Below are 72,089 nucleotides of genomic sequence, written 5' to 3' on the forward strand. Positions count from 1 at the left end.
AATTACATTATATTGTAATATAATAATAAATATTACAAATGTAATACGTTTACATGTATTTACATGTAAATAATAATTACAATATTTTTTGTTTTCGTCTTAATCCCTCCTTCTCTTCTTCGATCCGTTAAATAAAAATATTGTCAATTGAAAAAATCGCGGTGATTTATATTTTTATATAATAAAAGTAAATAAACAAGAAGGAATGAGAGAGAAAGTGAGAGAAAGAGAGAGAGAAAAGAAATGTGTGAGCGTGGTGCGTGTATTTTTGTGTGTGTGCAAGAATTTATGAAAATATTTATTACAAATACACTGAAAATTTACTTGTAGACCAATAATTTATGCGATTCAAAACATTTTTTAAATACATAACGTACAAAATTATGAACTAACATACAAAACAATTTACTACTCATCTAAATTTTGTGTGTGTGAAAGGGAATCAAAAAAATCAAAAAGAAAAAGACTTAAAAGAAAAATGTCGTAGGAAATATGCGATATATTTAAGCTGGGATAGTTAAGTAAAAGATCCTGCATAAGTAGAAGAGTTTTAAGTGGAGAAAAATAAACATTGATAAGCAAGTAGGTAACATAAGTGACAAACGAACCTATAGTAGGAATAAAGAAAGACGGTGTGTGGTCTGCTTTGTAAGTTGTGTAAGTTGTGTGTGTAATTCTGTGTGAGTTGGAAGGTTTTTAAGCGATATCAATGCTTCGTTTATTGCATCGGACCGGGCGTTTGGAAAATTCAAGAACAGCATACCGATGAATATAAAGGGACGGGGATGAGTCAGAGGGTAGTCGCGTAGTCGCAATTCGTCATCAGCCGTTATTCAATGGTTTATATCTGTTGTTATCCTATGATTGTGAAGCACTATTATATATTTTTCTAATACCTATTTTAAATATATCTTATCAGTAGGATTAAACTGGGAGTATGTTAACCTAGCATCTCTAACCCAAACCAGAATCCTACATTTATGATATACAAACCTAGTAGCCTCAAAATCAATATTTTCTTTTTTATACTTGAAGTTAGGGAGTACATAACAAGTACATTTAGTATATTTTCATTTATCGTTAACGGCCATACCGTGATGAAAACACAAGTTCTGGAGTCTCGTGACGGCGCTCAAATCGTAAAGACGTGCTTAGTTCGTGTAGTAAATAAACAGTATTAAGTAATAGTAGTTTTCAGTTTTTTACTGTTATCTTGTATTTATTGATAATAATGGAAGCAATTTATCTTCTATAATGTTGGATGAAGACGATTCCAATATAAAATGTAACGTTAGTTTATATAAAGATAGACCTAACCTTAAAAGTTCGCAGAAGAGAAAGAATAGGGAATTCACTCATGAAAGTGATGTAACTAACGGTGGTAGACAAAAACCGGCAAAAATAGCTCTGTCTGAGAGTCTGGAAAAGCAATACCAACGAGTAATTAGAGAATTAGGAAACAATAAATCTCAGTGCCTTACTCAACCTAACCATGTACAAAGAACAACAATACGTCCAACTGCACTTAATACACACAAAAGTGATTCTAACATAAATATTCACAATGAAGTGAAACAGTGATGGATGATGACGATCATCTATGATCCGACGAGGTGGGTTGCGATTCAAAAATATGGGAAATTCCGAAAAAATCTTTATCTTCAGAGAAGCAAAACAAAATAGCTCTTACGCCTTTAAATACAGTCTCAGTAAGTAATAAATTTGATAAACTATCAGAGAATACTAAACCTAATTATTCCTCTGAAATAACAATACAGAACAATGATTACAAATCTAGTGAGCAAAACGAAAACAAAAAAAGGGGCAACAAACCACCGTCTATTCATACTATAGACATTGATGCTAAAAAGCTTAACATGATTCTTAAGAATCATGCGGAAATGAGATATGGTTTAAGAACAAATAACTCAAATAATACAACAATATATACCTATGACTTAGAAAACTATGGGAAAATAATGAATATCTTGAAAGAAAAATCAATAAAATTTTACACATACACACCAAAGAGTATGAAGCAGAAAACTTTGGTTCTAAAAGGTATCTGTTGCAGCTACAATGTAGATGAAGTTAAGAATGAATTGAAAGCACTAAACGTAAAGGAGATAGAAATTACAAAAGTGTCAATTTTAAAAAATAATAAAGGTAATGAAACATCTTTAAACCCAATACTTTTAGTGAATCTGACAGGAGAAAGCAAAACAAAGAATCTTATACAAATAAACAAACTGTTTAATCAAATAATTACATAGGAACCTTTCAGAAACCCGAAAATTTATCAATGCCATAGATGCCAACGAGTGGAACATACGAGTTCGAATTGCAATCTAGAATACCGTTGTGTTAAATGTACTAAAAAACATAATCCTGGTGAATGCCAATTAAATAACCAAAATCCTAGCGAGGAAGTACAATGTGTGAATTGCGGTTCGATTGGACATCCGGCGTCATACAGAGGATGTGATTTCTTAAAATTTGCGCAAAAAACAGTTAATCTACAAAAGGAGGAAGAAAAAAATAGAAGAATGGAAAAAATTAGAAGAATATCCAAAACAGTAAACCCTGGGTTAACTTATGCAGAAGCAGTCTCCAAATCTGATAATAGAAGAAATAAAATTTATAATTTTCAAGAGAGAATTAATTATAACTATCAAGATAACATACAGCATAACCAAATGAATAACCAAAATGATATTACTAGTATATTGTCTTTATTTAAAAATGATATAATAAACACCCTCTCGATCAAATTAGATAATATTGTAAATCAAGTAGATATTAATACCAGAAAAATTGACTTTATACTAAGAAGACTAAACTTAGAATGGATAGAGTAAATAATAACAACGATAAAAAAAATGTTTGTTCAAAAGTACACTACAAGTAATTGCTATAAATGTAAACTCAATTATTTCCAATGAAAGAAGAAATTATCTGTTAGATTTTAATAAAATACACAATCCTGATATATTTCTCTTGAACGAAACTAGACTTAATGAGAAACATAAGATGCAATTCGAAAACTACGTATTGATAAGGCAAGATAGACATAACTCGGTACAAGGCGGGGGTGTTGCAATTCTACATAAACGAAATATCTCATGTAAACAGGTAAATTGCAAAACCTATAACAATGAAATATTAGAAGCGACTGCAATCTCCTTAAAACTCAAGGACGAGAATCTTATTATAATAAGTGCATATGCAACTAGCAGCATTAATAAGAAATACTTTATCGTAGAATTAGAAAAACTATTTATGATACTGGATTTAAGCAATCCCTCAAACTATTATATTCTGGCAGGGGATCTAAATGCTAGACATTTAGATTGGGGAGATTGCATGAGTAACGAGAGAGGAAAAATATTAAAAACTTGGATCGATGAAAATAATACAATAAATAGATGCAACATAAAAGGACCGGACCAAGAAACGTATGTGTATGGAAAGTCTTTTCTTGATGTTATTATTATTGATTCTAGATTATCGATCAATCTAAACGGAGAAGATAAAATTATAACAGCAGATTATGAAAGTGACCACCGTGCTTTGATAGTGCCCATCAATTTAGATCATTTCTCTAACGAATTACCAATAAATGATATAAATAAGGAGAGATACGTATTCAGAAAAACTAATTGAATTAAATTCAAAAAGAAGCAGCGAAAGACTTCAATATCAATATTCCAGTAGACAGAAATTTAAAAAATACAGAAATAGATTTTTATATAAAGGAATTAGAGAATTTTATAGAAGGTAGTATGGAAAAAAGTATACCTAAATATCATTATGAGAATAGCATGGAAAAATATAAAAACAATAAAATCAAAAAAATGTTAAAAACTAAGTCGACACTTAATTCTATTATGAGAAGCTTTAAAAAGGATCAGAGAAAAAATAGAGCTGAGATTGAGCTAACTAACATATTATTGAAACAAATCTTTGAGCTTATTAAAAAAGAATACATTGTTTCTTATAATCAGTTTTGGACTAACGCTGCAAAAAAAATTAAACATAACGATTCCTCCTCCTTTTTTCCAAAACTTAATAAACAATTTAGAAGTAAACAAACTACCTCGATAGGCAACCTACTCTTATCAAAAAAAGACCAGGAAACTATAGACAGAATAGAAATCAAAACATCGGAGATCGACCAAACTGATGATCATTATGTAGTAAGTGACTGGATCCAAAAATTGGACTTAATTGGGGCACACCTGGAAAGAGTTTATAAAACAAAAGAAATAAAGGATGAATCAAGATTGGACAATATAATCAACAGAGAATATGATAAATTAAATGAAGACAGAAAAAAGTGGAATGGCATCTGTGAATTCAACAGTGAAAATAAAGCAAACGATCCGAAAAATAAATCCTTAAAGGAGAATTTAACATACCTCTGTAATAGACAACAACTTAGTAAAATAATTAGCAAATTAAATAATAAAACATCTTCAGGAGTAGATAACATTCCTAACATAGTGATTAAACATTTCCCTGATAATGTAATAGAGTGCTATGTAATATTATTTAATAACATTCTTAATAATGCATATTATCCAGTAGGTTGGAAAAAGGGAAAAGTAATGCCATTTTTAAAACCCAATAAAGAAAGGAATAATGTTAACAAATATAGACCAATTTGCCTAATGTCTAATATAAGTAAATTATTTGAAATAGTCATTAATACTATAATTAATCACATTACAACAATAAATAAAACAATACCAGATCATCAATTTGGATTCAAATATAAACACTCAAAAGTGCACGCCATTCACAAATTTCTTGCAGACTTATGTTGGGCTCTCAATGGCAAGAAAATGGTTGGTGCCTGTTTAATTGATCTCGAGAAGGCCTTTGATTCTGTCTGGATTAAGGGGCTATTGTACAAAATGTTAAAAAAGAAATTTCCTAGTAAACTAATTTACTTACTTATGGATATGTTCGATAACAGAACTTTTATAATCACAGATGGGACTCATACCTCGGGTAAAGAATTCATAATAAAGGATAGTCTGCAACAAGGAACAGTGAATGCACCGATATTCTTCAACGTGTATAATAGCGACATATTGCATTTATATGGTACGAACGAAGAGGAAGATACATCAGCATTAGCATTCACTGATGATTTTATAGTATATATTACAGGGAATACACCATCTGAAATCAAAAAAAAAACTAGAAATTAAGGTAAATCAAATAATTAAATATTATAAAACTTGGAGACTGAAAGCTAACCCGCAGAAATGTGAGACAATTTTATTCCAAAGGAATTTAAACGAAATTGCCAAATCGGCAAGAAATTGGAGAGATTTTCAAATAAAAATAGAAAATGAAGAGACTGGAGAAGAAATAGAAATTCCTCACAAGTATGCAGTTAAATATTTGAGAATAAATTTAGACGAAAGGATAAAACTTACCAAACATATAGACATCCAACTTAGCAAAGCAAAAAAGGCCTTCATGGCAAACTGCAGAATCTTTTATTCGAGGCACCTATATCCTAAGATCAAAGAAATATGTTATCAGCTTCTAATAAGACCTATAATAACGTATGCCTGCCCTGTATGGATGAACTTTAATGACTCAACTGCTGAAAAACTCAGAGTATTTGAAAGAAAATGTTTACGTGCTTGTTATAATTTGTACAGGTCCGCAGACACAGGATATAAAAAATATATCAGCAATGATACACTATATAGAAAAGTCAATATTAATAGAATTGATAATTTTATTATCAAGCTCACTCGAAATTATTTTGCTAATATAAAAAAGATAGATAATAATAATCTAATAAGATCAAGTGTATACCCGAATAGACAATATCATGAAAGATCGTTTGAATCAGAATTTATTTCCCCTGAAGCTTTTATAAATATGAACCAGGATGGATTAATACAAAACCAAAATAATGTACCAATAATATACCACATTTTTAGAAATAAAGCCAATAAAAAAATTACTTATACAGACAGAATAAGAAATAAACAAGAAGTTAATCTTAGATACTAGACAGCATTACCAAAGAAAGATATTATGGACTTCTCAAGATTATCTAAAAAATCTTGATGGATCAGTAATGAGGATAACTCTATACAAGAATTAAAAAAAAGATATGACTTAGTTATAAGGGATAGAAAGAAGTAATAGACTCAGTTTCTCTAAACCACAAAAGTTGTGATATTAAGCATTAGTATTCTTGTACATATGTAAATAGTAGGTTTTTAAGATTTCTTGTTAAGAGTTCACTATACTGTATAATTATATTTATATTTATCCTTTTTTATTAAATAATTCGTATCTAAAATAAGCTAAATAGTGAGCAAAAGGTAAGATTAAAAAATTAATATAAAGTAACGGTTAGAACAGGTTTTTTGCAGAGGGATAGTTTATTCGTAAACAGGATCTCTGTTTTTTCTCCAAAACTTGGAAACATAAAAGTGATAATCAAAATAATTGACTGAAAATTATACTAGTTTTAGTATTATGTTACTGGAATAATAAATAAATTTAGTTTATTAACGCGTTCACTAGACTAAGTTAATAAATATAGACAGTAAGATTTATGGTATATTTTTGTGATGTATTTTCAAACACCATATATGTAAAAGAAAAAATGTATTTTTATAAAAGAGAAAATAAACATCAATTAAAAAAAAAAAAACAAGTTCTCGTCCGATCGCTTAAGTTAAGCATCACTGGGCACGGTTAATACTTGGATGGGTGACTGCTTGGGAACACCGTGTGCTGTTAACACTTTTTTTTCTTTTTTTATTCTATTTTTTTTATAATAAATGATAAAAAAATATCATCGTCAAGATCAAATTTATATTAATATTTTTTGATAATATCTTATATTAATTCTTAATATATATATGATTAATAATATAATATTATTTTATACACACACAATTCAATATATAATAATATTAATATAATATATCTTATCTCTATAAAATTTCCCTGTCACAGTGTTGGTTATTCTTATTCTCCAAAACAACTTGACCGATTTATATGAAATTTTTTGTGTATATTCGGTAGGTATGAGAATAGTTTTTTCGTATATTTCTTATACCCCTGAGTGATAAGGGTGATCCACCATAATTATTTTTCCTTTAAAAGGATATTAAGAAAAAAGAGAGAAAAAAAAAGACAAATGTTATGTGCCTATATTCAGACAATGTAAAATTATATGATGTGAAGTAAGTGGTGATCTTATGTTACCGCTCATGAGCAGTTGGTTCGATATTAAGAAAAAAGAGAAAAAGAAGACAAATGTTATGTGCGTAGATTTAGATCTATCTATATATTTATTAGCCACAGCAACGCGTGGCCGGGGCACCCCTAGTTATTTTATATATATATATATATGTGTGTGTGTGTGTGTGTGTGTGGTTACAATATTATAATAAAAGAACCCCCTACAATAAGCTTACTTCTGATACTGTGCATTTGTCTCATTTTCTTGAAGCTTGGTTATTTCAAGGTTTCACTCCTAACGTGCTGTGATCTACACATATGTATATGTTTATACTTAATATTACGAAGTATAAGGAAAATACATATAGTATATTCTCATTTATTGTTAACAGCCATACCGTGATGAAAACACAAGATCTCATCCGATCACTTAAGTTTAGCATCACTGAGCACGGTTAGTACTAGGATGGGTGACCGCTTGGGAACACCGTGTGCTGTTAACACTTTTTTTTTCTTTTTTTATTCTATTTTTCTTATCAATGAATGGTAAAAAAATCATCGTCAAAATCAAATTTAATTTAACATTTTTTTCTTTTTTGTGTTTACATAATGGTTTATATAAAAACTATTTGGTAAATAATTCGAAATAAGAACTGTACGAATACTTATTGCTTGTATGTCTCTGCCGATTTTTTCGTTTTCCTTGTCAATACTTTTATTTATTTTAAAAAAATTTTTAATTCATAATATCTACTGGAGAAACTCTCAAGAATATGTACAAATTCATTGTTTGTAAAAAATTAGTTAATAAACGACAATTTTACAAACTTTTATTTCAAATTGATTGGTGTACGAATACTTTTTATACCAACTGCATGTATTCTAATATATAAACTCTGAGGAAAAAATTGATATAACCTATAAATATATCAAATAGTCGACATATTCGGAAAAACCTTAGCAAACAAAGAACAAATCTTTAATGTCGTCGTACGAAAGATAGATATGTTTTACGAGAAAAGTTTTAAGATATCCAACACACAGTTATCTCGAAAGTAAACCTCACGTTCGTACGTGATATAAAACCATTTAAATATCTTCAAGGTCTTTAAAGTTATTTCATTAATTTGGAATTGTACAAAATGAAAGTACAAATTCCTACACGAAATTTAAATATAAAATATATTTAAATATACAGCAAATCACACAATAGTATTCTAACTTGTCTTATATTATAAATTGTAAATAAATTGTTATTTGATTGTAAAAAAAAGCTTTAAAATTCCATTAAACAGAAAATCTATTTAAGGAATTACCAAGCTTTTAAAATGATATATATTTATTTTATCGTAGAAGAATACTTTATTGTTTTAGAAATATTTCTAAATTTTTAATTTGAAATTAAATTGCAATAAAATAATAAACCTATTTTAAAAATTACTAAACTGGTAAATTGATATATTTATTTTATCAGTATAGTATGGTATAGTATAAATCAGTAGTTCCCAAAGTGGGCGATGCGATGAAGAGAGTCAGGGGGGCGATGATGATGGCCACAGGCGCATTTGCAGGGAGGAAAGAAGGACGATGAATTTTTGAGTTTTCTTTTTTGAGTTACTACAAAATAAACGGAAAACCAAAAAATTAATTTTCAGGTGGGAGGCGATAAGTAATATTTTTTCTGGAAAGGGGGCGATAGGACAAAAAAGTTTGGGAACCACTGGTATAAATAATAAGTAAGTACATACAGGGTGATTCTTGTAACCGGGCCGGTAATACCTTCTTTTAAGTAACAATCGAAAAAAATCATAAAGGAAAAAGTTATATGGCACCACAAATGTCAACTTTTATGAACTTACTTTTTTTGAAAATGCATCGATGCACCCGCTAGATGCAGTTGCACTTTTCTTTTAAATGGAACTTTGTATTTTTTTTTACACTATTCAATTCCTTTTTTTATCCTGCGTTAAAAAGTATTTAGTGATGGTCATCGAAATGTCAATAGTTTACGAGATATTTGAAGTTTTATATCAGCTATGTATTTTATTACAATAAGTGTTCGAATGTTCCTCCATTGCATTCTAAACATTTTCTAATACGTTTCTTTACATTTTTCATTACATTTTTTAATTGATATTGGAACAATACATTGTTATACGCTCCTTTAGACCATGTTTGTTCATTGCGTCTATTGAACATTCCATTATTCGTAAAAGTGCATTCATCTGTCCAAAAAATTCCTTCTGCAAAATGTTCCCTTCGTTATACTTGTCTAAGAAAAAATTTACATAAACGCATTTTTCTAATATCATCCCCCACATGTAAAGTATGTCCTATCTAATAACGATATGGATGTGTATTCACGTCCTTTTATATCAGTCGATGATTTAAAGGAGCGTAAAACAATGTATTGTTCCAATATCAATTCAAATCAATGTAATAAAATACATTACTGATATAAGAAATCAAATATTTCGTAAACTTTTGACATTTCAATGACGTTCATTTAATACTTTTTAACGTAGAATAAAAAAAAGAATCGAATAGTGTAAAAAAAAAAAAAAAAATAAAGTTCCATTTAAAAAAGAAGTGCAACTGCGTCTAGCGGGTGCATCAATGAATTTTACTTAAAAAAAAGTTATTACCCGTCTCCGTTACAAGAATCACTCTGTATATATATACATAATGAAGTTAAAGAGGCGTGTTAAGTGCTTTTTTTAAGAGTTAGTTGAAGATGCTTCATTCATATTTTTAATTGTCAAAGTCTTGATTTTTTTATCAGCTTCCTCTTCCTCACTTTCATTGTGTACTTCACTGTTACTCAATTGTTGCTCAATTAGGTATTCATTTGACAGCCGAGTGAGATTCACTGAATTCATTAACATCTTCTTTGTTGATGTCCAAGTTTAGTTCATTCATTAAGGTAACTATTTTATCTGAAAGAGTTTCCGGTGTTTCTTCAAAATTTATAAAATCACTCATCATTTCTGTGTATACAGTCAACCCTCCTATAAGGCGGTACTCTCAGAACGCGGTTTTCATAAACCGCGGAGCTGAAAAATGCGACAGCCTTCCTATAACGCGGTACCCCATACAAAGTCGCCGTCGATGGAAAAAATGCCGTAGATCGGCCGATGTCCAACTGCCAGTGTTCGGCCAAGCATTGGCTATTAGTAATGGCCCAATCTTGGTTGATTACTGGCGCAATAATCAATAAAATATTTTTTTAGAAAAGGTTTTTTTTTTTTAATTTATATTTTTTTAAATTATTATTTTGTATTTTTGAATGTATTAACTCGTTCGTCGCTATGTCTCCGTTATACGGAGACGCTCTTTTTGTCGAAGTTATAATATTTTCGGCAAATAAACGATATTTTTATATTTAATTATTTTCGGTAAATAAACGATATTTTGTAGACGAAGAAACTAGTATTCAGTTCTTTTCTTTATATTTTATTATCTGGAAAAGAAAACTCTATTCAGAGATTAAAAGAAAAGATTACCCATACGAAGTCGCCGTCGACGGAAAAAATGATCGGCCGATATTCAACTGCAAGCGTTCGGCCAAGCATTGGCTATTAGTAATGGCCCAATCTTGGTTGATTACTGGCGCTTATAATCAATAAAATATTTTGAAAGAAAAGGTTTTTTTTAATTTATATTTTTTTAAATTATTATTTTGTATTTTTCGAATGTAAAAAAAATTTACTAGTATTAATTCAGTTAATTTGCTTATGAACAACTAATTATTGAGTGATTTTTAAATATTGTAATTGAAGTTGTGAACGCCGTCTTCTGATATAAAACCGGTGGTTACATAACATCTTTATTAAATATTTTTGAAGTGAAAAGTTCTTTAGAATGGGCGAGACTAAATAATAGGAGAAAAAGAGACAAACATATAGGATTGAGCCTGCGAGAGAATGAGACACAATATAGCTACACAGTTCTTCTTCCTATTCTCGGTCTTTGATTCGTGGTCCCCACTCCTGGCTACTAAGCTTTGTGTGTGTGTGTGTGTGTCCAGTGTCTTGCATTATCTAGACTAATAAAAATTGGAATACAGACAGGCAGTTAAATTTTTATACAATTATTAAATAACTATTCTAATTAAGTAATTAAATTATTACTTAAAAACTTATTAACTATGTAATTCATAAAAGAAATATAATAATAACATAATTAATAATAATAATAATAATAATTATGGGATGAGCGCCTCCATGTCAAACTTTTTAGGCATTCGTGAGTAATATAATCAATTGCTTTGGATAGCTCAATTGGTTAAGGAGCAGTCATAGTCGCCCGGAAAGCGAAGGATCCGTGGTTCGAATCCCGACGGTCCCAGTCTAGTACCAGCGATTTTTTTCACGAATTCCACACGTGGGGGATCAGCCGGGATACGTGGCCCATTGCTGGGGGCCCATTAATCGGCCGATGATCAATTACCATTAATGGGCCGGGGTTATCATTTGTATATTCAGCAGTCTATGGGCCATTAGAAGACGCCAATGATCGGCAGCTAGTTGTCATCCTTCGCCCGGCGATGGCCCATTCGAGGGCCGGTTTTCAAGCTTTGTATGGGACTTGTGGCGTCTCGCACCTGCTCGGTGCTGACACCCCATAGTTGACTATCCGTAGCTCCGATGTCTTGCACCAGGACGGTGCCGACATCTCGCGGCTGCCAGCGCCAGGTTCGGCAGACGTATCCAAAAACTACTAGAGGTGCGCGCGTCTAGCAGCGATACTTTCTGCCTCGGCTTTGTAACCAAACCATGATGTAGAGGCGGCCGATTGGTCAGAACTCGCGGCGTAATTGAACCTGGGAATCTGATTGGTCGGGCCTAGTGACGAACATCCCGGATCATCTCCTCGCTCCTCGGAGATCATCGATCCAACGGATTTCTCGATAGGAGTTCAATTTTATTCGCCAAGCTTATCAGTCGACTGCGCTTGCACGCTCTTCCGTATCAATTTATCGTTCTGTATCTCGTTGTGCGTGTGTATATAAATTCTGTATATAAATTCTGTATATTGTTGAATAAAATTTGTTCCGAGAGATCGCAAATAAAAAAGGTGAAATCCCTTGTTGTGTCCGGCTTCCTCATTGGCTGTTACGGTGGTCAGTAACTAGCCATTCGGCCCGCGGACATTGGATTTTCCACAGGACTTTACGAAAGGCGGTTTCCATATAACGCGGAGCTGAAAATGCGACAGCCCTCCTATATATATTATATTACAATACTGTAAGTAATATTCTTCATTTGTTCTAATATAATAATAATAAAGTAATTATTAATCCTAGATTTGCATCATGTCAAACACGAAAGAAACAAGGAAAGGGTTAAAAAGAAAGTTTATATCTCTTGAAGATAAAATCGAAATTCTAAATCGGTTAAAATTCTGTTTTAATTCTAACAGTTTTTTAGTTTAGTTTTGGTATCATTTCTTTATATAAACTCTTCAATTCAATAAAAAAATAATTATAATTTATCTTGTCCTTATTGGTCTCCATATAACGCAGTACGAATGATGTGATTTGTACTAATTCTGCGTTTCTTATAGCGCGGTTTCCATACAACGCGGTAGACGTTCTCCATAGAACGCGCTACGAATTAGCCTGGTTTGTACGGTTAAATCCGAGTTTCTTATAGCGCGGTTTCTATATAACGCGGTACGCACTTACCGCGTTATAGGAGGGTTGACTGTAATTGTTTCCAGGAACCTTTCATTGTCGACTCTTTTATTTCAGTCCACGAGTCTCCAATATTATTTATTGTGTTCTATATATTATAATTTTTCCAAAAATCTGTTAATGTTGGCCCATCTTTCCTGTCATTTGCTTTAATGGCCTTAGTTATTATTGTCCTCATATAATATCGTTTAAACGTAGGTATCAATGTTTGGTCCATGGGCTGTATGAAGCAGGTAGTATTGGGAGGAAGAAACACAACATTGATTTCTGGGTATAAATTCTGTAGAGATTTTGGGTGTCCTGGAGCATTGTCTAAGATTAATAATGCTTTAAATTGTAATTATTCTTTTTACAATATTGTTAAACTGTCGGCACGAAATGCTGTGTGAATGAATCTTTAATGTTAACGTAGTAATCCAGGAATTTTTATTTGATTTCTAAATGACCGGAAACAATTCTTTATTTTTCCCTTTTAATGCTTTAGGATTTTCTGCTTGGTAAACTAACAATGGCTTCCATTTTTAATCACCAGTTAAGTTTTCACCAAAAAATAATGTCAATCGGTTTTTTAAAGGCTTATTTCTAGGAGCAACTGATTGTATCTTCGATAAAAATGTACGATTAGACATTTTTTTCCAAAACAAACTCGTCTCATCTACATTGAATATTTGACTAGAAGAATATTCTCTAACTGCAATAATTTTGGATAATAAGGAAATAAATTCTTTCGTAGCATCTTTATCTGCATCGGCTGATTCTCCAGTGAATTTAATATTATGTAAAGAATATCTCATTTTAAATTTGTTAAACTAGACATTACTTGCTTGAAATACAGTGTTAGAATCTTTATTTAATTTAGTCTTCAAACTTCATGCAAACTAAGAGCCTTAGCTCTCTTGTTTACACTGTTTACACCATGTTGATAAAGATCTTTCCATTTTATTAATCACTATGCCGTGTCTTTTGGAAATAGTCTTTGTAGATATATATCTACAATTTTTTAACGTATTCCCTAATTTTACTCTTGGTATTCCAAATTTAATATATCATAGATGTGTTTACACCGTACGAACGTCTGATTAAAACAAAAGATTCACCGTTTTCAAAACTTTTAATTATTTTCATCTTTATCTCAATCGTATGAAATTTATGAGTCCTTAATTTCTTTTTGTTCGTATCAACACTGCAGTTTTTTCATTTCTGACTCATGTTCATAAATTTATAAGGACGAAATATTTTAACTTAAACTGATAAATTAGCAAAACACACAAAACGTTAACAAACGTCCTAATGCAAGACTGTGAAACTTTTTGTTCTCTTTATCCGAACAACATTGTAATCTGATGACTAGTCTGATATTCACTGAGAGGGGACATCCGATCGCAGAGGATTAAACAGTTAAATTTAGAAATGTGCGAAATAACGAATTGCGCGAAAGTAGAATGTGCGAAAGTCAAGGAAGACTGTATTTTGTTTGTTTCCATGTTACGAGAAAAAATTTAAGATATTCTAAAACAAAGTACAGATCTCCTTCCAATAACACGGTAGATAGGTTTCTAGAAAATGCCGTGTTATTTGAAACCGTGTTGTTTGAGACTTAGAGCCAATGCAAAAAGGGAGGTTACGTTCCGAAAATTTTTTAAAAACAAATATTTCTTTTTTTTTTTAATAAAAACTTAATTTTTATTAAAAATATAAATATATGAACAATAGAAAACAAAAAATATTATTTTAATTTATATATATATATATATATAACGTAACTTTAATTTAATAAATTTCTCCGTCGTCACTGCTCAGTTTAATCAACCGAGAACGTTTTTTCGGTAGAATGATATCGTCTTCACTTTCAGAACGTTTTTCTTCATTTAAAGTTCTTGCATCTTCTTCCCTCTTGAAAAAATCTGTATTTTTACTTTGCTTTGTGTTTATTATCAGGTCATTGTAAATTTCTCGGTATGGAGCTAGACAGTTTTGATGCTTCCTTTTGAATTTTCGGCTCCTTTCTTTGGAAGGATCTGCATTCAAGAAAAATTACTCAAGATTTTCAGCTAAGTTTAGGCCTTCTTGTTATATTTTTAATGTTTACTTATTAACAGCACAATATTCATCAGTGCTAGTGTCCTCAGGATCAATTTGATTTACAGTTTCGGATATCATTTTCATCAAATCCACTTCGTTAACTTCTTCCACTAATAAACCTTGAATGTCCACAATAACCATATCCACAAAACCTTCGCCTCCAAATGATTTAGCAAGTTCTAATATGCTACCAATTTCATTTTGTGACGATTCACGCACGTTTTCAATTTTAACTGAAGAGAGCCATATCTTTTTCCAACACTCATTTAACGTTGATGTTTTCAGTTCACAAAAGCGTGAGGCACTTGTTTTTCAGGCCATGGAGATGAAAAGAAATACTTCCTGCAAGACTGTATCTTTAAGACGGTACCTAAGAATCGCCGCAGCTGTAGAAGTACAGTGTTGTAAAAAGATTTTTTGAAAGAAAACCGTTTTATAGAATGCTGTGTTGTAGGAGGGTTCCCGTAATTTGTGAATCGCGTTATAGCGAAATCGTGTTAGGAGAGACCGTGGTCTTGAAGGGATAGCTGTATTACATTTATAATAATTGGAATATCTTATCAGCAGCCCTTAGCAACGCAATACGAAAAACGAGATATCTCGTCAGCGATCTTCAATGTGGTAACAAAACTATTTCTTACAACGCTGTATATTTAGCTTTTTGTTATTCGTCGTATTATTTATGGTTAGCAGAAGCTTTTGTCGTACAAAACACATACTCTTTATAGTTTCTAAGAAAATACCATCTTTGCGCTCATGCTTGCATTCCATATACATATACATATAATATTATTTTATATTATGGAGTTGTTACAATAAGTAACTAAATTTGTTTCTCTGTAAAATAAGAGGTTTTATTTTAACTGATGTTATTATTTACAATGTATACACATACAAAGTTCACCAATTACCTGTAAAATAAAAGAAACGACAATTAAAGTCAATTATTCGTCTCTCTTTACAACTCTAACTTATAACTGAATTAAAATAATTTATTCTTAATAACTTTTATTAACACGTGTTCTTTCTTTTGTTCTATTTATCTGTTTCTGACTTATCATTCTCCCATATCTTTGATTATTCGACGAGGCCCCTATCAGGTGACATAAAAGCGTGCGCAGAGCATATCAAGCACGCTAAATTTTGAAGAGAGTATATTCTCTTTACATACATATACATATAAAAATACGTATCATACAAACATACATATATAAACATACATATCATATGAAATACATATACATATACATGTATATATATAATACGCGTTATTCCTCTCATCATCTTTTATCATTTTTTTGAAGTGTTATTCTTCTTAATTTTTCTTTTTTTTCGAATGCCCACTTCGCATCTTCTCGAATGACAATTGATCTTTGGGAATTTCTTTCCCTAGTCACTAGGCGCGTTAAGGTGCGTTCTCCTTAACGCTAAGAACGGGCCGCGGAGAAAGGAATGGGCCAATGAGACTCCGTGTGGAGGAAAGAAACTTCCGATTTTGTTTTCGATCCCGTGGGACGAGATCTTATTTATCGGCGTGGTGTGCCACGTGCTACGTACAGATGATGCACAGAAAATACTTTTTACACAAAAGCGCGATGAGAAGAGTGCGACCAGCCGGTACGACGGATGAAGTATGATGTGGTTTTCTGCGTATGCACCGCCACGGCGATCCAGGCATCCGGAAGTAGAGAGAGCAACGGTCGCAGTGGTCACTCTTCCGCTCTGACCAATCAAAGGCGTGGTCAGGCCAATCAGATGCTCCTGCGGAACCGCATCACGAGGTGCTTGCGTATGTTAGTGCTGGCGGCCGAGAGGTGTCAGCACTTTTCCTGCGCGCGCTGCTACAGCTGCGCGCTGTCGGCCGAGAGGTGTCGGCACTGCGCTGGTGCGAGACGCCACAGCAACTCCCTCCTCTAGACCGGCTGCCAGAGGCAGGCGAAAGGTAACTCTGCGGAGGATGTTAGGCCGATGCTTCTGTCTGGGCGCCCCGCTGCTGGGCTTGATGATGCCTGGTTCGGTGGAGGGCGGTGGCGAGACGATGAGAGGTCTGGACGCCGGAGGTGGGTCCTGAGTCACTGGCCGAGTTTCAGGCGCTAGTAGTGGTGAGGACGATGAAGTTGGCGACGGCGAAGGCAGTGCCGAAGACCGCGTCGTGGTGAGAGCCGGTGAAAGGTCCAGATCCTCTGGAGTCTGGGCAGATGTCGACAGCTCCGGAGCAGGCGAATGAGCGGGTGCGTCTGACGGATGGTCGTCCAAAGTGTCCCGCTATGCTGGTTTAAAGGCGTCTGTAGACACGGCCTTTTCAGCGCCGTTCACCAGGATGACATACACTTTGTCATTGATGCGACGGATGACTCGGTGTGGTCCTGTGTAAGGAGGTTCGAGCGGTTTTCTGACCGTGTCGACTCGCAGGAAAATGTGCGAGCATGTTCGGAGGTCCCTGAAGAAGAACGGGCGGTGGCGCGAGTAGTCCGTAGCCGGTGTAGCACTTAGAGTCCTCATGAGTTCCCGTAGTCAGCCGACGAAGGTCGTCGGGTCGGCGGGTAACCTGCTGCTGGGCGTGAAGAAACCGCCGGGAATGCGAAGCGTTGTGCCGTAGACCATGTCTGCCGGCGTTGCTTGCAGGTCCTCTTTGTACGCGTTCCGTAGGCCGAGAAGCACAAGAGGAAGTGCGTCGGGCCAAGGAGCTTGAGCGCACATTAGCGCTGCCTTAAGTGTTCGATGGAACCTCTCTACCATGCCGTTGGCCTGAGGGTGATAAGGTGTGGTACGGATCCTGGTGGCTCTCGAGGCCTGAGCGAGTGCGGCGAAGAGTGCTGACTCGAATTGGGTACCCTGGTCCGAGGTGATGGTAAGCGGACATACCTTGTACGCAATCCAAGCCGATGTGAATGCCCTGGCGATGGTTTCCGCACGGATATCTTTGAGAGGAACAGCTACTGGCTATCTGGTGAACCGGTCGATGATTGTAAGGCAGTACCGGTATTCTCCTACCTGGGGCAGCGTGATGATGTCGACGTGCACGTGTTCGAAGCGACTTTCGGTGGTCTGGAAACGGAAAAGCTTGGCGCGGTTGTGTCGCGCGACCCTGGAGCGTTGGCACGGTAGGCAGGCGCGTGCCCATGCGGTGATGTCCTTACGTAGACCGGCTAGATGAACTGCTTCGATATATCCCGTACCGTAGCGCGGACATCCGGGTGAGCCAGACCATGAATGGCCTCGAAGGCGGCTGGGCGGAGCGAGCGGGGTAGGTATGGCCGTACTTGCCCGTCGTGTATGTCGCAGGTCACCTGGAATCCTTCGACGTTGAGGCGCTGAAGGTTGAGGGAGGTGCGTGCTGCGAGCGATAGGAGCTCGTCATCCCTGGCCTGTGCTGCGGCGATGGCCTCTGGGCTAAGTGCCGAAGGCAGGCTGATGGTGGCGCAGGTTGAGGTTGGCGGCGTCGGCGATGACGTAGTGGCGTCCGTTGGCCCATCCGGAGCTGGAGCGTCCTCCGTCGTCCGGGAGAGAGCATCGGCGACGACGTTGTCTGCGCCGTCCACGTGCTGGAACGTGATGTCGAACTGCAGCAGGAAGTCCAGCTGACGTTGTTGACGTGGTGAGGCCTTGTCCGAGGGTTGGTTTGCCGCGAAGGTGAGCGGACGATGGTCCGTTAATACTGTGAATGGACGACCCTCGAGGATACGCCGGAAGTGGTGAACTGCTAGGAAGACGGCTAAGAGCTCCCTGTCGTAGGTGCTGTAGCGAGCCTGCGTTGGTGACAACGTCTGCGAGAAGAAACCGACAGGCTGCTATTCTCCGTGGACCAATTGTAGGAGCGCGGCGCATACGGCCGTGCTGGATGCGTCGGTAGACAGGCGGAGAGGAGCAGTAGGCGACAGGAAGGCGGTTTCCACTGCTCCGGCAAGGCTGCGTCGGGCGTCCTCGAAGGCTCGATCTGCTGCGTCGTTCCAAACCAGCGGACGCCGGCTGCGCTTGGGAAGACCCCGAAGAAGCTGGTTGAGCGGCGCCTGGATGTGAGCAGCGTGCGGTAAGCTCCTTCTGAAGAAATTGATGACGCTTAGGAAGCGTCGCAGGCCTTTTGGTGTGGTGGGCTTCTGGTAGTTCCGGATGGCGTCAATCTTGCGCTCCGGAGGGCGGATGATGTTGGCGGAGACCTGGTAGCCCTGTATGGTGACGCTGGGCAGGCCAAGCTGGACCTTGTCCACCTTGTAGGATAGGCCGGCCTCCCGTAGACGGTCGAAAAGTATCCGTAGATGACGAAGGTGTTTTTCGTGCGAGGAGGACCGGATGAAGAGGTCGTCGATGTAGCTCCGGACGAAAGGTAGGTCCCGAAGTAAGGAGTCCATGAACCGCTGGAACGTCTGTGATGCGTTTGGAAGACCTAGCGGCATCCTCTGGAACTCGTACAGTCCGAACGGTGTCGTGACCGCTGTTTTCTCGATGTCTTCCTTGGCCATCGAAATCTGGAAATACGCCTCCTGGAGGTCCAGTACCGAAAAGACCGAGCAGCCGCCGCTATCCTCAAATAGGTCCTCGATGAAAGGAAGGGGATAGCGATCCGGAAGCGTGATGGCATTGAGACGACGGAAGTCGCCCGTAGCTCGGAACCCGCCTGCAGGTTTTTCCACTATGTGCAGAGGGCTGGCCCAGGGGCTCGAAGAAGGCCGCATGACTCCCTGACGTAGGAGGCGGTCAAACGTGGCTTTCGCCGCCGCTAAGCGCTCGCCGGAGAGGCGGCGCGGTCCCTCGAAGACAGGCGGTCCGGTCGTTGTGATGCGATGCATCACTGAGGAGCCCTGAGGCGCTGCTCTTCTCTCAGAGGGCTGGGCGAGGTCTGCGTACTCTGCGAGCTGCTTGTCGTAGGCGGTGCGATGGTGGAGATCCGAGGGTCCCGCGATTGCGTCGACTCAGTGAACGGAAGCCTTCCGGTAGTGCATCGTCGATTCCTTGGAAGAGGCCGGGTCGATCAGTCGTTGCCTTCGAATATCTACCAGGAGGCCTGTTTGGTTAAGGAAGTCGGCTCCTAGGATGGGCACGGGAACGTCGGCGACGGTGAATACCCAGGGGAACTCGCGCTGAAGACCCAGGGTGAGCGTAAGTAGGCGTCGTCCGTAAGTGGGGATCGGTGACCCGTTATCCGCGACTAGCTGGAGACTGTCCTGGGACAACGGTCCGGAAACCAGGCGGCGCGGCAGGAGTGATACCACGGAGCCGCAGTCAATGAGCATCGTGTGTCTGAGCGAGCTCTCGTGGACGTGAAGGCGGAAGTCCGAGAAGGATCGAGCGGCGCCACCGTGTACCGCCAAGTTGTGCGGCGTCGCTACTCGTTTAACGCCCTGTCCTGTTGGTAGCTGCACGGTGGAGTGCAATTCAGGGCCCTCTCCTGGAATTTCTGATGGTAGCGACACCAGGGTGATCTTGCTGGCGCGGCGCCCCAGCAAGGGGTGACGGTAAGCTGGTGGAGTTGATCGGCCATCCGGTTGTTGGAGATGATCAGGTTGGCGAGCATCGCGTGCATCGCCGTGTGTTCCTTGTCCACGTTATCCCGCTGAGGTGGAGGCCTGGGAAGGGCGGTGCCTGGCGGAGAGAGATGGCACCCCTGTCGGGTGGCACAGACGCCCGGCACGACCTCGTAGACGCCGTCGACCCTGGCGGCGAGCTCGTCCAGGTCCATGGTCTGCAGGAGCCGCAGCAACTGGGAGATTTGCGGAGGCAGGAGGTCGAACCACCGGACCTTGATGGCGTCGTCACTGACGTTGTCGCCGGCGAGGTGGCGCATGTGGCGAAGAAGCTTAGACGGCGAGCGGTCGCCCAAAGTGAGGCCGGAGAACAGCTTCTGCAGCCGTCTCTCCATGGTGTCGCCCAAACGAGCGATGACGTGCTTCTTCAGCTGCTCGTATTTACCGGTATCGGGTGGCGTCCTCAGCACATCCTGGAGCTCCCCGACTGTGTCCTGGTTCAACTCCGCTAAGACTATGTAGTAGCGCTCGTCGTCCGAGTACTTTCTGAAGCAAGCGAAGATATCCTCTAGCTGCAGGAACCAAAGGTCCGGGCATCGTGAAGGGTGGATAGCGGTAAGGTCGGCGTCCGGCGTCTCTGGGCTGGCTGGCCTCAGCGTAGGTGCAGGCGGTGGTCAAGGCGTCGGAGGTCGGCGTAGTGGCAGGTGCCGTATTCTGGCGTTCGGTGTCGCGCTGGGAAGCCTCGGCGCGTGTGATGGGCATCTTCCTCTCTATTTTTCTTTTTAAAGGTGAAGAGGTGCCGGTGATGAAAGGAAAAGTTAGTACTCACGCAGATGATAGGTAGCGCCTGAGAACACGTGACGTTGATGAGCACGTGGTGATGAAGAGCACGTGGTGTTGAGAAGCCCGTGGTGTGAAGAGCACGTGGTGCTGCCGAAGATGGTCCTCGGGATCACGTCGGGGTCACCAATTTGGGAATTTCTTTCCCTAGTCACTAGGCGCGTTAAGGTGCGTTCTCCTTAACGCGAGGAACGGGCCGCGGAGAAAGGAATGGGCCAATGAGACTGCGTGTGGAGGAAAGAAACTTCCGATTTTGTTTTCGATCCCGTGGGACGAGATCTTATTTATCGGCGTGGTGTGCTACGTGCTACGTACAGATGATGCACAGAAAATACTTTTTACACAAAAGCGCGATGAGAAGAGTGCGACCAGCCGGTACGACGGATAAAGTAGAAGTGATGTGGTTTTCTGCGTATGCACCGCTCGGCGATCCAGGCATCCGGAAGTAGAGAGAGCAACGGTCGCAGTGGTCACTCTTCCGCTCTGACCAATCAAAGGCGTGGTCAGGCTAATCGGATGCTCCTGCGAAACCGCATCACGAGGTGCTTGCGTATGTTAGTGCTGGCGGCCGAGAGGTGTCAGCACTTTCCTGCGCGCGCTGCTACAGCTGCGCGCTGTCGGCCGAGAGGTGTCGGCACTGCGCTGGTGCGAGACGCCACAGATCGTATGATCGTTCTGCTTTTGGTCACGTACGCCATAAGCACGCAGCGCCGCACACGCCGCACACGCCGCACACGCCGCACACGCCGCACACGCACACACACAAATCATTCTCATGTACTCATACTCACCCTACCAGATCTCGACAGAAGAAAGAATAGTTTTCTTGGTTTTACTTTTACGGATATTGTTCGGAGCTATTATCGAAACATCTTGTATGTACGCTTTTAATAGTAATCGATCTTCATTATCTACGTCTCAAGTTTCTTTCTATTTATACGAAACAGAAAAAACTGCTTTTTTGTTAACTCTCGAATTTTTTTTATTCTTCCAAAAGTAAGTGTAAAACTTTTATAAATTTTTATAAAAAATAGAAGAAAAAAATATCAGAAAAAACGCCAGAATTACTTTAAAGTTGAACTAAAATTTAAAGTGTTCTTTCGACTCGTCAAAGAAAGACTCGTAGCATTGCGCTACCTACATTTCTAAATTTCTAGATATTTTTGACAGCATTTTGTTTAATAAGAATTAAAATTGAAAAGATACTTAAAAAAATATAAAAAAGTTTTTATTTATTATTATTTTTCTCTAATTTAAAGTTAATTTATAATAATAGTCAAAAATATTAGTTCAAATTAAACGAGTCTCTATTATTAATATTTTTTTACAGTATACGTATTTGTAATATTTTTTATTAATTTTTATAATAATATTCTTAAATTGACATTAAATAGAAATTTAAATATATGTAAATAAACATTTATATTTTTATTTTCTTTTCCATTTTCTGTCAAATATGTAAGGTGGTAAATTTAGTTCATGCGTGGTTGCCATTTTTCTTCTTTATGAATTTTTTTTATTGCATGCAAGCGTTTTAAAATAGTCCTTTTTTTTTAAGTAACACTAAACGCTTTCAAAAACTCTAAAATCGTTTGAACTGAATTCTCATTAAGTAATTTTTGCAATTCCAAATTTGTAAATTTTTTCAACTATTCGAAATGTACTTTGTTTTTCTTATCATGTAGACGATACAATTATTATTTAGTTCTTTCTTTATTTTATTTCGTATTTGAATACGCTATCGATCTTAGTGAAAGAATACTCCACTCAAAGAGATTAAGAGGAAACGATATTCCGTTGTTTAAAAAAAAAAAGACAAAGTTCCTTTATGCATGATTTCCACTACGATCTTTACCAAAAAAATAAGCTGTACCTATCAGCTGACTATGTGGGGTGGATCCTTCTGCTATTGGTCGATAATATTCATAATCTCCTTCCCTCCCCAAAGGGTTGATACTGTTTTATGATATAAATATGTGAAAGAAAGTAAGAAATCAAGGCTTAGTCTATCAGTTTTTAATCTGTATCAGTCTGTATATCTGTTTGTCTGTATATCCGTCTGTATCGGTTCCTTAGTCCTTAGTTTTCAGTTCAATAATTATACTTTCAGTCTGTTACATTCGTCTGCGTACTTTATCAGTCAGTTTATCAGTTTATCAGTCAGTCAGTCGGTCTTATATTCATAATTATTTGTATTCTGTATTTTTGTAACTACGTCACTTTCTGTAAACCTTTTGTAAATACCGCTCAACATCACATCATTACAATTTAATAAACTATCATATATTTGATCATCATCAGTTATATTTTTCTCTGTCTGAACCCTACAATCCAAATAACCCTTTTAAAAGCGTTTAAACAGAATATTAAGATTGAATGCCTCTCAACAATGTAATAGCTAATCTATAGATTCATTGATTTGCTCTTTTAAAGTGCGGAATCAAGAGTTTTCTTCATTTTACTATATTAAATCTTGCTATTTAATGAAACAAAAAAATAATCTTTAAATTACACCAGTGGTTCCCAAAGTGGGCGATGACGACCACAGGTGCACTTTGGGGGGTGGGGGAAATGAACTACTACAAAGGAAAAAAATGTCATCAGAGGCCGACCCGCGCTGCTATACTATGCTACACAACAAGGCCGGTTTATCGATACTGTGTCAACAGTAATAAGATATCAGAAAGAAATTTTCTTATTTAGGCTTTTCTCTTTCTTATCTTCGCTCCTGGTGGGCCTGGTGAGCGATGAAGCGGTCCAGGGAGGCGATGACAAAATGAAAACTGGAATTTAAAGTGTGCGGGTGTGCTATTAAAATTAGAAATGAAACGTTGAAAAAACTAAATTTCGAGAGAATGAGTCGTATGCGAAGTTTTAAGAGTAAGATAATTGTAAGATTTATTTAATATAATATTATTACCATATATAATAAAGATCACCGGTATGGTCTCTGGGCGGAATAGCTGATAAAAAGTACACTTTTCCCAATTCAAGCAATAACAATGGAATGCTTAATCAGATAGTTATAGATAGACACCAAAATCGTAGCATGTTTATCAAAGGAAATATAATTCGTAGGAAACTAAGTAAATACGAATAATCCTTTTTTTAAAACTCAGGTATATATTTATTTTTGTTAGTATAGTTTTAAATTTCCCATTTTCATCTACATTCTTGTGCTGTATAACAAACATTTTAGGATAGACGAAATAAAGATATTACAAAAAACATATGGAAAATACTGGTGGACTGAACAAAGGTTCTAGTAAAATGCAATGAGAGATCTAATAGAAATTTTTGCGAGAAATACTTTTTCAACTACATAGCCTGCCGCACTTCTCTTTCTCTCTCTCTCTCTCTCTCTCTCTCTCTCGACCATTATTACATATAACATAATACATTAACATATCTGGTTTTTATTCTTTCGATCACAGACTTATCTTTTTAAATACTCTCGTCTAAATAAAGATCTGAACAATGATAAATCTAAAAAACGCATTGAATCGTATCGCTCTCTCAGCTTATCGAACTGTGTACACTACACAGTGACTACGAGTCTAAAATATAGACCCCGTGGTAAGCTCCACCGATTCACGCTGGGCGTTCAAAATCTTAAAAATGTTTTTGGTTTATTGAAAAATTACTATAAGTTTCTTAAATACTCAAATATTACAATTAATAATATAATTTTCTTATATGCATGAGTCAGTACATGTCTTTGAATATTTTTTATAAGAATATATAAAAATTAAATTTAATAGACATATTTTGTCTTTATGAATTAAATATATTTTATAAAGAAGCAAAATAAAAATTGTGACAGTAATTTACTTGCTTTTGAATGGAATTCGTCAGCTGCTTTTAATTTATTCTACAGTACTATCTAATTCTTTTTGTCCGATGTCTCTGGTAATCCTTTTTTTTTTAAATATTTCAGACAATACAATTAATATATATTCTATGTACTTCATTATTATTTATTATAATATTTGCGAAATAAAGAATTTAATACTAATTTTTCGATAAAATAGAAACATTTTTGAATAGAAAAGATATGACATGTTGTAAAAAAAACTATAGAAATAAGTAATACCGCATTGATAATAAAGTTTATAAATATAGATCAATTTTCAACGGACCTTCCCTGTTTTTGTAGAATTTTGTTCTCATGAAAGGGAACCGACCTTGGAGTGTAGGTAGCTGAAAAAAACTAACATTTTCAAAACTCTATCCATCAAGATAGAATGCGGAATGCGGTATTCATAAATAGAAACGAAAATTGTAGAATGTCTGTCGATCGAAAGATACGCTATCGTAGTCTAAGTAAATATAATATTTTTTTTTTTTTTTGAAACTCAGACAGATGAATTTTTTCCTGTATACTTTTCACACTTTTCACACTTTCTGTGAATTCGAGATATCTTTATTATTGGTCTACACATAAGTATTTTTTTTGTAGCAACTAATACTTTAAGATGCTGTAAAAAGAAGGGAACAATTGTTGTTGTACTTTTTTCGTTTAATCGAGTATTGAAAAACAACGAATTTAAAATCTATTATTCATTAGTATTGAATTATAGGGGATATTAAAAATACTTTTTCTTATAACACAATTTTCTTTTTATTTTATCTAATAATGTGGAAGTTCGTCTTTACTCAATCAGGAGTAGAAAAAGAAGAAACGAATAACGAATAAACCAAAAGGAAAATATTTCGTCGCCAAGCACTTCGGGTGCAGCTGCTCCTTGGTAGGGATAAAGAAAACAAAGATTAAGAAGGACCGCCCATCGATATGTTACGCGGAAATGTTCACGTTAAGTTAAATTCGCGTTGATTTCCAGATAACGTAAGGATTCGGCCTATTGAATTCTTGTGATTGTATTAAAAACAAGGATTTCCAAGTTTTGGAAAGAATAACTTTTATTTACAACAGATTTACGTTCGGATACAAAACGACTTACAAGCGTAACGGCCAGGATAGAAGAGAGTTTCGGATGTCGAAGGAGCCCCTTTTAAGGGAAATCGGAACAAGGAATGTTCTAGAAGAAGGGCGTTTTTTCATAAGTTAAGGGATTCTTATTGGTGTTCTCACGGTGCAGTGGGGGATTGTTTAAGATTCCAAATTTTATGTTCGGCGTGAAAAAGTAGAAACGGATGTTCCTTAAATTAGTATGCAGCGCAAGTGTAGGTTTTATCTATTAGCCTTAGCAGGTTTAGACAGGTTTTCCAAGAGATCAAGATAATACATCTAAGCAAGTATAGTTCACGTTGGGCCTAACAGATAGAACAAAACACTCTGTGTCCCACACCGGATATCGGATATTATTTATATTTATAAAAGTATCGATTGTATTTTGTAGATATGGTATAATAAACACAGAATAAAGAATACTGCGTAGAATTCAACAATTAGTTTTTATTGATTTATTTTTTATAATTTATTTATTTAAAAAAAAAATTTTTTTTGGTTTAGTTTGTTTTTTAACTTTTTTAATTATAATTTTTTTCTATATTTCAGAAATAATATACATTATTGTATTTTTACTGGTATTAAAATAAAAAAATATGGGTAATTTTTTATCTTACGTGTCAAGTTTCTTCTATTTAAAAATGCTTCCATTTTATTGAAAAATTAGTGTAAATTTCCTAAATACGCAAACATTATAATTAAAGAACACGTCTTTGGATATTTATAAGAAAAATATTCTACAGTGTTGTCTAATTCTTTTTCTCTATGTATCTTGTACTCATGTTTTTTTTTTGTAAAATATTGCTGATAATACAATTATTATATTCTATATATTTTAGAAGTATTAATTATAATCTTTGCGATATAAAGAATTTAACATTAATTTTTCAGTAAAATAGAAACATTTTTAAATAGAAAAAGATGACACGTTTGGTAACAAAAAACAGACTCCGCACTTTCTTTCTTTATTTCGATCGTCGGTTCGTTTGGACCTTATTCTTTTGTCGAATACCTACGTGCTTATCTCAATTAAATGAAATTAAAAATTGAACATAAATATTGAAAAAAAGCCCTAATACACACGTAATACACTCCTCGTTAACCTGTACCGAATCAAGAAGACAATCACTGGCTCCCTTCGTTATCTTTATATACTTATTACCCTCACCATTATTTTTCGCTACTTCATTCTTTCTTAAAGCTTCCAGATCATTCCCAATAAGCTAAAGACGGGATCTTTCCAATACTTTCGGATCGGGTAAGTTCGGGAGACTTCGGCGCATTCATAATACACGAAGCAATATTACCAAATGATGACATCTTTCAAATAAAATAATGCACGCTCGCTCTTTCCTTAGTCGGAATACTTATACGCATACATACATTCAATCGCCACACGCAAATAAGAACATTTCCTAGAAGTTATCAATACTTTTAGAAATATTCCTACACACGCACACACGTACTCTTTATCTTTTTTCTCACGCTCAAATATTAATTTAAAAAAGAAATTGTTTATAAGGCTATAGATTTCAATGAGTGCGCGGCGGAACATTGGAACATATGTGAGAGTAAGAAAAAAGATAAAGAGTACATGTGTGCGTGTGTAGGAATATTTCTAATTACGTATACCTAGCAAGATCATATTTAAATCGTTGTATATATGTTCATTCAAGATAGAAACTGAAGAATACTGTTTACATTTTTAAAATTGCGCATTAAATACGACAAATCTTAGTGTATCTAAGTAGTTGTCCGCTGTGAAATCTGTACCTCGGAATACATTGTTTACAAGTAGCCTTATTTCTATAAATACATAAAAACGCTTTTGTTTTTGGATGCTTAACGATTGAAACTTAGAAATAATAATAAGTGGTTCGGAAAAGCGTCTCGTATTTTCCAACCCTTTTTTTTCCGTCAGGAGGAAAAATCTCCCAAAGACTCCCTGGGCCCGGTACCCAGGGGGAGTCGAATTAAATGTAGAACATCGCCTACCGACTAAAAAACCTCCTGATCATTTTCACCATTTGGGTGTGGACAGGCAGAATCTCCACATAAGTGGATTGCATTGCCCTGCGCCCACCCCGAACGATCTCGGGCGGTATTTCCCCGATCTCATAGTTGGTAACACTCGACGGAGATCTTCCCCGGAGTCGAGACCCCTTATACAAGGATGGTCGATCTTGCTACCCGCCTAAGGGCGCAGTAGCAACACCAACCCTAACGCCATGCACGTATTGTGCTCATTCTTCCGACCAATGAAAGTGGAGCAGCGCATTAGGACAGGCCAGACGCTGTTAGGGTTGGCCGAAGCCTCGCCCGCGGCGGCCGCACTGGAGTCACTCTCCCTTGCGGCTCCGCACGCACCCTCCCAGACGTTCCGTTTCTTTCTCTCCTCCTCTCTTCATCTTCTTTGATCTTCATGACACGTTCCGAGAAGGATTGGAACGCAGACCACCCCCCTGGAGTATCCAGGGAGGCCCTGACTATTTCAGGGAGTGTAGGTCTTCCCCCTCCTATCGCTGCCACCAAGTCGTCCCTGGCATCAGCCCACGCCGGGCAGTCGAGCAGTGTGTGGTCCGCATCGTCGCACGGTGCCTCGCAGTGAAAACACTGCGTGGATTCTCTCTTCCCTATTTTACAAACGTACGCTGAGAAGCAGCCATGGCCAGTCATCAGCTGAGTGGTACGAAAGGTCGACTCAATAGAGTGCGGCCTCTCAACCCACTCAGCAAGCCTACCGACCAAGGCCCCCCTCACGCGTACCCCCGTTGAGACTAGGGAATCCCCCAGTTCCAACTCTTCCTCCCTCCATGCGGTGATTGCACCACGCCTGGCAAGGGCCCCCAGCCTGGCCCTAGTGCCCGAAGGGACGGGTCCCTCCAGACTCCTAAGGACAGCATAGGACTCCGCCAGCCAAGGAGCAAGATGGTCGAGGGGAATAATCCCCGCAACTATCATGGCCGCATGGAAGGAGGCCGTCCGGTATGCGCAACACACACGGATAGCTATCCTGCGCTGCACAGCCCGGACAGCCCTCTTCACCCTTTGGTCCTCTACCACTGTACGGCACCACACCGGGGCTCCACAAAGAAGCATCGAGTGGACCACACTGCTATAAAGGCGCCGTTTCTTCTCCCTCGGTCCATAAAGATTCGGGAGGATTCTTTGAATGGCCCGAAAAGATCTATCAATCCTCGGGATCAAGGACTCAAAGTGGGGCCTGAATGTTAGGTCTGAATCCAGTAAAACCCCAAGGTACTTCACTCTAGATCCCACCGGGATAGAGGACCCCCTAATTTTGATCTCAGGAGGGGCAGCACCCCTGCGTCTACCAAGGGCGGAGGCAGGGAAGGCCATTGCCTCCGTCTTTTGCGTTGCCACCACAAGACCCAAACCCTCGATCGCATCCACGATGCCCCGAAGATCCCGCTCGGCATTTTCAATGGCCAATGACAGGTCCCGCCCCACTGACAAGAGGGCCGTGTCGTCTGCGTAACAGACCACACGGAAACCTCCAGTTAGCGGGACACGGAGGACACTGTCATAGGCTACATTCCACAACGTAGGGCCAAGGACCGACCCCTGCGGCACCCCGCAACGCACAATCCTACTCGCAAGCCCACCGCTCTTGGTGCCATACACCAGCTTGCGGTCCCGGAAGTAGCTGTGCAAAACGCCCCGTATGTGTAGCGGGAGGCCCTTACGTTCCAGCGCCTCCGTGATCACCGGCCATGGCAGCGAGTTAAAGGCATTCCTGATGTTAAGGCTGACCAGCACAACCACGCTCTTGTCCCGCAAACCAGCACCAACAAAGTCCCTGACGGACAGGATTGCATCAATCGTTGTACGGCCCGTTCGAAACCCGTATTGTGCTGGGGACAAGGCTTCGCTCCGCTCCAAAAAACTGTTTATCCGGCTCGCCAGAACCTTCTCAAACAGTTTGGCCACCTCATTAACGAGGCAGATCGGTCTAAATGACCCAGGTTGATCCAGGGGCTTGTCTCTGCTTTTTCTCAACAGTACCAGCCTGGTCTCCTTCCAGCTGGTCGGAAAAAAGCCGTTGCTTATGCAGGCCGAGAAGCACCGCGCCAGGCCGCGACAACAAAGTGTCGCTGCATGCCGCACAACACAGCCCAGCACCCCGTCAGGGCCAGGAGCCTTTCCTCCCACAATCCTTGCAGCGGCAGCCGTGACCTCCTCCTCCGTGATACAAGTATCACCAATAGTAGTCACGGGCGGCGGGGTATATTCCGGTTGATTTGGATATAACCCCGCCAAGACACGCTCCAGGTCCGCCTCCTCCATCGTCTCGGTAATGGGCGGGGCAAAAGGCCTTAACTTGCTCATGACTATCTTATATGGTCTACCCCAAGGGTCCTCCTCAAGCAAGCCCAGGAGGTCTTGCCACGCACTCCTTTTGGCCTTCTTAATGGCCCTGACAAGAGCTCGCTTTGCATCTCGCCGAGCCTCTAAATATTGGGCAATCTCCTGGGGATCTTGCTTCCTCCTGGCTCTGCTCAGCCGCCTCCTAGCAGCCGTCGCAGACGCTCTGAGGTCAGCGATCTCATTTGACAACAAGGGAGCATTTCCCCTTCGGTTGAACCGAGTTCCGGACTTGGACATGGCTATGTCGCACGCCTGTCTCAGGGTATCCCGGGCCCACCTAACAAGACTGGCCACACTGCTCTCAGCACCAGTGTCAGGCCAGACCAAGTTTCCCGTTAGGAGTGCCGCGGAAAGCTTGTCCTGATCCAGAGTGCCAATGGCCCAGCGAGGAAGCTTTCTCCCCCATGGGCGTAAGCCTCTGGATCCTGAAGCCCCCTGACCATAGACAAAGCTTATATACAAGTGGTCCGAAAGGGACTCAGCTTCATCCACCCTCTAGTCCGAGAGGCGGGCACCAGCAACTGATGAGCCCCACGTTAGGTCGATTACGCTCGACCCGAAAGGCCGAACGCACGTGGGGCTGCCAACTTGGTTGAAGAGCTGAAGGTTCAGCTTGTTAGCCTAGTCATGGAGCAGGGCACCCCTGCGGTTACCCCTGCCATCTGGGTCCCAGCTAGGAGATCGAGCGTTAAAGTCCCCTACCAGTAGTACCGGGAGGGCAGGATAGTCCGCCATAAGCTCCTGGAGCTCGTCAAGGAGTTCCTTGAACAAGGCAATGTCCCCGCTGGGAAGGAAATACACTGATATTACCAGCGAGTTCCCCCACTTGACAGCAACGTAGAAAGAACCCTTGCGCACCAGGCTACATGTCTTTCTACTTCGGCCAACGAGAACTGCGGAGAGTGAGTCACCACCCAGGGACGGGAACCAACTCCCATCTCTCTCGGGAACCCACCACGGCTCCGAAATAATTGCAATGCCAGCGTCGAGCTCCAACATACGCTGCGCCAAGAGATCTTGGGCCTGACGCGCATGGTTCAGGTTAATTTGAATGACTCTCTCCATTATTTCCAGGGTTGGCGCTTGCAGCCAGTGGCTTTTTAGGGCCCTCCTTCATCTTGCTGCCCTCACTGATGGCAACAGTGTCGGGAGTGTGGACCTCCATGTCCACTTCCTCCAGCGCTGCGGTTGAACCGCTGGATCCGTCGTTGCCGTTAGGCGCATCAGCCTCCATGGAGGACACTGTCTTCCCCTTCTTCCTAGGAGGAACAATCGGGCAGTCCCATGAGCCAGCCCGGTGGTTTATCTAAGGACGTCCCGCAGACGAACAGACCGGGCAATACGGCTTCTTCTCCTTACACTCCTTGGCCTTGTGCCCCGGTTTGCCACACACAAAGCATAGACCCTCCCTATCAATCGTGGATTGGCAGCAGGCCACAACATTACCTCTGGCCCAGCATTTGTAACATCTTAGTGGCCTCTGCCTTAACTCTCTAACTCGGACTGTCGAGAGCCCGACAACTATTTTCCCTTTTTTAAGGGCTGCATGAGCTATGGCAGCGGGGACGGAGACAGTTGCTTCCCCTGCCCTCCCACGGCCCACGCGGATCTCTCCGACTTTGATGGTGTTCGGGTCTACGCCAGATTTAGTCTTCATCAGAGCACATCTTATCGACGTGCTTGTTGCAGCGACATCCAAACCAATTAGCCGCACGTCGATCATTCGCTGAGGTCTCGTTATTTCGACCTCAGGGAGGATACCTTTAAGAGCCTCAGCGACACCATCTGCCTTCTTCTCCGCATTGGCTCCACGTACCTGCCAAATCAGGGAACCCGATAGGCCCCTCCTATACCTCATATCGGTCACACCGAGTTCCCTGAGGTTAATTCTCTCCGTCGCTCGAAGGACAACATCCCGGTACGACATCTCCCCCGGACATGTAAAGGAGACGGCCGCTGACCGCTCCCTTCCCCTGTCGCGTTTCCTCTTTGGATTCCTTTCTTTAGGAGCATTATTGACTCCTTTTTTTGTATTACTCCCTTCTGGAGGGGCCCCTCCGGTGCTGGGGACAGTGCTGTGGCAGGACGCCGGCTTGGGGAGTTTTGCCACAGCCCTGCGCTTTTCCCTGCCCAGTACCACCGTAAAGCTCGCATCCCCTTATGACGCTGGTTCCGGCGCAACCCCAGGCGTAGTCCGTGGAGTCCCAGCAGTCAGGCACGACACCCCACTTATACGTGGTGTAGCAAACACCGGGCGGGAAGCAACTCCCGCTCCCGACCCGGGTGCACCGCCCGTCCTTGATCCGAAACTGAACTTTACCGCAGCTGGAGCCGCAGATACAGCTGCAGCTGGAGCTGATACCTCCCTCCTCGATCGCTGCAATTCTGCTACCGTTTTTGCGAGAGCTCGCACTTCAGCAAAAACCTTATCTCCGATGCCCACTCCGTTCTGATCACCAGAAGGGGAGGGGCAGAGCGCACTTTTTTGCCTTTTGGCTCAGCTCTAGCGTTTTGATTTTTTCTAGAGCAACCTTATGGTGGGCCTCTAGCTCCTTCAGTTCTCTCCTTAAGGACCGAATCGCCTCACTCTCGAAGGGGGTCTTGTCCCCCTGAATGAGACGCCGCTCCATCTCAGTCACTAGACTCAGGGCACCCATAAGGCTGCCCTTCATGCGCCCAGAGACCTCTCCTTTTATGTTTCGTGATCTCCTTTTTTCCTCTTCTGCTGCAGAGATTAGGTTTCTGGCCTTTTCCGCCAGCCGCCCCGGTTCCAACAGTCGAACTGACGTCACTAAGCACGGTTCCTCAGTTTTTGAGGATCCAGCCATTGAATCCTCCTCCTCATCAGACGCAGTAGTCTGCCGTCTCCTTTTCTGGCCATTAGTGGAGCTTACTGATATTGCTCCACTCAGACCAAGTCTTTTGGTGGCGCGAGCAGCCTTTTGCCACTCTTCTAACTCCACGCCATCATCGGTAATCATCCTTCCTGTAGCATTACTGCCACTGCAGGCCTGGTTGCTCACCTGCAAAGACCTTCCCGTCGCATTTACTAAAGTCGAGGCAGGGTTGCCTGCCTCAGACTCATGACAGTCGCTGGCTGTCGACGACCAGGGGCCTGTCAGACCACCCCCTATAGCCGCCGTTGATCGGGTATCCCTCCCGCTCCGTTTAATACTATTTATTTTTCCTTCCATATTCATTTTTAGCAAAGTTTTGGAGGCAAGCTCCAGTGTAGAGAGGAAAGGAGGGGTTGAGCGATTAAGGGGAGAGGAACAGGGATTTAGGATCATGCTACACTCAGCAAAGGAGTAAGTGTTAAGCATGCCTAGCGAAGGCAAGGGCGGAACTTTGAGTCAGAGCATTGTCCTATCAGGACCACAGGACAATGATGACCGCTACCTGGGTCTACTCTTAGTCAGTGCTCCCCACCAGTGTGAAGGAGTTATCCCTCACAAAGGCGACGGGAACACCTAAGCCTCCCCACCACGACAAGGTGGTAGACCTTCCGGGAGGTATTTTCCAACCCTGACAGAACTCTGACGCAATAATGGCATTAGTTGTTGCAAACCGACAAATAGTAAAACATGAGATCGATGAGAGGTTAAATTTATTAATTTCAACTATTTATGACCACTTGAAAGGTTTAGGTTTAACCTCGAAGCAAACATTATTTTCACTTATACAAAAGAAAAATGAAATGACTTTCCGAATATCTTTTAAGCTATTGACATTTCGATGACCTTCAACTAATACTTTTTAACGCAGAATAAAAAAAGGAATCAAACATTGTAAAAAAAAATATAAAGTTTTGTTTAAAAAAAAATTGCAACTGCATCTAGCAGGTGCATCAATGCATTTTCAAAAAAAGTAGGGTCATAGAAAGTTGACATTTGTTGTGCCATTTAACTTTTTCCTCTATGATTTTTTTCTATTGTTACTTAAAAAAAAGGATTCTTCGGCTCTGTTTTAAGGATCACCCTGTATAGATACATAGATAAATATAGATTTAGGCGTAGAAAAACGTTCTAATTGTTCTAGTAAAAATCTCTCTTTCATTTTACCGAGTTTTTAGTAAATAATATATTATAATATACGCATTTACCCTTGCACTTATGCGATCCTTTTTATATGCACAAATTTCTTTTTTCTTAGAAAATTATATCTTTATTGTAAAGTACTAAGCCATTTTCTTTTCTTTTCTTTTCTTTTACTTTTGAAAGTATCGTCATCGAAGGCAATTGTCAGTTAATGTTAGTTTCCTAAGCCAATGAGCCTCGTGGGCGTTAGTATCAGTATCCAATGAAGAACAAAGCTCGCATATCCTAACAACTGATTCGCTGTAGAAAAGAAGTAACTGTCAAGAAAGTGGGGGCAGGCATAGTCTTATAAATAGGATCAAGAAGCGAAGCGAGCCATTTTTGTTTGCCCTGTTGAGTATTATGTTATAATCTTTCGTTGTTAAGTTTGTATCAGTTTTACGTAAAGTCAGTGGTTTTTTTTATACGGACTGATCGTTAATAAAAAAGATTAATTTTGATTAAGGATAATCAAATTTGTGAGAAAGTATTTTAGTAATATTTGGTATTACCTTCGACCAGTATTATTTTATTATTAGTTATTGAAAGTGTGTATGTGTGTGTGTGCGCGCTTTAGAGGACCAATCCATGAGAGCTACTACAAAAAGGGTAAGAATCTTATTTAAATTCTTAACACATTGCATGCGGTGTTTTTTTATTTCAGAGCCCACTAATTTTTAAATGCGTTTTTATGTATACTAACATTACTCAATTGAAATATATCGCTATTATCACCAAGTTCATTTTCGTTTAAAGCATTATTTAGAACATCTGATAAATCATCGAACTAAAATTGACTTGAACTTTTATTTTCATTAGGTACTATTTTTATATTAGTGCCTATTTCATTAAATAATTCTTATTATAATTTATCATTAAAAGATTGAAAATATAATTGATTTTTAAAAACTTGTTTTCCATACAAATTATAATACACGATTCTTGAAATAACAAAATGCTGAACAATAAACCATTTTATAAGGTAAGATATATAATATATACACACAATATCGAACTATATTATGATATATATGACCGAAATATGAATATTTTCAGACAAAATGCTCCAGAATAGCACGAGTTGTTGTTCTGAAAAGAAAAGCGACAATTATGTCTATTCCTCACTTTTCATACTAAATTTCTTAGTTTATTAAATCTGTCTTGTTTAAATATTCAATCTGGTCTATACACGTATCGTCTTTTCTTTCCTTTGTCTCTCTTATTTATATATTCAGTTTAGTCTGTACACGTAACGTCTTTTTTATAACCTTTGTGGCGTCTCGCACCAGCGCAGTGCCGACACCTCTCGGCCAACAGCGCGCAGCTGTAGCAGCGCGCGCAGGAAAAGTGCTGACACCTCTCGGCCGCCAGCACTAACTTACGCAAGCACCTCGTATCGCGGTTCCGCAGGGGCATCTGATTGGCCTGACCACGCCTTTGATTGGTCAGAGCGGAAGAGTGACCACTGCGACCGTTGCTCTCTCTACTTCCGGATGCCTGGATCGCCGTGGCGGTGCACACGCAGGAAAATATCATCACTTCTATTTCGTCCGTCGAACCGTCCGGTCGCATTCTTCTCATCGCGCTTTTGTGTATAACCAAACATTTTTTCTGTGTAACCTTTGTACGTAAGCACGTAACACACCACGCAGATAAATAAAATATCGTCCCACGGGATCAAAAGTATAATCGGAAATTTCTTTCCTCCACACGGAGTCTCATTGGCCCATTCCTTTCTCCGCGGCCCGTTCCTCGCGTTGGTGTGAACGCACCTTAACGCGCCTAGTAACCGAGGGAAAGAAATTCCCAAACCTTCTTACTTTTAAAAGCGCGCGTAATTCAAACTGAAAAAATACTCTTTTATTACGTATATGTGTACAATAATTGATAATGTGAATAACAATTGATTTTTACGTTCTCGGACTCTGTAGACATTAATTTTTTTTCGGTAATCATTTGTTAGCAGAATACGCGTGACTCCGTTACCTTGGTAACGTAACAAGCGAATTTAATCATAATTCCTTAGTTCTATCTATTCAACCCAAAAAAATCTGAAAACGATATATACACACAATATTGTATTATTTAATTATTTTATTTCTTTTTTTTTTTTTTTATTATTTATTTTAACGACCTCTTCTTTATTCACTCTATCGTCTATTGTAATTTATTCTCATCTTTTTCCTTAACTTTTTCTTTCTTTGAGATCCTTACTTCCTTTCGTAGCAGATAAAATCAATTTGATGATGACTTTGTTTTGATTTTGGTTAGGAAATAAGTACGCGCACACAAACGTACCACATACATCATGCATACACACACGTATCACATACATACATATACTCATTTCTTATACTATACACACGAACAAAAGAAAGAATAACATTTTTTGCAGCTTTACTTCCAAGAAAATTATCTTATTCTAAATATATCTATATTTTCGCACTTCCAATAGCGTTTGTATTCTACGTCTTTAAATTTCTTTTGCTTTTATATACATAATCCACATACGGCACAAAACACTGCTTTCTGTTTATTCCTAAAATTCTTTTATCGTTACAATTCTTTATATTATTTTTTGGTTAAGACTTTCATATCTTGAACAATAAGTAGCTATCAGTCAAAAATACTGATAATGAATTGAATTATAATTAATAATTTATTTTTATAATATAAATACTATTATTGTTGAGGAATTAAGTGGTCTAAATGAGAAGAACGCCGAGCATTTGCTGTGAGTGGTCAGATTTATTAAAATTCGCACGAGTACACCGCGTGTCGGTTGGGATTCAAAATGAGTAGCCGTTGAGCGGACCACGTTCCGAACTTTACACATAGAATATCACAATGAGTGGACTAGAAACGGCCTGAATATATTAATCAGTTATGAACCGGACGATGAAGATTATATTAATCCCATCGAACTTGTAGTTTTTGAGAAGACGCATGCAAAGTTGAGAAAACGCGTGCGGTTGGAACGAGTTGTTGAGAACAATATGAGAAGACACGTGTTGTATATGCGATGACAAAGAGATGACTGACTGACAAGCCGGCGTCAAGATGATTCTTCAACCGCCGGGATGAGTTATGGCGAGTCTGCATTGAGCGACAACTGTCGCGAGTTCTGATTGGGCAGATTAAATCCCAAACAATTATAATTACGCATTTTTTTTAAATATTGAATAAATATTTATTTCTTTTGTGCGAGAAATGTTATCAATTTAGCTGATTATATAGAAGTAAAAGTAGAAATATATTTTATTATTGATAGTACATTTATATGTTTAAATTTAATAATAAATATAATGATATATGAATTATATATTTTATTTTTATAGTGTTAATACCTGTAATATTAGGTATTTATTTTTCTTTTGCGAGGAATTTTATCAATATTCAAATATTAGCTAATTTAGTAGAAGTAGAAATTAAAATGTTTTATTGTTGATAGTTTCAGTATTTAGTTATTAAAAGACAAGAGTAAATTGCACTTTATAGATTGTTTGTAAAAATAGAATTTTCAGGAATACGCGTGAGTCGTTCGTTACTTTCATATACAGTAGTATTTTATTATATAATACTACTGTTCTACTATTTAATTAATTACTGACTTAACATTATTTATTTAGTTGTTAACAAACGTTCGTCTAATTTTATCCAATTTGAAATAAATATAAAAAGCGTCTATTTTTTTTTTCCATTATCGTTTTTCATATAATATTTTTTTTTCAAAACAAGGAAAATTATATATTACGTCTCAACAATTAATTTTTAGAACTTCTGAAAATAATGTAATAAAACTTGTTCTACGAGATGTTCTACGTTACCAGTATTATCTTATTATTGATAATTAAAAGTGTGTGTTCCGGAGAACCCAATCCGCGAATCACTTCAAAAACGGGGTAAGAATTGTACTTTAATTTTTAACACATTGCCTACAGCTTTGAGTTATTTCATGGTCCGCATATTTTTGGATGCTCTTTTAGGTCTAATAACATTTACTTAATTCAAGAGTTTCGCTATTATCACTAACGCATTTTCATTTAAATCATTATTTAGTGCATTCGACAAATCTTTAAATAATAATTTACTTCGACTTATATTTTCTTCAGTTTTATGCGCGTCATTTTACTACTATTTAGCAATTATTGCCTATTTCCTGAAATAATTCTGTAGGGAAAACACTTATTATGTATCCAGCTAAGGATATCCGATTTCCCCGAGAAAACCGGTACCACACAGAAGATTGAGGAAAAACTCTTTAATGAACACAAAACAAAACGTTAACAAGAAAAACACACCAGAAGTAAAGGAACGCACTAAACTACTTTTCCGGGAACACTCTCTTCCCCCTTTATATATTAAAGCCCCCTTGTTTTGGCTGCTAGGCGATACTCCCGTGGCAACATCTCGCCAGGCAACCAGTTTGTCTCAGTTTGCGCTGCCAGAGAACGCTCACCCATGGCTACGACTCAAAACGCCACGAACTTGCCCCTGTTTATGCTGCCAGGCAACGTATCCCTGAAGCGTCTTTACGCCGCACACGCACACACACATACAACAGACGCTCCTACTCCCACAATTCTTAATTTAAATTATCATTAAAAGACCAAAAATACAATTGATTTTAAAAAAGATGTTACGTAATTTTTGAAATGACAAAATACTGTACAACAATAAATCATTTTCTAAGATATGATGTAAAGCTATCGATTAATAATAACTCTGATGTCCGACTTATTTTTACGCTCTCGGAATGTCGTTATTGTTTTTTCACTAATCATTTGTTAGGAGAATCCTGGTAGCGTAATAAAACAATTTGTATTTAATTCCTTAAATAATCGATCCCACAGGCAAAGAAACTTGAAAAACGAGATATAAACCCGATATGTTAACATTATCAAATCCTAACTAATTTCCTATTTTCTCTATTATTTATTATCACTTTTTTTTCGTCGTTTTCTTATTAATCTTTTACTTTCTTTAAAAATCTCTACTCCCTTCCATCGCAGATAACAATGCATTTTATGTTGCTTTGTTTCGGTTACGCCACAAACGTGCACACACACACACACACTGTACACTTACTTTTTCATGATTTGTACCCACACTATCAGAATAGGACAAAGGAAAGAACAACATTTCCTGTTGCTATACTTTTAAGAAAATTGTCTTATTCTAAAAATAATCTATATGCTTACTTCCAATAGCGATTATTCTCTGTTGTTATCTACGTCTTTTTCTTCTGGTTTAGTTACACATTTTTTCACATAAGAGTACGAAACACACTGCTTCATCTTCTGTTTATTCCTAAGTCTCATTATTTTCTTTACTAATCAGAGATTCATTATTTTTCTACATTTAAAATAACGAGAAAACGTTTCCTATGTTTTTTCTTCTTTTTTATCAAATTGAAAATAAGATAAATGTGAGTCATACTAGGTCGATTTACTCTTGATATGTTATGTTTTATTTTATATTATAAATTTATTACAATTTTATTTTAGTTTATTGTCATACCTAATAAATCATATTATGTATCCTTTATTTAATACATAATAGATGTTATAAACGTTAGAATCAATAATGTATTTTAAAATAGATGATTACTTCCTCATACTTTATAAATTGAATTGTTTCTTTTCTTTTTTTTTAATTTAAAAAAATATATATTAATATGGTATATCTACGTTTGACATAAAATTGAACTACGAGCTTGACGCATGATATTCAAGTCTAACCTAATATTTTAATTGTTAAGTTTTCTGACTTTTTATTTCAACATCTTTATTTTAACCGTTAATTTCAATATACTTCTTTACACTTAATTCTAACGTCCATATTTCTTTTTGTTCATTACATCATATTTATTCACACTGTCTTATATCGACCGTTATGATATCACCTGTGTTCTCACGCACACTACACAACACTTTATTAAAATTTTAATTAAAATTTTTTAATTTGAATCAAAGTTTACTGTTTAGACACTCGTTGGAGTTATCGATGTAAAAAAAAATGGAAATTGCCTAATCACTAGGTATACTCAGTTTTCAATCAAATTTTAATTTTTTATAGAATTCATTAGTGCAATAAAAGTTAATTAAAATACCCTAATTTTAGAGATTAATATGTTTACAATTGATTATTATAAAATTTTAATATAAATAAAATTATATATATATATATATATATATATATATATATATATGTGGGGTGCGAGAATGTGAGTGAGAACACTTAAGCATGAGTTTTTTTTTTTTTTTTTTTTTTTTATATATGAGAGTTTATTTGCAATCTATTACAAAGTAACAATAAGCAAATTTGTTGGTAAAAATAGAATAGTACAAGAATAACATGCAGGTATTTCGCTCAATAGCTAATACCTTCTTAATATTAATATCACATGTATGACGTATATCTTAATGTAACAAAAATATAATATTATATATTTAACCTTAACTCAGACTACTTGAAATATACTTAAAATCTAGCTATATTGTCTATCGGTTTGAATCTTTTTAAGCGGCGTAAATCGTGAACTTCGTTAAGCAGTTCATTAGCTAAGGTATTAGGGTGGAATTGGAGTTTTTCAGAGTACTTAGTAGTAGAGTTTTTAACAACTGACTTGACAGAAGGTATTTCAAGATCCTTAGAGATGTTTTTGTTAGTGACATACCATGGAGAGTTTGTTATAATGCGAAGTGTCTTTGATTGGAATCTTTCAAGGATTTCAATATTAGAGTTGGCAGATGAGCCCCAGAGTTGGATACCATAGGTCCAGATGGGTTTCAAAATACTTTTGTATATTATAACCTTACTATTGAGAGAAAGTTTGGAGTTTGGACCTAATAGCCAGTAGTGTTTCCTAAGTTGTAAGCCAAGTTGCTTCCTCTTTTGCCAGATGTGGTGTTTCCAGTTTAATTTACTGTCTAAGTGCATTCCTAGATATTTCACTGAATCTGATTGGGGAATTTGTATGCTATTAATTGATACTGGAGCACATGTTTGTTTTCTGAGTGTGAAAGTAATGTGCACCGATTTCGTTTCATTAATACGAATTCTCCATTTTTTTAGCCATAATTGTATACCGTACAAATTTTCTTGAACCAGGTTTGAAGCTAGTGTTGGGTTGGAGTGAGAAGCCATGATTGCAGTGTCATCTGCATAAGTAGCGGTGGTTGTTTGTTCAGTCGTTGGTAGATCTGCCGTATATAACGTATATAAAACTGGTTCAAGGACACTTCCTTGTGGGACGCCTGACCTGATAGGATGTAGTTTGCTAAATGTATCATTTTGTTTAACAATAAAGTATCTATTATCAAGATATGACTTTAATAATTGGAACATACAGAAGGGTAGTGTTTTTTTAAGTTTGTATAATAAGCCTGGGTGCCATACTTTATCAAAGGCTTGAGTGACATCCAGAAAGACAGCCGAGCAATACTTTTTTTCCTCAAGACTTAAGCTTATTTGACGGACTAGTCTGTGTACCTGCTCTATCGTAGCGTGCTTATTCCTGAACCCAAATTGGTGTGCAGGTATGAGCTGATTCACAGCTAAATGTGCATTAATTCTTTTGACAAGTAGCTTTTCTAGTACTTTCGATAAATGTGAGAGCAAACTAATAGGCCTATATGAGGTAACATGTTGAGGGTCTTTACCTGGTTTTTGTATTAGGATAATTTGTGCTATTTTCCATTGTATAGGAAAGTAGTTGAGACGAAGAATAGCATTAAATATTATTGTAAGAAATCTTATGCATCTATCAGGTAGTTCACGCAGTAGTTTGCCAGTAATCAGATCAATACCCGGAGCCTTCTTAATACTGATTTCTTTGTGTATTACCAGACTGATTTCGCTTGCTCTAAACGGTTTATGGGGGCTAGACAAATCTCCTGTTGCATACAGATACGTATGTACTTCCTCTTCTTCTTCGGCCGATACCTCTTGTGGAAAGGGTTGAAAGACTTCTTTGAGATGGTTTGCAAAAGCCGCTGCCTTTTCCGCATCACTCCTTGCCCATTTGTTATTATCGATTTTGATGGGTGGTACACTGATTTGAGGATTTTTTATTTTCTTCGTGGCTTTCCAGAGAGAATAGTCTGTTTCTTTAGTTGGAGCTAATTTTTGAACATAGTTTTGGATAGTTAATTCTCTTTCTTCCAGGAGCAATTTCTTCAGTCTTCTTGTAGCTCTGTTAAGTCTGGTTTTATTAACGGGATTTCTGGACTGTTGCCACTGTTTTCTCAGTTTTCTTTTCTCAACAATGAGCTTTTTAATAGAATCAGAGGTTTCTAGTGGTGTCTCTTTGTTGGAAATTGTAGGTGTTGCTTCCCATGCTGCCTCCTGTATACTGACTGTAAAGTGTTCAATGGCGGCCTCCAGTTGTTCTTCTGTTTTCAGAGGTATGTTGCAGCTAACTTTTTTCATTTAGTAGGCATCTATATATGTCCCAATTTGTTTTCCTGGTGTGTAATGTAGGAGGTGCATTTTTTACAATAACGCTGGAGCTAACATTTACTATAAGGGGAGTATGGTCAGAGGACAAATCTAGACTCGATTTAATATCTAGATAATGTTGGCTTATTCCTTTAACAACACAGAAATCTAACAAGTCTGGTATTTTATGTGGATCTGTGGGCCAATAGGTTGGTTCTCCTGTTGATAGTACATATAGTTTGTTTTTCTGGATGGCTTGATATAATTGTTTTCCTCTTGGGGTGGGAGTTGAAATTCGAGAACCCCACCATGGATGTTTAGCATTGTAGTCACCCGCAGCTATGAATCTTGAGCCTAGAGTGTTAAAGAATTTTGTAAAATCGTCTTCCTTAATTGCATGTTTAGGAGGACAATAAATTGCTGATATTGTTAGGATACCCTGCCAGTCTTCCACAACAACGCTGGTTGCCTGAATGTACTCGAGATTGGATTTTTCAATTTCATGGTGCCTTATTTTAGATTTGATAGCTATGGCTGTTCCTCCATGTGCACCACCACTAGGGTGTTGAGTACTGTACAGCGTGTATTTATAAAGTTTAAGATAAGATTTATCTGTGAAGTGGGTCTCTGATATTAGCATTATATCAATGTCATTGTCTATTAGGAAAGTGTGTAATTCCTGGCTTTTGCTTACCAGTCCATTAGCATTCCAGATTCCAATTTTGTAAGATATGTTAGCCATTATCTTAATTTCGATATGACTGTATTTAGAAGGTTTATCATTGTGTTCATGCTTGTCATTAACTGCATCATCATGTTTTCCATCTTATGTGAGGATTCATTTGAGGTAGTTGGTGTATCTTGTTGAGAGTGATATGTTACATGGTGGTTGTTGCTTGATGCTTGTGCATAGGTTTTGCCTGGTTGTACCTCGCTGGATCTGGTATATGTGGAGTGAGTTATACGTTCTCTTAATTTAAGGAACATTTTGTTAATTAGTTGTTTTCTTATTACACATCCTTTATAGCTAGCTGGATGATTTCCACCACAATTGCAGCACTTCACTTGGTTGCTTCTATCTTTCCAATTGCATTGCTCTGTCAGATGCTTTCCTGCACACTTAACACAATGGGGAATACGCGTGCAATAATTTTTGGTGTGTCCATGCGCCTGGCATCTTGTACATTGTGGTATATCCTTTTTTTTGTAGGGTTGTTCTACAGAGATAATGGTTTGTAGTAACTGTTTCAAATCATATATAAGTTTGTTATTTTCTTGTGGTTTGAGCTCTACAAAAAATAGTGGTGTTGGACCCCTCGTCCTGTTGTTGCGTATATTGGTAATTCTAACGACTTTATGACCACTCGCTTCAATTTCAGATTTTATTTCGTCCAGGTTACTAGAGGGATGGAGTCCTCTCAACACCACCTTGAAGTTTCTTTGGCTTTTGTATTGAAAAGTGTAAAATTGGGTATCTTTTGCTTCTAGTTCCTTTGCTATTTTAGTGTAGCTTATGGAGTTGTATGGTTGTACTTTGATTTCCTTATTTGTTAGGGTTTTTAAAGAGTACTCGTCTTTGGCAATATGATTTAGTAGTTCTCTAAGCGGAGATATATATTCTACTCCACTTATAAATATGGGTGGAGGTTTGTCTTGACGGTCTTGTGATTTTTCATGTCTTTCTGGGTTTTGATTGATAGGGGCAGTATTATTATTATTATTATTTTTATTATTATTAATATTATTATTATTATTATTATTATTATTATGACTACTACTACTATCGTTTACTGTGTTGAGGAGTTGAAATCTATTTGAAGTTTCAACAGAGGTACTTAGCCAATAGCTCCTTTTCACAACATTTGTTGGGGCTGTATCACTGTCGCTGGTGTGCCAAGGTCTTTTTTTATTATTGACTAGTGTCCACTCATTTGCACGGTTGTTATTTGGTGCTGGTTCAGGTCCGTTAAGCTGCTGCTTTTGTACTGAGCTGACCTGCGAGGTGCCAGGTTGAAGGTAAAGGTTATGTTGGTGGTAGGGTTGTTGTGAAATATTTTGTACACCCGATCCGGCCATGTTATCTTGATGTGATAGCAACTGGTTCTGAAGGGGAGTAAGACTGTGCTGTTGGTCAAAGTGTGTATCCATAACCTCATGATGAGTTGGGTTGATTTGTGAAGAATTTAATTGGTAGAATTCTGCTTGTTGTTGATTGTTATGTGGCATGTTTAATGTTGCCGATGAAGTTTGGGTATCAGACTTTAAAAAAAAATTGCACTTTATTTGCACTAATTCCGATAAGGATAAACGAACAGAAAGAAAAACGGTTTCTAACCTACAGAGCGGGAAGAGTAGCGTCTTCACGCACTCACGCCATCTTACGAACTCTTAAGCATGAGTGGGCCAGAGAGTATCGGGTATAATCAAGCCGAAGATAAACAATGTAAAATAAATAGTTAAATAGCGATAGTGAGAGCGTCGCACAAAGAAGTAGATTAAAGAAGGGAAACCAAGAGGCAGTCATCGTTTAGTAGCCGAGCAAAGAAGGCGTTTTACCATCACTGTATTTTTACTTCTTTATATTAAATATATTGCATATCCGTGAAGAGAGGTTTTTCTTTCTACATCAACCTATTAATAACACCGCGGAATTCTTTCCTTTTTACTCGTAAGATATCCTTTAGGAAGACTAACAGGAGAAGGGGAATCCCACATTTGGGGGCTCGCAGCCGGGATTATAGAAAGAAAATAGGTCTCACGATTGCAATATCAAGTCGTGTAAAGCTGTTTTAAGTTGTAAAGTTGTGTTACGGTTACCAACAGTGTGAATCCGATTGAAAAGTTGAAGAAGGGCGTTGCGCGTAAAAGTGGACAACGCGTGAATGCTAGATTAAAAGTTGCATAGTAATCGGTAGTGTTGGTGTAACAGTAAGATAGTAAGACGGTAGTAAGTGTTAAAAGTAAGTAAAGAGGCTAGAACGATGGCTCAAGTTAAGGTAACATATGAAACAAAGGAGAGAGAAGAAGAGAGTGGATGTGAAGAGTTGGACGAAACGATCGTCGAAGGCACATCACGAGGAAGACGAAAGCCGGAACAGAAAGGCAAAGGTAAAAATAAAGTAGCTGAAGAAGAGGAGGAAGAAGAAATAATTAATTACACAAGTGAACAGATTGATTCAATGAAGTTGATAGAGTTAAAGAATGCAGTAAAGAAATTAGGATTATCTACAGTGGGTAACAAACAGACGCTTAGAGATCGCTTAAAAGACGCGATGGGGATTAAAGAAAGTGAAGACGAGGAAGAAGAATCCGAATTCGAGAGCGAACGAGAAGAAGGATCGCATAGATATTCACAAAACAACAGAAGAGCGGTTGAGGCCACTACGCAGCGATTAGCTTCGTTCACCATAAGGGATGTAGAAGACAGCCTATCATACTTCAGCGGAGACGATATGCTACCAGTAGATCAGTGGATCAACGACTTTGAAGATACCAGTGCAGTATTGGGTTGGAACGAGTTGCAAAAGTTTGTGTACGGAAAGCGTATGCTGAAGGGATCGGCAAGGCAATTCATCACCTTCGAAAAAGAAATTAAGTCATGGAACAGTTTAAAGCGTAGTTTAATTAAAGAATTTAAAACCGAGGTAAATCAGGCAACGATTCATTCGCAATTATTTAGGCGCAGGCAACAACCAAACGAAAGTAGTCGTAAGTACATTTACAGTATGCGAGAAATCGCGAATCAAGGCAATGTCGATGAAATAGCTCTTATACAATATATAGCAAACGGTTTACAAGGCGATCGTCGCGATAAGGCGGTTTTGTATGGGTCACGAACGCTCACAGAGCTAAAAAGCAATATCGAAATATTCGAGAAAATAAAAGAAGGTATTGGACAAGGGATGCGAGATAGAAAGGGGGGACAAAGAAACGTGGCAACGGCGCGCGTTAATTCGTCACCAACAGTAAAAAGAGATGGTTGTTACGGATGTGGCTCGATAGAACATAGGTTTCGTGCATGCCCAGATAGAAACAAGGGACGCAAATGTTTTAAATGTAATGACTTCGGACACATAGCACCTTATTGTAATAAGTCGAGTCAACCAGCGGAAAATGTAACGAGCGTCAATTGTCTCCACACTTTTACGGATAGAATTGCGATTAAAATAAATGGTTTATTTGTATATGCGTTATTAGATACAGGAAGCGAAGTAAACTTAATCAATTCAGAGATATATAATAAGATAGGGAAACCAGCGTTATGTGAAACCGCTCGACGATTTACAGGATTAGGTAACGCGATAACCAAGCCGATAGGGAAATTTGAAGCAAATATCGATATCGAAGGCGATAAGTATGCGACGGATGTATTTGTAGTGGGTCCTTCAGATATGCGTGACGAAGTTCTTTTAGGAAAAGAACTATTAAGAGAGTTGGACGTTCGTATAAATAAAGGGCGGATAAAAATACAACGATCAGACGAAAGATCTAGCGATACGACTAAGAATGAATCGATTAAGCCAAGCGAATATGGTAGCTGCGATAAGAGTGAGAATGCAACATGTACAGACAATAAGAGCGCAGACAAGGAAGTCGAGAGTATTAGTGCAATGATGAGAATAAGTTATGTAGATACGAATGAAATCGAGGTAAAGATGCCGTATAAGACGCGTGTAGAGAAATTAATACAGAATTATGAACCGAATGCTAGAATAGACGCCCGAACGGAGACTAAGATAATATTAACAGATAGTATTCCAATTTGTTCCAAGCCGAGGAGATTAGCTCCGAAAGAAAAGAATATAGTAGCACAGCAGATAGATGAGTGGTTAAACGAAGGGATAACTCGACCAAGTACGAGCGAATATAGTAGTCCGGTAGTGGTAGTACCAAAGAAAGACGGAACGTATAGAGTTTGTGTTGATTTTCGTAGATTAAATGCAAAGATAATAAGGGATCGATTTCCAATGCCATTAATCGAGGATTGTATCGATGCGTTGACACGGGCGAAGGTGTTCTCGATAATTGATCTTAAGAATGGATTTTTTCATGTTAGAATCGCGGAAGATAGTTGTAAGTTCACTTCATTTGTTACTCAAGACGGTCAATTTGAATTCCTTAAAACACCTTTTGGATTATGCAATAGCCCTACTAGTTTTCTAAGATTTGTTGATGAGGTCTTTGGCGATTTAGTAAGAAGAAAAGTAGTGATAACGTATATGGATGATCTTATTATCCCAGGTGTTGATAACGAGGAGGCGTATGAAAGGTTAGAAGAAACATTGAAAGTTGCAGCGCGAAGTGGATTAATTATAAATTGGAAGAAATGCAAATTCCTTCAGGAGACAATCGAATTTTTAGGTCACATAATACAGGATGGGAATATCCGCCCATCACCAGCGAAGATAAAGGCAGTACAACATTTTCCGGAACCAAGAAATAAAAAGCAGGTGCAGAGTTTTTTAGGATTAACAGGATATTTCCGTAAATTCATTAAAGATTATGCAAAGATAGCAAGGTCATTATCAGATTTGTTAAAGTCGAATAGGGCATTCATTTTCGATACAGACGAAAGAAGATCATTTTCACAGTTAAAATATCTATTATCTAAAGAACCGGTACTCCGTATTTACGATCCCGAAGCGATAACGGAGTTACATACAGATGCAAGTATAGATGGATTAGGTGCCGTATTATTGCAAAGGTACAGCAATGAAAACGATTTTCATCCAGTTTATTACATGAGTCGTAAAACATCAGAAGCCGAGCGAAAATACCACTCATACGAGTTGGAAATTTTGGCGATAATTAAGGCAGTTCAGAAGTTTCGAGTTTATTTGTTAGGGATTAAATTCAAATTAGTTACCGATTGTCAGGCGTTTTAAAAGACACTTAAAAAACAGGATTTAGCGCCTAAAGTGGCCAGGTGGGCATTGTCACTAGAAGAATTCGATTATGAAGTTGAACACCGTGCGGGAGAAAGATTGAAACATGTAGACGCGCTTAGTCGTTTTCCAGTTAGATGTATCGAAGACACGCTTTTACAGAATATTAGAAAGAAACAGGAAGAGGAGGAAAGGTTACGTGTTATACGTCAAATAGTCGAAAAAGAACCATACGAAGACTATTTTTTGGAAAATAATGTTCTAATGAAAAATGTAAGCGGCAAAAAGGTAATAGTGTTACCTACGAGCATGCAGGTTAATGTAATTAAAAAGATTCACGAGAATGGACATTTTTCTGTACGTAAAGTGGCTGAAAGAGTGAAAGAGGAATTTTATGTACCAAACTTAAATGAAAAGATAGAAAAAATAGTTAGTTGTTGCATACCGTGTATATTAGCAGAGCGTAAGCAGGGAAAGAAAGAAGGTTTGTTAGAACCGATACCGAAGGGGGATAGACCACTTGAAACTTATCATATTGACCACTTAGGACCAATGACGGCGACGAACAAGACGTATAAACATATTCTGGTTATCGTAGATGGATTTTCTAAATTTGTTTGGTTATATCCGACTAAGTCGACGACTTCACGAGAGACGATAGACAAATTGACGATACAACAGAGGACGTTCGGTAACCCGACGCGTATAGTAACAGACAGAGGGACAGCATTCACATCAGTAGATTTTAAAGAGTATTGTATGGCAGAAAACATTGGACATATTTTAACTACCACCGGTATACCAAGAGGAAACGGTCAAGTCGAAAGGGTCAATCGCATTATTATCTCGGTATTGACTAAATTATCAATAGATGCGCCAGATAAATGGTATAAACATGTAGATAAAGTTCAGAGAGCGATTAATAGCACTCATCAGCGTAGCATAGATAGGTCACCTTTCGAGGTAATGTTCGGTACGAAAATGAAACAACGAGAAGATTTGACAGTTTTAACATTAATAGAGAAGGAAGCAATAGCGCAGTTTGCAGACGAACGTTTAGAATTAAGACAAGCAGCTAAAGAAAGTTTGTTACAAGTTCAAGAAGAGAATCGGCGTAATTATAATCGTAAATGTAAGAAAGCGACTGTATATAATGAAGGCGATTTAGTAGCGATAAAACGTACGCAATTTGGTGCAGGATTAAAAATACAAAAGAAATTTTAGGACCGTACAAAATATCTAGATGTAAAGGAAAAAATAGATATGAGGTGATTCGTGTAGGTGAAGGTGAAGGACCAAAAATAACCACAACGGCGGCAGATTATATGAAACCGTTCGAAGGGTTTTCTTCGGGGACCGAAGAAATAGCAGAATGGCCGAGTGTGGGGTGCGAGAATGTGAGTGAGAACACTTAAGCATGAGTGGGCCAGAGAGTATCGGGTATAATCAAGCCGAAGATAAACAATGTAAAATAAATAGTTGAATAGTGATAGTGAGAGCGTCGCACAAAGAAGTAGATTAAAGAAGGGAAACCAAGAGGCAGTCATCGTTTAGTAGCCGAGCAAAGAAGGCGTTTTACCATCACTGTATTTTTACTTCTTTATATTAAATATATTGCATATCCGTGAAGAGAGGTTTTTCTTTCTACATCAACCTATTAATAACACCGCGGAATTCTTTCCTTTTTACTCGTTAGATATCCTTTAGGAAGACTAACAGGAGAAGGGGAATCCCACATATATATATATATATATAATAAATATTAATGCTAATATTAAAAATATAATTTTATTAATATAAAAACAATTTTAAGAATAATATTAAAACATAAATATATCTATAATTATATTTTATTTATAATATAATATATAATTTAAAATACATATTTAAATATTTATATTAAATAATATTAATTTAGTAATTTTAAATTTATATTCTATTGGATTGAAATAATATTCAGATAGAAAACAATATATAAGAAATCTTAAAATTAAAAAAAAAATGAATATCTTATAATATATTATTATATAGCATTAAATAATTAACAAATATCCTACAAATCTTCTATTTAGTATGAATATATGGATAAAGTAAATAGTTACTGTAAGGCCTATTGCTATATTTTAATAAAAATTTATATTATACATTTTTATATAAATATATCTAAATATAAATTAATATAGTAAAATTTACATGTCAAAATATAATAAATTTATAAATATATATATATATATATGTAAAGAAAGTGTACTTTCTTCCTTTGTGATTACGCGCGCTTTCATAAGTAGGAAAGTAGTAGGAAAGACGTTATGTGTATAAACCTAATTGGATACACAAACAAAAGAGACAAAGCAAAGATGTAACGTATATGGATCAGATGGGATATAAATAAGAGAGAAAAGACGTTACATATACAAATCAGATTAGATATTTAAAAAGGATAGATAGATTTAATAGACTAAGAAAGTGAGTGATAAAAGTGAAGAATAGATATAATTGTCGTTTTTCGTTTCAGGTAATATTATATTGTTCATTTTGTAAATATTGTATATAGGAAATAAGGTTGACATAGAAATAAATTCGTTTCAGAACAACACTCTGTGCTATTCTTGACCGTTTTGTTTGAACCACTCCTATTCTGGTCTTATAAAACGACAATTTCTATAGAACAAAAAGAAAATGGAAAAACTACAGTTCGAATTTCAGGTGATACCTTCTCCAACAGAATCAAAAACAAACATTATGATTATAACTACAATTAAGACAGAAAATGGGGAAATATATGTTCTACCTGAGGAATATCAGAATGTAAGTCAGCATACCGAATTAAGGAAAACAAGCGTGTTTGCAAGTTTGAAAGACTATTCCTAGACAAATCAGGCCAGGATTGGTATCTTTCAACTAACGCAGAACTTGGAGAAAGAGATTGGGAAGGATGGAGAGATAAATTTATACAAACCTTTGAAGATCAAGGTTGGAACAGATGGGCATACGCTGTAGCATACAGATACAGAGAAGGATCATTACTAGAATATGCAATACGGAAAGAAAAGTTATTGTTAGATGCAGATAGGGAAATCGACATGAAAACAAAAACCGCATTAATAGCGGTAGGAATGCCTGAAGATATAAGAGAAGGGATAGAGAAAGATAAAATAACAGACAGAATTTCTCTTTTTAAAGAAATACGAAAATTAGAAAGCATGGTAATGAGGACAAATGCAGGAACAAGGGAAAATAAAAGAAACTGGATAAAGGAAAAAAAGGAAAAGAAACCATGCAATATATGCGAGAAAATAAATAAAGGCATCAGATATCATCCCGAAGACAAATGTTGGTACAAAATAAATGAAGGTGAAAAAGAAAAGGTAAGTATCCAAAGGTAAAAAACAACTCAATAATAGAAGTAAATTTAAACACAGAACAAAAAAACTGATAATCACACCATTGATTAAACAAAAAATGTTAATAGAAAATACTTTAGAAATAGAAGGGACTTACGATCCTGGATCACAAGTCTCTTTAATAAATTCAAAATGGATAAAAATTAGAAATAAAGGGAAAGATATGAATAAAACATTTCTAAAAACAGTCAATGGTGTGACACAAACGAAAGGTTTAATAACAATAAAGATAAAAATTTTTGAATTGAAAAAAGAAATAGATGTATTCATAATAGAAAAAGATAATTTTGAAGATTTTATCATAGGACTAGATATGATAAAAATATTTAGACTCTCTCAGGATGAAAACCTAAAAATATCACAAAGGACAAATTTAAAAGAAAGAGAAATAAATGAAAAGATAGATAGAGTCCTGGATATAGGATATCAGACTGAGAATAATAAAGAAGCCAAAGTAAATTTCAACGAACATGTCATACAAGGAGAATGCGATATAAAATTAGAACACCTGAAGAAAAACCAAAGAAATAAGATAGAAGAAGTAATACAGAAGTATAATGCGGTGTTCGCAAAAGATAAGTATGACATTGGGACAGTTAAAGATTATGAGGCAAGAATAGATTTGATAGAAGAAAAATATTGTAGTAAAAGACCATACAGATGTACAATAGAAGATAAAAAAGAAATAGAGCAGCAAATAGCAAAATTACTGGGAAAGAAACTAATAGAGGAATCATATAGCCCTTTTGCAGCACCTGTCACTCTAGCATTTAAAAAAGAAGAAAATAAAAAATCAAGACTGTGCATAGACTTTAGAGACTTAAATAAACTAATTGTACCACAAGCACAACCTTTTCCAATAATTGAAGATTTAATAGTAAAAACAAGGGACTGCAAATTTTTCTCCACACTAGACATAAATTCTGCCTTTTGGTCAATTCCCCTTAGAATAGAAGATAGAACAAAAACCGGTTTTGTAACACAAGATGGACATTACCAATGGACCTGCCTCCCATTCGGCTTAAAAACAGCACCAGCGATATTCCAAAGGATACTAAGCAATATCTTAAGAAAAAATAATTTAAAAGATTTTTCGGAAAATTACATAGATGATATACTTATTTTTTCACCAACCTTTGAAAAGCACATAGAACACTTAGAACAAGTGTTAAGTGCGATACTAAAAGAAGGATTTCGATTGAAATTTAAAAAATGTACATTCGCTTCTAACTCTGCTAAATACCTGGGACACATAATAGAAAATAATACAGTCCGGCCAATCAAAGACAACCTAAAATCAATAGAAAATTTTCCACAACCAAAAACTCAAAAGAACATAAGACAATTTTTAGGAAAAATAAACTTTTACCATGAATATATTCCGAAAAGTGCCATAATACTAGATCCACTCCACAAATTATTGAGAAAAAATGAAAAGTTTATATGGACAGAAGATTGTGAAAAATCATTCCAGGAAATAAAAAAGCTACTATGCAAAAAACCAATATTAGAAATATTCGATCCAAAATTAGAAATAAAACTATACACAGATGCATCAATAGAAGGTATAGCAGCAATACTTAAACAAACACAACCTAATGGAAAAGATAAGCCAATAACTTATTTTTCAAAGAAATTAACAGAAACTCAAAAGAAGAGAAAGGCTATATACTTGGAATGTCTGGCGATAAAGGAAGCGGTGAAATATTGGCAACAATGGCTTATTGGGAAAAGATTCACAGTGTTTTCAGACCACAAACCACTGGAAAACTTGAATATTAAAGCAAGAACAGACGAAGAACTAGGCGATTTAGCGTACTACTTATCACAGTATGATTTTGTAATAAAATATATTCCAGGAAAGGACAACATAGAAGCGGATTGTCTAAGTCGAAACTCAGTATTAGAACCAGGGGAAGATACAGAAGAAGCGCTAAGAACTGTGAATCTAATAGAGATAAACGAAATTCAAAGGGACCAAGCTAAAAACAAAAATATTCAACAAAATATAAGGAAACTTATAGAGAAAAATAAGATATTTTATAAGCACGCAAGAAAGGGGGATAAAATAATTTTATCAGAGAAATTAAGCAAAAAATTAATAGAAAAAATTCACAAGGAATGGTGCCATATTGGTATACGCCAAATGACAGCAAGAATGAGTAAGAGATACACAGCAAAAAATATGACAAAAAATATAATAAAAATATGTAAAAATTGCAGGATATGTTTGGAGAATAAAACAAGAGGGCAAAGGAAATATGGACTAATGTCACACTTGGGCCCAGCGACAAAGCTTTTTCAAATTATGTCACTAGATACAATAGGGGGGTTTGGTAGATTTTTCTTATTTTTTGAACGTTATCTTTCAAAATTGCTGACGGTGGTCTTCACACGCTAGTGGCTGAGCACAACACACCTTATTGCCTGTTTGTTCCCATGGCGTAGTGATACTTAGGATTGCGGTGTATGTTCTTTAACACCTTTTTAATCAGTAACAGAGTGGTACTCACAGAATAAACTACGAATCGTTAAGGATTCCTAGTTACAGAATTTATTTGAGAATAAATTAAAGAATCGTAATTAAGTATCTTACGTTAATTTTATGTTATAAAATTAACTCCAGAATTAATAACAACAATTTAGTTAGCATTTAACGGTAATAATTAGTTTTCTAGTTGAAGTGCAACTTTACGTTATCAAAATAAACAACTAAATGTGACTATAGTTTAGACATTAAAATCTTGTGTTAGTTATTTTAAAAGAAAGTTAAACCTTCTCCCAGGGCATAACATAAAAATTGGTGGCAGCTAAAAAGGATATCTTGAGTCAGTGCATCAGAAACAATTGGAAATATGAGAACGGGCATCTTAATGTAAGTAAGATTAAGTTATTTACATATGCAGAACGGCCATTTAGTAAATTATCGCGACATAAAAATTTATTCTGACGAAAGTGAAGAGTCTAGTGAAAATTCGATAAACTTGTCAGAAGTGTATTTCAAAATGTCAAAAACACAAGAGGAACTACTAGCTATTATGGATTCACTACAAAAACAAAATAATTTATTAAATAATGAAGCTTAAGCTCTCAAGGAAGAAAAGGAGGGAAATGAAGAATTACGAAAGATGGTGCAATTATTACGAGAGCAGAACATTAATTTAAGTGCGCAGTTGGAAATTTTGACAAGAGAAAAAGATGAAAAGCGGGAAAGTGAGAGTACACACGCTCCCAGTGAATCAGGTTATATAAACTCTTTAAGAATGAAAGATTTGAAATCTCATTTAGAAGTAATTACAGAATTTGACGGTAATAATATTTCGGTCGAAACCTTTATTTTCGAAATTAAATCAATTTTTAATGAAGTTCCGGAAGAGTCGCGAGTGTTGTTCATTCGACTAGTCATTTCAAAAAAAATAGTTCGTTATGCTAGAAAGGTGATTGACGGAAATGATATTCGATCACTAGAGGACTTGATTCAAATATTACGTATTAATTTTGGGGAAAATAAATCATATGATGTCGCTTTATTGGAACGAAGTCAATGTCAACAAAATAACCAAAGTGTTCTCGATTACAACAAAAGGTTTAATGATTTCTATTTAAATGTAAAACGGGCGCTTAATAATAATTCAGAATTTGATGCGGAAAACCGAATGTTTATCTTAAAGAATGAAGAAAGACAGGGTCTCGCTCAATACGTACGGGGTCTTCGCGCTAGCATTAAGTTATTTGTAAAATCGGGCAAACCAACCACGATTCGAGAAGCCCAACATCTAGCATTAGAAACAGAAAAAGAAGAATTGATTTCACAAATTATTTATAAAAGGACTCCTGTCAACAATTACAAGGCTTCGAACAAATCACGGGAAAACAAAAATGCGAGGCCATTAAGTCAGGGAATTCCACAGAGACCAGCGCGGGAAAACAAGTATGCTTGTCATAATTGTGGGAGTTTTGGACATTATATAAAAGATTGTCCTCTTAAACGACGGGTATCATATCAAAATTTTCCATTACGGCAGGTGCTAAACGTTCCACCAAATCAGATAAAAATATACTCAATGTCAAAAAACAGAAGAAATCCAGGAGCAAGCTTCATGCTCAGAGTCGACACCGCCGTCGGACGGCGAGGTCACTCATTCCTGGCAGACACAGGAGCAGCTGTAAATGTTATTAAATTAAAGTTTACACTAGGGTTACCAGTAAGAAAAATCAACGCGGAAGTTACTGGAATTAATGATATCCCAGTTATCTGTAATCAAGAGTGTAAAATTACAGTTGATAAAATAGATCATATTTTCTTAGTGGTTCCGAATGATTTTCCGTTAGAAGAAGATGGAATAGCAGGTCGACTGTTTCTAGAAAAAGAAGATGCTATAATACTTACGAAGAAAAGAACAATTATTTTTAATCGGGATCAATCACAGATTCTCAAGTTGCGATGTGAATATTCAGTTGAACGTGGTCAGGTATTAAAAGAAAATACTCGACTGTCTCACATTATTAAAGCTAAAGAGAAGGAGGAAATTTGGGAAATTATTGATTCGTATCAGGATATTTTTTATTTACCGGGTGACCCTTTACCTACTACAAATTTGGCGGAACACACGATAGAAACAACAGATGAGATTTCTATCAATGTTAAACAATATAGGTTTCCACCTACCCAGCAAGAGGAGATTGCCCGACAAGTTGAAGAAATGAAGAAGAAGGGAGTGATTCAAAACTCAAGTTCCCCTTACAACTCGCCATTATGGATTGTACCTAAAAAATGGGATGCATCAAATAAAATAAAATGGAGAGTTGTAACGGATTTTAGAAAACTAAATAAGAAAACAATTCAGGATGCATACCCGATTCCCAACATTGAAGAAATTCTGGATCAACTTGGAAATTTCAGGTACTTTTCTGCTTTTGATCTTGCAAGTGGATTTCACCAAATTGCGGTAAATCCAAAGCATCGTATAAAAACGGCATTCAGCACACCCCAAGGTCATTTTGAATACTTGAAAATGCCTTTCGGCTTGAAGAATGCTCCAGCTACATTCCAGCGAATGATAAATAACGCTTTAAGGGGACTTATTGGAAAAGTATGTTTCGTTTACCTCGATGATATCATTGTGTACGGAAGAACATTGGTTGAACATAACGAAAATTTGAAAATTGTGTTCCAGCGATTAAGAGAAACTAATTTGAAACTTCAGCCTGATAAGTGTGAATATTTAAAACCCGAATTGCAATATCTAGGTCACATCATTACTGAAGATGGAGTTAAACCAAATCCGGAAAAATGTAAAAGTGTTTTAGAATTTCCAACTCCGAAAAATATTAAACAAATAAGACAATTTTTGGGAATGACCGGATATTATAGAAAATTTATTAAAGATTATAGCAGGAAAGCGAAGGCCCTAACTGATTTGTTACGGAAGGATAGAGAATTTTATTGGGGACAAGATCAAGAAAAATCATTTAATCTTTTAAAGAAAGAATTGTGTTCAGAACCAATATTGGCATACCCGGATTTCACTAAGGAATTCATTCTTACAACGGATGCTTCTGGTATCGCCATTGGTGGCATATTATCCCAAATAAAAAACAATCAGGAACATCCTGTTGCATACACTAGTCGTGCTTTAAATAAAGCAGAGAAAAATTATTCAACAACTGAACAAGAATAACTAGCAATTGTGTGGTGTGTAAAACATTTTCACCCATATTTATACGGAAGAAAATTTAAAATTGTTACTGACCATCGACCTTTGGTCTGGTTAATGAACCACAAGAACCCTCATTCAAGATTAATGAGATGAAGAATAAGTTTAGAAGAATATGATTATGAAATATCCTACAAAAAGGGTAAACTCAATACTAATGCTGATGCATTATCGAGAAACCCTATTTTTGTATTTCGAGGAATGGATGCTGATACTTCATTGGATTCAGCATCAGAAGAAGAAGATTCGGAAGAGTGTAGATCAAACAAGAAAGGAAGAAAGAATATATTGGATCCAGGTTCAAGGAAAAGGGTACGTACTCGAGAGGACGACCCTACGGACGGCGACGAGGAACCAGCAACCCTAGCCGGTAAACGGAAACGGAATCCAATAGAAATGGATTCAGAAATAAATAAAAAACGAAGAACAGTGGAAACAGAATGCGGAAAAGGTAGTGAACAAAATAATCAACCTGAAGAACATCATCAAGAAGATCATTACCCAGAAGATGTTGGAGAAAAAGAAGAAAATGAGAAAGAACAAGAAATTATTAAATTAGGAAAACAGTTATATTTGACAAGTTCAGCGATACCCGAGGGCAGCGTTGATGTGTCATTTGTCCGAGATAATGGGGGACAAACAATAGAAGTTTATCTTGAAGAAGATCATGGGGAATATCATGTTATCGTCGAGGCAAATTCACAAACATCAAAAAATGAACTGAAAGAAAAAATTAATGAATTGATGTACTTAGCAGTTGCTGAAGAATTCAGAGAACTTCACATCGACCACAATCAGTGTGCTCGATTAACGGGATTTTCCAAGAAAGAAATTGAGAAAATCTGGAAGGAAGTGTTTTGCCAAGGAAATACTACGGTTTTTCTACACGATAAAGAAAGAATAGTACCTAAGAAAGAAGATATCGAGAAAATATTGAAGGAAAATCATGATAGTCTCCTTGGAGGTCATGGTGGAATAAAGAAAACATATTATAGAATAAAAGAAAATTACTTCTGGAAAACTTTAAGAAGAGACGTCGAAGCTTATGTAAAAAGATGTCAAATATGTCAGAAAAATAAGGTCAATAGACATCCTACGAGAATGCTGATGATAATTACAGACATTCCTAGGAATTTCAATGATAAGATTGCTATGGATATTTGTGGACCATTGCCAGTGACGAAGGGACGCAATAAATATATTTTGACAAATCAAGACTGCCTGACTAAATATTTCGTGGGAATACCAATTCCAGACAGTACGGCTTCAACAGTTATAAATAAATTTCTGAAGCATTATGTGGGTTATTTTGGAGTACCATGTAATATATTGATAGATAGAGGAACTAACTTTACAAGTGAATTGATGAAAAATTTTCAAAAGATGTTGGGCATTAAACATATTACAACTACAAGTTTTCATCCAGAAAGTAATGGCAGTCTGGAAAGGAGTCATCAAGTATTAAAAGATTATCTACGTCACTTTTCCAACGAAAATGCTGATGATTGGGATACGAAGATTCATTTAGCTGGACTATATTACAACACATCCAAACATGAAAGTACGGGATTTACTCCTTCAGAACTAGTTTTCGGAATGAATCCAAAGAATGTATCATCATTGAAGACTACTAACCTAACATATATGGAGTATTTGGGTGATTTACAAGCTAAAATCAATAAAACTATCGAGGAAAGTAAAAGAATAATAGCAGAAAGTAAGCAAAGAACAAAAGTACGTTATGATCGAATAACGAATCCAAAGGATTTTAAAGTAGGTGATTTGGTTTGGCTAAAGAAAGAAGGAAATGCGAATGATAAAACACACGGTCTGAATCTTCCATTTGAAGGGCCATACAAAATAATAGATAAATTGTCAGATGTTAATTATAAGATAGAGAAAAGAAATAAAAGTATAATTGTGCACGCTAATAAATTAAAATATGCTAATATAAGTTTGTTTCAGAATCCTAATCCATTCGGTTATGATGGAGGTCAAAAGTAACGAGGAACTAAATTTTTCTACTTTACCAAATATTTACATGGAGTATTTAGGAGACGTAAGATTTTTCCATGAAACGTACAATATTGTATCCTACTTCAATTTGGACGAATTGACATTCCAGGAGTCAGAAATCTTAAAAAGAATTGATCGAGTCGAATCATTGTGTCAAAATAGTTGTACGGAATCACACCTGATTATGAGGTTAAGAAATCAGTTAGAAAGTCTAAAACAAGATAAGTATAAGTTATTCTCTGCTATAGGGATCCCTACGTTGATTAGAAATAGAAGGGGGATATTTCATTTGGTTGGTAAAATTAGTAAAATACTTTTTAATACTATGAGTCAGGATGATGCAGATTATTATAATACTGAAATTGATGCAGTCCATAGAGACAATAAAAGAATTGGAGAGCTATTTAAGAATCAAACATATATATTACAATTAACTATTCATAAAACCGAAAGTCTTTTTAGAGAATATAATAAAAATTTCATAGAAATAAATTCAAATTTTCAAAATTTCGATAATAACATAAAAAAAATCGTTTTACAAGAAAATTCGTTGTAATAACTGAAATGTGTTTGGAAATAGAATTAGCTTTGACGGAATTTGATAAGAATGTGAATATGTTCACTCAATCACTAATATTTGCGAAGATTGGTCAAATAAATCCTCAATTATTACCACCAGAAGTACTTATAAGTTCTATAAAATTAATTCGAGACGAAAGAGGGTCAAATGAAATGCCAATTGCTCTCCATGATGGCAATTATTTTGAATATTTAGAAATAAGTGATGTAACTATTAGTGTAATAGGATATAGATTTATTTATCTGATTAAAATACCTTTATTAGAAATCGGCAAGTATAAAGCATATAGAGCTATTCCAGTACCAAAAATCGTAAATAATAGTTTAGCTGTTTATATTTCAAACCCACACGAATACATAATAACTAATAACGAAAAATTATTGTATACTCCTAGTGAAGAAAATTTTTTAGAACATTGTAAAACCCATAAACTAGTTTATTTTTGTAAGACAATTAATCCTAAATATTATATTCAAAAACATGATGCTTGTCTGAGTAAAATTGTAGATGATCCTTTGAAATTAGAAAAGAATGATTGCGAACTAAAAATAATTACAGTAAAACATACAATTTGGATACAATTGAAAAATGGCCATAAATGGGTTTATTCTGCTCCTATTCCAGAAATTATTAGAATTATTTGCGGAGATACAGTTGAAAATAATATAATAAATGGTACTAAATTATTGCGCATGGCACCAGGGTGTAGTGGGGTTACGAACGATGTAATACTAAATTCATACATTGAAAGAAATTTAAATAATAAGAAAGCTTTTATTCCTTTAATAACGTATAATTTTAGCGAGCATTTCCGAGAATTAAATGATCCACTTTTGAATTTAAGTTTAATAAAAATCAGTGCTGTGGAAGCACCGGATTTAAAATTGAGTGATTTGACAAAATACGGAAAAACTTTAACTGAGATTAAGAGAGGGGCAATCGAAATTGGAAATCATAAAAGAACAAAAACTATTTACGAACAAATAGTCAATTGGATTTTATATGTCTTGTATGTGATTATTGCCTTGGTATTATTATATGTAATTATTAAATTGAAATTGTGTCAAAACTTCAAATGTTTGATAACTGGAATTATTCATATTTGTACCTGTACGATCCGAAAGGATCGTACGGTGATTAGCGGTATTCGAAACTCGCGCGCATCCGCTTCCATCGATTAGGATTCTAGATCGATACTTACTGTGAGCATCGATCAACCACCAGTAACTATCGAAGCGCTTCTCTAGCTACCCCCGCCTCTCGCATCCCCACTTCTCATAGCCCAAGTACGTACGTCCTGCTGGGACAGTATAAAGGGGCATTCTTTCTATTCTTCACCGGACGCCTACGACTACACATCTTGAGGGATTATAGAGGCTTTAAGAATTCACAAAGGACAACGAAGAGAATCTCCTAATCTTCAAGACTCGTGAAAGTGAGCCCATTCCACATCACAACCCTTAAGGTTGTGATCGCTATATTTGCGGAGTGCGAGAGGTGAGATCTTTCCAATATATATATATTTCACATCGACGGTATTTTCCCTCGTGGTAACGCCACGTGATACCTTCTTATTGTATAATCAAGTATTCATCCAGGGTTTTTATGCCGCAAGGCTTTTCCCTGACGAGCCAATAAAAAAGGCATTGTTTCTTTGGTTGGCTCAATCACGTGTTTTATTTTACACCTTAACCTAACCCTTTATTCTCCACTTTATAGTATAAACCAATTGCCAGAGGACTCTTTGTTGAGGAATTTCGGCCATAACATTTTGGTGCCTCCTGTGAGGTGCGAATTCCCGACTTCTGATTTACGAAGCAGCGAGTAGACTATCACCACACCGAGCAAACCGATTAGAGAACAACGAAGTCGAGGGAGTCCGCCATCTTGTGAACATCTACACCGTTCAGCGGAGGCAGCATCACGAAAAATCTAGAAGCGAGATAAGTAGTTTTAATTACCCGTGCGTACGCCTATGCGTACACACCCTCATTTACTAATATATATCTCAAGGGAAAATGCGTCTTCGAACCCCGTAGAAGTTCGCAATTTCTTATATATCTATGCATTACGCTCATTTCTCTGTAAAATTCACATCTTAACATCGAAAAGACTTATAGAACTTAATTTCTAAATTTGAACGGATACATTATATATAATCGAAGGGTATTCTCCATCTCGGAAAACGCTTTATTCTCGTACAAAGAACGATAAGATTTTCGGCGGCTTCACCGCCACGCCACCTTCCTTACTTGAACGGTAGACGCCGTGACGTCATCGCCGGACATCCCATCTATCGGCATATAGCTAACGACAACCGTATACCCCCTCCATCGGCCTCTTATACTATACATAGGTATACCCCCTCCAACGATCTAGCTTCAGGGCCGTACCACGCGATCGAGAACCCAACGCGCGGTCATTTATTCATATAAAGGGGATTTTTATATATTACCATAAATTAATTTGAGTGGATTTCGAAAAGTAGAATAATTAATAACGGTTCGTAAGTGCATTGCAAAAACAGCTCGAACAGCTCGAACAAAAACGGCTAGTTTTAGAATCGGGTTTAACACACGTCGAAAAACTAATCCAAGAAGGAAATTTAAGTAAACAGGAAGTAAGAAAGCGTTATGAACGACTTACTCAGCTAGTAGAGAAATACGAAACATTGTATGAAAAGTGCGCTACTGCTATTAGCGAAGTAGGAGGAGTCGATAGTTTGAATCCAATCATAGAGAGATATTTCGCGATCGGAGACAAAATTGACTCGGGCGATACGGCCGCGGTTAGTAACGCGAATGGTTCGCATGGAGACGACGGTGCTACAAATACCCGCGATCAGCAAATACGATTACGACGAATCGAGATCCCGAAATTCGACGGAGACATCGGAAAGTGGATCCAATTCAAGGGAAGTTTCATGACGCTGGTAGACGCGCGTACCGACATGTCGGATTTAGAAAAACATATATACCTCCGCGAGTCTCTTACCGGTAGAGCGCTTCAGACGATCGCGACATATTCATCGACCGGGCAGAATTATAAGAATGCGTGGGAAATGTTATTGAAAACTTTCGACCGGCAACGCATACTCCTGGCACGGGCCATTGACATAGACACTCCACGGCCGAAAAGCATGTCAATAGAAGAGATGACACGGCTTGCAGGTGACTTGCGGGCCCATTCGGATACTATTACTTCTTTCAATGTACCACACGCACTGATAATACGCCTTGGCGAACGCATTCTACCCCGCGATCTTAGACAAGAATGGGACAAACAGTTAGATGCGGATAATTATCCGACCATGAATCAGCTTCGCGACTTTGTAAACGAGTACACACTCCGTAGCGTCGCGTCGTCGAATATTCCATCGACATCTGGAAACGAGCCTCACGCAAAACATAGACGTACTGAGACGATGACTTTACGGCCACGAAACTGACAGGAGACGCATATAAAGCGCACGTTTCTTACTCAGACCTCAAAGAAGTGTATTCTTTGCAAACAAGACAAACATCTTTTATACCAATGTTCCCGATACCATGACCTGACGAGACAAGACAGACTGGCAATAGTTAAACGTTGCGGATTATGCCAAAATTGCTTACGGAAGCACGGAGATCCATGTAAGAGTTCACGTTGTCAAATCTGCAACCAGACCCATCACACGTCATTACACATGAACACTTATCAACAGAAGACAATAACCCCCGTGAAGGAGGAGATCGAGTCAACATCTCAAACCAAACCTACCCCCGTATGACTAACACCAATCTTTAATAGTAACGCGCGCGGCGCATCGAGTCAATTCCTTATGAGCGCTAAGTACCGTGTTAGAAAAGGCGAAACGGGACCTTTAAACAATTTCGGGTATTCTTAGATACGTGCGTCACCGCACACTTCATTGCCGAAAATGTCACGAGAATGTTACGCTAACAGATTATACCATATTAGGTTTCCACTCACGCTAGACCAGAACTTGATCGATGATCGTCATCGAGGTAATCATTTAATCGCTAAACAATAAATATAGGCAGAACTTTTCGCTACTCATCGTCTCTAACATAGCGCGATCGAATTCAGTAAACGAATTAGAAGGCGAAATTCATTACGTCTAAAATGCGAGACGGTACGAATCGGGAAAATACATGGTGCGTATATCCTCGTGAGGAAGGACATGATCACAGTCACCTACGTAGTATAGCCTCACGCCGATTCCACAATCTCTCGAAAAAGTTACACGCGAATACCGAACTCCGGAAGGAATATGAACGGATCATACGGGAATGTATCGATTTAAGACATACTTCGAATGTTAAAGACGAACTTACGGGAGGCTGTTATCTTCCCCATCACGCGGTCATTAAATCAGTCAGCATGACAACCAAGGCATGGGTCGTATTCGACACTTCCGCGAAAAAATGATCAGATGTATTTCTCAACAACACTTGTTAGTAGAACCTATCATTCGAGATACTGTAGTAAAACTCTTGTTACGATTCCTAACGTATCAGTACGTATTGAACGCGGATATCGAGAAAATTTATCGACATACATGAATTGATCCAGACGAGCGCCAATATCAACAGATATTTTAGTGACATAACGAACGGATTCGCGAGTTCGAACTTAGCACGGTGACACTCGAAATAACCTTAACACTGTTTCTTGCTATACGAACCATAAAAAACTCGCGAAAGATGAAAGCGCGAATTATCCACTCGGAGCCGACATACTAAACCGTGATCTATACGTTGATGACGCGATCGACGGGCAATTACACGGTTTCTGCGACGCGAGTCAATTTGGTTACGGAGGCTGCTTATATGTAAGATCGCGACATAAATTCGGTAACACACGCGTACGTCTACTTTGCGCTAAAAGTCGCGTGGCTCCTCTTAAGGACACCACCGTACAACGTTTAGAATTATGCAGAGCATTGACACTCGCGCGATTATACAGAGAAGTCCGGACCGCCGACAGATTGAAACCCGACAAGATAACTTTCTGGTCCGATTCAATAATTGTACTAGGTTAGCTGAAAGGAGACTCCAGTACGTTAAAAATATACACGGCAAATCGCGTGCGCGAAATACAAGAAATCTGTGAAGGTTTCACATGGCGACATGTGCGATCCGAAGATAACCCAGCGGACGCTTTATCGAGGAAAATACTTCCGCGCGATTTCCTAAAAGAACGATGCATGGAAAGGGAATTTCTCTAATTGCCGGACGTAAAGAGATTATCGGTATTAACGACGTGAATTGAATCAAGAAGCATGTGTCAGCGATTCTCTAGCTACACGCGATTATTAAAAATTGTAACTCGATGCTGACGATGGCTTAAAACTAACTCATATAAGGGAGAATTGTCTACCGCAGAAATAACAGAAACGGAACGACGCGTTTTTAAAATCGTGCAAGATTTACAATGTCACGCTGAAAGAGAAAGATTGAAAACAGCGGGGGGAGTCAAGAGCGCAAAGCTCGCCGCGTTAACTCCGATTCTTGACGAAAAAGGTTTAATTCGAGTGGGGGGTCGACTTCGGAACGCAAATTTAAGTTTCCACGAGAAATGTCCGATATTATTGCCCTCACAACACAACGTCACCGGTCTCATTATCCGAAAACTCCATGAACAAAACTTTCACGCCGGTATACAGACTACCCTCCATGCCCTTCAACAACGTTTTTGACTCCTCGACGGTAAGAATCAAGTGCGAAGAATCGTACGTCATTGCGTACATTGCATTCGATTCCGTGCATCCGACATCCAATATAAAATGGGGAATTCACCAAACTCGCGAGTGCAGGAAGCCACTGCGTTCTCCCACGTAGGAGTAGATTTCTTCGGTCCAATCTACGCGAAAGAAAAGAAGTACCGTAATAAAGGTCGCGTTAAAATATACGGGTGCATCTTCCTCTGCATGACTATCCAGACTGTACACATCGAATTAGTCAGCGATCTGACTACAGATGCCTTTTTGGCCGCTTTCCGGCGGTTTGTAAGTCGAAAACTATTCCAACTCACGTTTATTCTGATAACGGAACCAACTTCGTCGGGGCTAATAACCAGTTAAAGAAACTGTATGCCTTGCTCGAGTCGGACGAGTATAAGGCGAAGATCCATGATTTCGCTGTAGATTGTAAAATTTCATGACCTTTCAATCATCCCCTGTTACCTTATTTCAGAGGTCTGGGGGAAATTGCAGTCAAATCTTTCAAACATCATTTTAGACGAAACGTGAGCGAACTGCGTTTCGCGTACGAAGAAGTAGACCACATTCGTTATCGAAATCGAAGCTATTTTAAGTTTACGCCCGTTAAGCCTCATTTCGTCAGATTTAAATGATGCAACCATACTAACGCCTGCATATTTCTTTTAGATTAAAGGAATGTTTACGACATTGTCGAAGGAAAATTATATTAAGACTCCAGCTAATCGATTGTCTTCATGGACACACATTCCAAAAAAACGCTAGAAATGGACCCAACCCAGCATAAAATCAAAGGAACACCACCGTCATTCTCATCGACAAATCAACTATACGTGAGATAGCTGTGAAGACTATTCACGGAGTCGTCAAGAAAAGTGTGACAACTATTTGTCCACTATCAATGCGAGTATTCACCGTGAAGACGGTTCACGGAGTGGTCAAGCGAAATGCGATAACTATTTGTCCATTGTTAAACAATCATTAATTTTCTTGCGTTGTATCTTTTATAATTAACGTTCGTGCGTTGTATGTCTTATGATTAATTTTCTCGTACGTACAAAACAGATAGATCGACTAGCCAGCGATTCACGGAATAAGGTAAGCAGCTCGTGCTGCAAGCGATATATAATATAGCGATATATAAATTGTGACTCGTTTCACAAATATTGTAAAATTGATTGTAATAAGCGCACAACACAGACCATGTATTATGAATGTCATTGATCGTTACACTCTCAACGGGGGGAGTATGTACGATCCGAAAGGATCGTACGGTGATTAGCGGTATTCGAAACTCGCGCGCATCCGCTTCCATCGATTAGGATTCTAGATCGATACTTACTGTGAGCATCGATCAACCACCAGTAACTATCGAAGCGCTTCTCTAGCTACCCCCGCCTCTCGCATCCCCACTTTTCATAGCCCAAGTACGTACGTCCTGCTGGGACAGTACAAAGGGGCATTCTTTCTATTCTTCACCGGACGCCTACGACTACACATCTTGAGGGATTATAGAGGCTTTAAGAATTCACAAAGGACAACGAAGAGAATCTCCTAATCTTCAAGACTCGTGAAAGTGAGCCCATTCCACATCACAACCCTTAAGGTTGTGATCGCTATATTTGCGGAGTGCGAGAGGTGAGATCTTTCCAATATATATATATTTCACATCGACGGTATTTTCCCTCGTGGTAACGCCACGTGATACCTTCTTATTGTATAATCAAGTATTCATCCAGGGTTTTTATGCCGCAAGGCTTTTCCCTGACGAGCCAATAAAAAAGGCATTGTTTCTTTGGTTGGCTCAATCACGCGTTTTATTTTACACCTTAACCTAACCCTTTATTCTCCACTTCATAGTATAAACCAATTGCCAGAGGACTCTTAGTTGAGGAATTTCGGCCATAACAAATACGACGATAATTCGAAATAAATAAGGACACTACGAAGACTCGAAACAAGTATAGGGAGGGAAAGGGAGAAGGATTCAACGTTAACAAAGTGTCTCGATTTCGAGAGACTGTTAACGTTGGGGATTTGAAAATGGGAAGGATAACAAAGGAACTGGTTTAGACTGGATGAAGGGTATATATTAGAGTGTTCGTAAGGACAAAAGAATACCGAAGAAACGTATGTAAACCTAATATATCGGGTAACTTAAATTATCTTAAAATGACTAGAATAAATTAATTATCACAGGAATAGAGTAAAATAAATTTAATTAATTATCCTAAAATGACTAGAATAAATTAATTATCACACGAATAATAACCTAACCCCGTCTTTTTTATTATATATATAATTAAATTCAATTTTATTAAAAAATTTTTTTATATTTTAAGTCCTTTGGGACAATAAAATATTTTATTAAATTTATAGATAAAAACCGATCTGACTTACACCGATCTGAACTCAAATCATGTAAAATTTTAAGAGTCAAACAGACTAAAATCTTAAGCTTTTACACTTAAATTTAATTTTAATTCAACATCGAGGTCGAAATCAATTTTATTTATATGAACTTTCCAAAATTATTGCGCTGTTATTCCTAAGGTAATTTATTCTTATAATTATAATAATTATCAGTAATTAACTTTTCATTTATCAATGTTCCAGTTTACTTAAAGTTTTAAAATTTAATTATCCTTCCAATAAAAATATTTAAATTAAAAATTATATAATTATAAATTTAAATTTATAAATTAATTCATACAAAATTATTTGAGACAAATTATACTTTATCAATTCTTTCATTCTAGTTTTTTAATTAAAAAAACTATTGATTTTTCTACCTTTGTACAGTTAATATACTGCAGCCTTTTAAATTTTTTTCAATGGGCAGAACAAACTTATTATAAATTTTCAATAAGACATGTTTTTGATAAGAATATAAATACCTTGGTGTGTACTTTTCAATTGGGAACACCTTTAACAACCACACAAGGATAGAGGAAAGTAAGCTAAGGAAGGCAGCGAACGGAGCGTGGAGAATAGCGAAGAGAGCGAGAATCGGGAGACTGACGGATAGGCTAAGAATAATGAAAGCAATAGCAAGGAGCGGGTTGCTGTACGGGGTTGAAGTGTGGGGATGGAAAAGAAGAGAGAGGGTTGAGAGAGCGCAGGCCAGGTACACGAAGATGGCAATGGGTCTGAGGAGGAATACTCCGGGGATTACATCTGGAAGATAAAGGCGGGATGCGTGGGGATTGAGATAGAGATGGTAAGGCGGGCCAGTAACTACATAGGAAAAATAATGAAGATGGAGGAAGGAAGATTGCCAAAGGAATGTCTAATGGAGGAGGCGAGGTGCCTGATAAACAATGATGGAAGCAAATGGGGTAAGGAAATGAAGGCAGCAATGGAGAAGGCAGGAGAGGGTCAGATTGGAGAAGCAATAAGAAGAGGGAATGTGGAAGAGTGGAGGATGAAGGCGGGAAGAGCGGTGCAGAAGTTGGCGGAGCAAGAAGTACAGAGGTTGTGGGGAAAAATAAACGCCTCAAACTTCTGCATAGAATACAAGGAAAGAAAAAAAAACACCGGGAAGAAAAGGGTATTGGGACGAAGGAACTACGAGAGGAGAAAACAGGGAAATATGGGCAAGAATGAGATGCTGGAGCGTAGGGAGAGAGGCATGGAAAGGCCTTAGGGACACGAGGTGCAGAATATGTGGGAGAGAGGAGGAAACCTTAGGGCACATATGGGTATGCGAGGAGGCCCTGAGGCGGATGGATGAGCAGACTCTTAGGAACTTTAGAGAATGGGAAGAACAGCAGAGAGGGGACCCGGATGGTGGATGGGAGAAGGCGTTGGAAGGGAAAGTGATAGTAAAGGAGATGTGTGAGGTAGCGAGGTCTTTTGAGAGTGTAGCGAAGGAAAAAGAATAAGAAATAAGTAGATATAAGAAAGTAGGATAAGAGATGTATGACACTGTATGTAGCAAGGAGGTTATGTTGAAACCCGCGAGGGTAGACATGAAATAAAGTTTATCTGTATCTGTATCTGTATCTGTATCTGTATCATTATAGATATTTATTTTTTATTTAGAAATAACTTTTTTTTTATAAAAATTTAAAATTTAATTTTAATTTCAAAACAATTTTTTTATATGAATATAAATTAAAACATTTTTTAAAAGAAATATAATATTATAATTACATATACTGTATTCAGTAAATTGAGGTCCGGTGGAACGATTTGAGACGCCGAAGCGAGTAGACGTGTCGCGCGCGAGTTAGAACGCCAGTGTAAACAAATCGTTATTGTAGTGAATGGTTCAGTGTGTAAATTTGAAGTTCTACTGTAATATTTAATTGCTTTTTTATAAGTGACTAAATAACGCATTCAAACTGCTTTTGCAGTTTGAAATGCAAAAACAATCCAACGACATGGCTTCTGACAACACGGGCCAATTATATAAAACTACACTTCAAAAGAATACAGCATCATACGCCAATGTTACCTCTCAATACACCAGTCCAAAGAAAGAACAAGCAATAATACTTGACTTAATCGAAGGTTTTTCTAATGACTATATTGATGGCCTAGAGAATATTATAAATCCTCTGGAAATACGCTACATTTCTAAAATATCTGGCGCTCGTGTATGTATCTTTTTATCCAGTGAAGCTTTAGTAGATACTCTTGTAAATAAAACTGTGCAAGTAATAAACATGAAATTAAAAGTAAGACCGGTAATTGAAAAAAATAAAAGAGTAGGAATATCTAATGTTAATCCGGTCATTCCAAATTCAGTGTTACTCGAAGAACTAAAACATGCAGGCATCAATCCAGTATCAAATATACATAGCTTAAGAACAGGATTATTAAAACCAAGCAGGGCACACATTCTTTCGTTTAGAAGACAATGTTACATAAGAGAAGAAGAAGAAAGTTTATTACCTGAATCGCTCCAAATCAGCTTTGACCACGCTACGTATTGGATTTTCTTAACCCCTTGCCGTGCATTAACGAGTCTGACTCGTGATGAAAATTTTGGCCCAAACATAAATATGACGAGCCAGGCTCTTGAATAGATCGTCGTATCAAACGTAAACATCACGAGCCGAGGTCGTATACAGATAGTCGCATCAAACATAAACATCACCAGCCTGGGTCGTGATTGAATGTTAGTTTCTATCAGTACGCCACCAGAGTTAGTCACGAGTCTCATAATTGCTGTTACAAAGTAATTTATATTATTATATTTAAATTTAATAATAAACCCTTACAAAATGCAAAATAAAAGAGGTTTAAGTGAAAGCAGTGATAATGAATCTAGTAATAGTGATGTTCTTCCGCTAACCAGAAAGCGTCCAAGGCGTATGATTATAGAAGATAGTAGTGAAGAGGAAGGCACGACGCGTCAATCATGGATTTGGCAGGAGAAAAAAACACACAAATAGTTTGGACATATTCTGAGACTCATGGTATAAAAGCGTCTTTTCTTACTTATTTAAGCAAGGATCCAACAATATTAGAACTATTTTCTATTATATTTGATAACAAACTGTGGGATATAATTATTACGGAAACAAATCGGTTCGCATACCAAGAAATGAACGACAAGTTTAAAAGACGGAAAGT

At 37.4% G+C, this 72,089-nt stretch overlaps 2 protein-coding genes and 1 pseudogene across 2 annotated transcripts; 1 reads left to right on the forward strand and 2 right to left on the reverse strand.

Moving 5' to 3' along the window:
- Positions 1-7,611: 7,611 nt before the first annotated feature.
- LOC149032408 (5S ribosomal RNA) lies at positions 7,612-7,730 on the forward strand (annotated as a pseudogene).
- A 9,788-nt stretch (positions 7,731-17,518) lies between these two features.
- Positions 17,519-18,832, reverse strand: LOC149032409 (uncharacterized). The gene is made up of 3 exons (XM_089173179.1): positions 18,790-18,832; positions 18,268-18,662; positions 17,519-17,947 (listed from the first exon to the last, which is right to left on the reverse strand). Exons 1-3 carry the CDS (start codon positions 18,830-18,832, stop codon positions 17,519-17,521), a joined length of 867 nt encoding a protein of 288 aa, XP_089029305.1.
- Positions 18,833-20,327: 1,495 nt separating this feature from the next.
- On the reverse strand, positions 20,328-20,861 carry LOC107073386 (uncharacterized). Its single transcript, XM_015334012.2, has one exon. It carries the CDS (start codon positions 20,859-20,861, stop codon positions 20,328-20,330), a length of 534 nt encoding a protein of 177 aa, XP_015189498.2.
- Between the last annotated feature and the right edge of the window lie 51,228 nt (positions 20,862-72,089).

Source organism: Polistes dominula, unplaced genomic scaffold, assembly GCF_049000335.1.
Source record: "Polistes dominula isolate Pdom_NZ unplaced genomic scaffold, Pdom_raw_medaka scaffold_35, whole genome shotgun sequence".
Lineage (NCBI taxonomy): Eukaryota > Metazoa > Arthropoda > Insecta > Hymenoptera > Vespidae > Polistes > Polistes dominula.

Excerpts from the sequence above, each read along its gene's own strand:
- LOC149032409 (XM_089173179.1), bottom strand. The coding sequence starts at position 18,832 with ATGCGCCGCGCTCCTACAATTGGTCCACGGAGAATAGCAGCCT. Across the intron at positions 18,663-18,789 it reads TCCACGGAGAATAGCAGCCT|TATTAACGGACCATCGTCCG; the intron begins GTCGGTTTCTTC and ends GTCCATTCACAG. Across the intron at positions 17,948-18,267 it reads GCGACATACACGACGGGCAA|CCAGTAGCTGTTCCTCTCAA; the intron begins GTACGGCCATAC and ends TTCACCAGATAG.
- LOC107073386 (XM_015334012.2), bottom strand. The coding sequence starts at position 20,861 with ATGGAGAGACGGCTGCAGAAGCTGTTCTCCGGCCTCACTTTGGGCGAC.